Here is a 72,089-nt window from a genome sequence, read left to right on the forward strand (position 1 = left end):
ATCTGCTGGTGTTGGTCCACTGTATTTTATCAATTCCAATTTCAGCTCTCTACCAGGAAATTCTAGAGCACTTCTTCCTTCCCTCTGCTGACTAGGGATAAGCTTTATGTTCGGGACGAACATGAGTTCGACTCGAACATTGGCTGTTCACCCATTCGTCGAAAACTGAACATTATGGGGCATTCGCGCCAAATTCGAGCACCGCATAATGCCCCATAATGCACTGCGGGAGCGCAGTGCATTGCTGTGTGATCATTGGTCATGGTGCATGCTTTGGCCAATCCCAGCGCCCTCAGCTAAGAGAGCCATAATTGGCCAAAGGCAGGGTGCCTTTGGCCAATCATGGCTCAGGGGGACCAAGTCCACGCCCCACACTATATAAGGCTGCCTGCACGTTGGCCCCGTCTACTGTGTTACTGTGTTGTTGGCGTGGACAGAGAGAGTGTCATTTAAATTGAGCAAGCAGGCAGGCAGGTTATTCAGTTAGCTGCAGTGTATTTAATATATATATATCCAGTGCATCCAGTTTAGCTATATCTGACTGCAGGCCATTCCTGATGTACTTTTTCTAATATACTTCAGGCAGGCAGGTTATTCAGTTAGCTGCAGTGTATTATATACAGTGCACCCATAGTTGTTATTACACTTCTGTGGGTGTACAAAGTATCGTGGACCCATAGTGCAGTTGCTACTACTTTTCTGGTGGTGTACATAGTACACAATACATACAGTGCACCCATAGTTGCTATTAGACTTCTGGTGGTGTACACAATACCGTTCACCCATAGTGCAGTTGCTACTACTTTTCTGGTGGTGTACACAGTACACAATACATACAGTGCACTCATAGTTGTTATTACACTTCTGTTGGTGTACACAGTATCGTGCACCCATAGTGCAGTTGCTACTGCTTTTCTGGTGGTGTACACAGTACACAATACAGTGTAGTGTGGTGTTGCAAAACAAAATCCCCATCATGTCCGTCCGGAGGGACACCAAGGAAAGGCAGACGCTTACAGGCCACTAAAAGAGGGCAAGCAGGCTCTGTGTCTACAGTCAAGAGTGCTGGTCATGGACATGGTGCATCTTCTGCAGGTAGCCATGGGGCACGCTTGTCCTTTTTTTCTGCTGCTGGGACAGGGGCAGAAAAATTGGGCCTTTGGTGGTGGTGCCACAACACTGTAACCCCTCAAAGATACTGTGGGGGGGGGTTGTTGCCATGGTTGGCTTTTCATGCATTAATCATTTTACCGCTATGAACTTTATGGTTTGAAGTAATTTAGAGTGATATACCCGCCCATATACAGAAATGTACTGACTACTTTAAAAAGGGTCATCCATACTACATCAGTAGGCCAGGAGTGTTTCATCAATTGCATCTATCTGTGCTTCTCCCGAAGAAGCGAGACTCATTGAGACCTAGCACAGCTATTCCAGACTACTGACAGTCATCTTTGTGACATATCCAGGTCTCATGGAAAGGTTGATTACATGAATGCAAAATTTTCCAATATAATGACATTTAATATATTTTTTTCTTTCTGTATCACATGTTGTTTTTAAATGTGCATTGAATAAATCATTTATAAATTTTACTTGGTATGTTTTGAGGTGTGCTCTTTAAAAGTCCCATGGGCATTTTTGTTTTTTTCTGTGTGCATAATGAGTAGTACCTTTACCCATCCCACACCAGCTCTTTTCTCTTTATAGAAACACATTTAAACATTTAACGAACAAATAACCATTGCCGACTCAATAGTGTCAGTCAGTCACCAGCTCTCTGCTCTGCAAATCCCCCCTCCCCCCGCACTCACTGGAGCCCTGAGCTGCAGAGGCTGGATCGGCTGGCTTAGTCTCCCAGCGGCTTGCTGAGAGACTGAGCCAGGTGCCAGTCCAGGGTTGTGGACGGATCCTGACCATATTGTCGCGATCTTTCCCCAGCCTGGACTGGCTCTGTGATATCAGCCGACGAACTGCACTACTGCGTTCCACAGGAGAAGTACAGCCATATGAGCATTGGCTGTACTTCTCCTTTAAGCTGCGACCTTGCCCTTATCCAGTTGACTTTGTCATTATTTTGGTATGGTTTTGGAATGATGAATACATACGCTACTAAGCATTCAAATGTGAGTAGTCGCTACTGGCAACCTTCCCACCCTAGGTTATAGATTATGTCGGCTTTGCATTTATCAGGTCCTGCAGCTTCTGTTAACACTGGTGTCTTTTGGGATGTTGGATTGTCCAATGGTTTTTGTCAAATAGGGTCGAATGGCCTTTCAGAAAATAAAAAAGGCCTCCACATAGAGTACACAATCAATACACTCAAAAGGACAAGTGAGTTTTACAATGTTATAAAGAGCCCAGTTATTTCAAACTCTGCCCTAAGCCTTCCAGCGTGTCCTTTCGAGTCTAGTTTCCACATTGTGATTGGCTGAAATAGACTCTAACCCCAAAATATCCAAGGCCGCTCAAATTCACAAGGTTTGTATTGGTTACTATAAAAGAAATCACTCTGAATCATAAGTAACAATTCCCCCGAGGGCTCAGAAGAGATTGGTTATTGTCTTCGGACGGCCCATTCTTATCTTGAAATGTCCACATGACAATAAGTGAAAAACAAGCAGGACATAAGGAAAAAATGTAACAAGACCTCTTCAGTGACCTTTCTTGTAGAAAAATCAATTCAAGTTGTCCACAGCTGTTTGGAAGTTGAGTTTGGCTATTGTGCTGCATTTCTAAGACGTAAGTCAGCTATTCTTTGTCGCTTTCTGTTTTGCTTTTTTAATGTTTTTTTTTTTTTTTTTTTTTTTTATCAGTAAACACGATGGAAGCTATTGAAGAGCGGCATACTAAGAGATCAATTGTCATAATTTGCTAGCAGCATTTCATTTAGCCGACAACAGATGATTGATTCAATAGTCATTGCAGGTGTACTTCGGTATCTGTAATGGACTGTAAGTAATTTATTACGATTCCACAAACTATGGCTCCTGGGTCTCTAGGATGTTATTTAGTAATTACTTGGAGTATTGATGTCTTGCAAGGGAAGTAAAACCAAGCAAACTATGTATATACATGCTTTCATTAAGTACGTTTGTCCTTTTTGATGGCTGCAGGGAAAGTAGAAATTATTATAGCGTCTTTCATCTTTTTCACCGTCCTTTTCAGATTTTAAATGACTTTTGGAAGAGAAAGAAACAGAGCAATTGTCAAAGCAAACTATGAAAAAAAAAAATCCCAGAATCCTCCTGGAGACCCAGAGTTGACTTCAGTCTTAGGTTGATGTCAGTCGTAAAAGCTATTGATGTTTTTTTTGGCGTAGGTGCAGATTCATTTTGGATTCGTGATTATATTTTATTATTATATTAGAAATTCTAAATGTAATATTATTTTCAAGCATTTCGGATACAAAATGTAGATACTAAAAAAACTCAAAATATATTTATAAGTTCTATTTTTAGGGCAAAGAGTAGGAAGTCAAGGGCTGACTCATGGGGCTAGTGTGTCTCTGGTGCCACTGAATCAATGCCAGCTCCTTGGTTAGTTTTCCTATTACCATTCATACATTTTTTGGTAATATATGCAAAACAGTTATTATCAGTGTTAAAGAGGAATTCCAGGTATGGATATTTTTATACCTATTTACATTAGTCCAGCTTGGACCAATGTAACTATGTATGTACCATACCTGCCCAATGCCCCTGTAACCTGAAAACCACTGAAGTAGACACGACTTGTCCAGTGATCTCCATTGGCTTCCAGGTACAGTGCCGAGTGACTGGCCTGCTGCAATCTGAGCATAAGAGGTTGGCTGCTTGGCATGGGTACCATTCAGAGAATGCTTTGCATTTTCTGGATGCATGCAAAGCATTCTCTGATTGGATGAGATATAGAGCATGACATCACTGCCCCACCTCTCTACCTCGTCTCATCACCCACTATCCATCCCCTACATTAACACGTAACCATCTCCTAAAATTAAACCTTAAATCTATGCTGTGCCTATATGGGGCCAAAACACTTTGCTTCTCCACTATTCTGTTCAGCCACAAGGAGGGGAAAAGGTACCTGGTACTTTTTTTCCTCCTGTTTTCCCTCTGGCAGAAGAAGTATGGATTATATCTAAATGAGAAGGCAAGGGGAACCTGACAGAATCCATATACTTTTATTTGGGGGACATCCCAAAGGAGGGGGCCTTTGTACCCCTGCCCTATGTTTGGATACCCAATCTAGAATAGGGGTATGTTTACACGATGTGCTTCCGCGTGGCCTACAACATACTACCCTCCTCAAAATAACTGGGACCCCGATGGGATGATGTGCTTTTCTTTGCATTCTATCCTAGTCTCCTTTCTGCTGGTCTTGAGAATGTCCATATACAGCGATTACAAATAGGTTATGGTATATTAATTTTACTGGCCACCAACCATCACTCCTGATGAAGGTGAAATTATCTCAATAAAACATGTTAGAGGTTAACTAGTCTTTCTCTATTGTTGCTATTGAAACAAAATGTCTTGTCAACAATAAAACAAGACAATATTCACAAGTTATGCTTATATTGCAACATGGTGTTTTATAAAGACATACCTGGGGAGTTGTACCAAAGTTAATATACTTTGTAAGGCCTGTTGTTATGTACAGTGCCTTGCAAAAGTATTCACTCCCTTGGCTTTTTACCTATTTTGTTACATTACAGCCTTTAGTTCAATGTTTTTTTTAATCTGAATTATATGTGATGGATCAGAACACAATAGTCTAAGTTGATGAAGTAAAATTAGAAAAATATATACATAAAACTATTTTTCAAAAATAAAAAAATGATAATTGGCATGTGTATATGTATTCACCCCCTTTGTTATGAAGCCCATAGAAAGCTCTGGTGCAACCAATTACCTTCAGAAGTCACATAATTAGTGAAATGATGTCCACCTGTGTGCAATCTAAGTGTCACATGATCTGTCATTACATATACACACCTTTTTGAAAGGCCCCAGAGGCTGCAACACCTAAGCAAGAGGCACCACTAACCAAACACTGCCATGAAGACCAAGGAACTCTCCAAACAAGTAAGGGACAATGTTGTTGAGAAGTTGGGGTTAGGTTATAAAAAAATATCCAAATTGTTGATGATCCCTAGGAGCACCATCAAATCTATCATAACCAAATGGAAAGAACATGGCACAACAGCAAACCTGCCAAGAGACGGCCGCACACCAAAACTCATGGACCGGGTAAGGAGGGTATTATTCAAAGAGGCAGCACAGAGACCTAAGGTAACCCTGGAGGAGCTGCAGAGTCCCGCAGCAGAGACTGGAGTATCTGTACATAGGACCACAATAAGCTGTACGCTCCATAGAGTTGGGATTTATGGCAGAGGGCCAGAAGAAAGCCATTACTTTCAGTAAAAAACAAAATGGCACATTTTGAGTTTGCGAAAAGGCATGTGGGAAACTCACAAAATGTATGGAGGAAGGTGCTCTGGTCTGATGAGACTAAAATTGAACTTTTTGGCCATCAAAGGAAACGCTATGTCTGGTGCAAACCCAACACATCACATCACCCAAAGAACACCATCCCCACTGTGAAACATGGTGGTGGCAGCATTATGCTGCGGAGTTGTTTTTCAGCAGTCGGGACTGGGAAACTGGTCAGAGTTGAGGGAAAGATGGATGGTGCTAAATACAGGGATATTCTTGAGCAAAACCTATACCACTCTGTGTGTGATTTGAGGCTAGGATGGAGGTTCACCTTCCAGCAGGACAGGGATCCCAAACACACTGCTAAAACAACACTTTAGTGGTTCAAGGGGAAACATGTAAATGTGTTGGAATGGCCTAGTCAAAGCCCAGACCTCAATCCAATAGAAAATCCAAGGTCAGACTTAAAGATTGCTGTTCACAAGTGCAAACCATCCAACTTGAAGGAGCTAGAGCAGTTTTGCAAGGAGGAATGGGCAAAAATCCCAGAGGTAAGATGTGGCAAGCTCATAGAGACTTATCCAAAGCGACTTGGAGCAGTGATAGCCGCAAAAGGTGGATCTACAAAGTATTGACTTTAGGGGGGTGCACATTGATTTTTTCTGTTATTTTTACCTATTTGTTGGTTGCTTCACAATAAAAAAAAATCTTCAAAGTTGTGGGCATGTTTTGTAAATTAAATTATGCAAATCCTCAAAAAATCCATGTTAATTCCAGGTTGTGAGGCAACAAAACACAAAAAATGCCAAGGGGGGGGGGGGGGGTTCAATACTTTTGCAAGGCACTGTAAGTTTGTGAATAAATAGGCTACATTTTATAAGGTATTCACATTGAGACAATTTTCTGGTACCTCAAAAGCCCCACCTATTATATCTAAATCTGCAATAACTAATGAGGATGTAGCTACCTTTATTTGGATATTGAAGGATTTGACTCCATATATTCAGTTTACTTTTCCTCCTGTTTGACAGTTAAATACATTTTTCAAATGGGCCACCAGCAGAAAAAAAAGGAGAAGGATTTAGACAAGAGACCTATCATTTCAACTAGACCATCATTTCAACAAAATCTTCCCATTTGATAATATGTGCATTTAATGTAGCTTATGTATGTTATTTACCTGTAAAAGCTTCTCTTGTTTAGACCAGTGTTTCTCAACCTTTTTTTTCAGTTAAGGCACCCTATAAAATGATGGACAGTCTCGAGGCACCCCATTCTAACATATAAAAAACTATTCTAAAAGTTTTACACAATGCAGCACCATCCACACGTAGGGCACCCAATGTTAGAGGTGATTTATTCTTCCAAAGCAAATACACTTTTGCACATTGCCCCCGAAGAAACCTCAAGGCACCCCATGGTGCCTGGACAACCTGGTTGAAAGACACTGGTTTAGACATCTAAAAACCCTGAGACTGCTGCTGGGTGCCGCCATCTTGGATTGATGTTAGCTGCCTCAGCAGACTCAGAGCTGTCACTTGAGTGACACTCTATAGTATACCCCATTCACCCTTCCACCAGCTGCTACATAAAAGGTTATGTAGGGAGTGAGAGGCGGTGGAGGAGCTGGTCCAGCACAAACAGCCTATGACATACAAGGAGAGGGGGGCTGTACTAGGGAATTTATTTTTCCTGTAGTGGTCACATTTCCTAGCAAGCCCAATGGTGCTTTTATGGAAAGTAAAACCACTGCAAGTAAGTATGTAAAATACTTGATTTTTCCATGCCTTTCCCTGTAACTTTTTAGGTTGGTAACAGGAGGTCTCTTTAAAATATCTGCTAGGAGGGAGGGGTGACCCTCCTCTGAGTCATTCAGCTCTATGTTTAGTTCACCAGCTGTTGAAAGCCTGCAGAAAGCTTCCACTAAATGTGTTACTTGTTGGAAGCAAGTGGCATATGTATATAATAGTTCTATGTGCAGTATTATAAATAGTACTTGAGGTCATAAATGTATAAAAATGATTAAAATAATACTAAACAATCACTTGTATTAATTGTTGTTGAATACAACAAACTATTTTTTAATTCAAAATGCAAGGTGACCTAACCATATTTTAGTTCACTTACTGGTATTCTAAGACAGATTATAATTCTTCTTTTTTGTTTTTTTTTGTTTTTTACTGAATTATCAATTTCTATCACCAATGTAGATTAAACCGAGTAAAAATAAACTACAAGAAATAAAAAATAAAAAATCAATTGTTCTTCTGGAACAACAGGTGGACAACCGGCTTTTCGGTGCAACATGCCTCGAGGGTATACTTTATCGCCTGCTTATAGTGATTCAGTGTTTCTTAATGTACTTTTTATGCTGCGTCTTGAAGAATGGGCCACTTATTTCAAGGATTTATTATTTTTTTTCCTTCAATTTTATCTCTGTAAACCAAAATGCTTTGTGTAGATAAGTATAATCCCCTTTTGCCTTTTTTTTTTTCCCCTCCAGAAATGAAGCAGACAATTCAGCCTGGATATCTCAGGGATGGATTCATAATTACGGCGGTGAGGAAACTGACAAAATACGTCTCAGGCTTTTATCTGAGAAGATCGCGGAGTATTGTAATCTAGAGAATGAGAATGCTGCATTTAGCTTGTTCATAGACTTTTATCCAAGTTCAGGTTTCAATTTTTACACATTGATATCCCTTTTCACTTGCTGATTTATATATCTTTTGTGTAGTCTTTTATTCCTATTTTGCTTTGCATTTTTTTTTCTTTCTTGCTTTTTATGTTTAGGTATTTTTTTGGAAAGTTTGATGGTTTATAATTTGTATTTTCATTTGAATACAATATTTATTTCTCAAGTATACATTTATTTTATTCAGTTTATAGGTTGAACTCAGAAGAGTTTCAAAAGCATATTTAGCATTCTCTTTATAAATCTACCACTGTCAGCATGCTGGCTGGCAACCTGTGTTCAACTGGCTAAAATATTCTCTTCTTTTCTGGCAGACCTGGAGGGAGCCATATTTTCCCTCTGAATCATACCAGCTATAGAAGGAGCATATAGCCCACAGCAGGTCCTGTTCTGCATTGATACCTGCTGCTTAAAATTATAAACATAAATATATGACATTATACTATGATATAATATAAAATCTAATGTAATGTAATCTAATAGTAATATATTATAATTAATATAAATATAATATAATAACATAGTATAATTAACAACAATAATAATAAGTATAAAAAAATATACTAGTATGTATGTGCATGTGTGTGTATATATATAGTGCGTTTATAAAGTATTTAGAACCCCTTCCTGTTTTTCAATTTTGTTATGTTGCAGCCTGATACTACAGTTGTTTAAATTCATACTGTTAAATTCTGTTTGAATTAAAAAAGAATTTTAGAAATGTTTACATATGTATGAAAAATAAAAAACTGAAATATCACAATGGCATACGTATTCAGACCCTTTGCAACAACACTTGACATTTAGCTCAGGTGCCTCCCATTTCTCTTGATCATTGTTGAAATATTTCTACACCTTGATTGGAGTCCACCTGTGGTAAGTAAAATTAATTGGGCACGATCTGGAAAGGCACACAGATCTCTATAAAAGTTCTCAGAGATGACAATGCGTAAGGTATCAGAATAAAAACCACGAGGTCAAAGAAACCGCAGAGCTCAGAGATAGGATTTTTGTAAGGCACAGATCTGGAGAAGGCTCCAAAAAAAATTCTGCTGTATAATAAAATTGATAATAATAATAGATAATATTCTAATATATATAATATATTGCCAAAGGTGGGGGGGCGTGGCCTGACCTGGCATGGAGAAAGACTTCTAATCCCTGAGCTCTGCCCGCCACAGGAGATAACAACTGAAATATTGAGGTATTTTATCCCCAACATACTTTCAAACTATGGGGACAGCTTCTCGGACCTCTTCTGCCTCCCGCTCTCGTTTCCCAGAGACTTAGCCGGGTCACAAGGACAGAATATCCCAGAGATGTTCAGGGCCGGTAGAGGCAACATGGCGCCTTCCCGCCACGGACCCGCTCACTCTTCACCGCTACCACTACCGCCGACTAACATGACTCCCTCACCTCCCCAACCCCCGCATTCTCATGGGGGGGAAGTTGGGATCGAACTTAGACCCCATCCTCCCATAAACATACAAGACCTCCGCTCGATAGCTGACAACATCAAGGAGACACTCTCCGCCGCCATTTCTGAATTGAGGCTGGATCTACCTACGCTCAACGACAGGGTGCAAGTAGTAGAGAGAGTGACAGAACGCCAAGAAACGACCCTACACTCGGTCACTGAATGCATTGATTCGCACACCCTACAGATGCGAGACATGCAGCGGCACCTGGAAGACCTCGACAATCAAGGTCGGAGGCATAACTTAAGACTTAGAGGTCTCCCAGAGTCAATAGAAGGGGAACAAATCACGCAATCTGTAGTGAGCATCTTCAATAGCCTCCTTCATCGCCCTCCTCAAACCACCATTGCCATGGAGAGAATCCACCGTGCTCTGCGCCCCAAAGACAGGGAGACCGATCCCCCACGGGACATAATATGCTGAATTGTAGACTTCAAAGTGAAAGAGGAGATCATTAAACAAGCCAGGGGCAGACAGCAAATCCTTCACGAGGGCTCCCCTGTTCAAGTCTATCAGGACCTCTCGGGCATTACCCTGCAGCATAGGCGCGATCTGAAACCCCTACTGGATGTCCTCCGAGAGAAAAATATCCTATATAAATGGAAGCTCCCATTTTGCCTCTCGGCTTCCTCTAATGGCCGCTCAGCTGTCCTTAAGGTCCCTGAAGACCTACCACACTTCTGTGCTACCCTCGGCCTACCTCTGGTCCCAGTACCTCACTGGTACGCAGCGTTCCGCTCCATACCATCCCACCGTGACACGCTCCGCGATGAACCCATAGATGCACAAAATTCCAGACACCGCAGGCGACGCTCTCCTTCTACCCTAAGGAGCCCACCATTTACCGATCTGGTACTCGTGATGCTAGTCCTACTATCTCGCCACGGTCCAGGAGAGCACGCAGGGATCGCTAATTATTGTTAGATGCGGCACTGCTTTTCACACCTGTTCGCACAGTTGGACCCCCTTATGGTCATTTGCAGTTTTTGAACTTGTTTGTTTTTCAGACTGTATGATTTTTCTGTTCGTTTTGGACTTTATACACACAGCAACCAAGCACCGACCGCCGAACTTCCCTCTTGTACTCCCTGCTCCCCTAGTGCCACTTCAACAACGCCTGAACGGCACCACCTCATCCAAGTGTCCTGGCTTACAGCCTCTTAATTGCCAGTAACCCCACTCCAACTTGGCATACGATTGCACTCGTAAACAGCCGGAATCAGCCGAATTACTCGACATGGGGCTACATCTACCATAATGCACAGCGGTTGTAAACCCCGCCCGGATAAACCATGAGGCTTCTCTCACACAGACTGACTTCCTGGTTACCCCCGAGACGCTCTTCTATCAACTCCCTGCGAGGATCCTCCTGAACCGGCGGCTCAGGAACATCTCTTCGCTTATCCCCACACCTCTCCCCCGATGTTCCGGACTATGTGAGATTCTCTACGATGAGTACAGCACACCTGATGCCTGTCTGTATGCGGCCTCTGACGTCACCCTAGTACTGTTAGTCTCACACACTCTACGCATTTGGACTATCCTGGTAATGCTCTTGTACTATACTGCTCCTGTATTATCTAGTCCACCACAACGATTATCACTAACTTGTTGTACTGTTGGTTTTAGAACGCAACTCTCATTGTTGCTTGTTGACTTTCTAGCTCCCTATGTTTAGTATGGCAGTCCTGAAAACTGGAAGCTTCACCCCGAGGCATAACAATGTAGATCCTCATACCTCTTGCTTTAAGATATCTCCCTCTTGGGCAACTATGTGCCTGGCCCTGGCTCATACCCCCTGCCTACGCCAACAACCCCCAATTTTGTCAGCAGAAATCGCTGACCTGGGGGAGACGGCATAGACAATAGTCTGCCTTCTCCCACAGGCCGAGGCAGGTGGTCGTTCCCTCGGCTCAGCTTACATTGCCATCCACCCCAAATGTCCTACTGTATTTTTGCTCACTCTCTGCCCCCCGGGGCTCACTTAGTCTCACCACACACTTACCAAGGTTATCAACGCACGACCCGGAAGGGCGCACTATAGGCTTCATACCTCCACCATTGCCTCACTCTATCCTGTGGCGGCAGATCACATTCTCCCTCTTGACCCTTAATCCCATACTCTCTCCATCGCCTCGATTTTGGTCAACCCCCACACAGATCCGTATCGGGGTACAGTATCCCCTACTGGGACCTGCGCCCCGGTCACGCTCTGTACCACACCGATCCCACATTTTTGAGGCTTGTGGACGCATAGTTCCACGCCTCTTCGGTTTCCCCCTTGCTACTCACACGCTCAACCCACGCACACACCTTGCACAGCGGACCCCACCGCTCTCCACTCTCCCTTCACTTGCCCCCCCTCTCCCTTCCGATGGCGGCCACTTCAGACACTCACCCTCCCATGGGTGCACTACATTCTCAACTACACTCCCTCAAATTATACTCTACTAATATTAGGGGTCCAAACTCCTCTACTCCCTCAGACAATCTAAAGCACAAATCGCACTTATACAGGAAACACATTTCCGGACGGATTCCATCCCCAGACTACAAAATAACCACTTCCCCACGGTCTTTCACGCCTCCAACTCAGAGGCAAAGTCTAAAGGTGTAACCATTCTCATTTCTAAACACTGTCCTTTCCAGGTAACTGACATATGAAGGGATCCTCTAGGTAGATTCCTTTTCATAAAAGGCACAAAACACCAACTTCCCTTTACAATCACCAATATTTACGCTCCCAATTCTGGCCAAGTCACCTTTTTTGTTGATTTCTTTACATCTCTTCACCTCTCCTAAGGTGACTGGTAATTCTCTCATGCATGGCTAGCTTGTTACATTGGAATAAGACTGCCTATTACATGTCTGTAACCCTGATTATTGAGATGTATGTTCTACACTTTTTGTTAAACTGCAAAATTCAATAAAACTTTTTTGAAAAAAAAAATATATTGCCAAAGGTATTGTGCCACCCCTCCAAATCATTGGATTTAGGTGTTTCAATCACCTCCATGGCTAGAGGTGTATACAATCAAGCACCTAGGCATGCGTGTCTACAAACATTTGTGAAGGAATGGGTCACTCTCAGGAGCTCAGCAAATTCAATCGTGGTACCGTGATAGGTTGCCACCTGTGCAATAAGTTCATCCATTAAATTTCCTTGCTACTAAATATTCCACAACCAACTGATATGCCGTGTACACACGACCGGACTTTTGGTCGGACGGAACTCCGAAGGACTTTTCGACGGAGTTCCGATGAATTAGACTTGCCTACACATGATCACACCAAAGTCCGATCGTTTCGAACGTGATGACATACGACCGGACTAAAATAAGGAAGTTCATAGCCAGTAGCCAATAGCTGCCCTAGCGTCGGTTTCAGTTTGTCGGACTAGCAAGCAGACAAACGGATTTTTCTAAAAGTCCGTCTGATTTTTCGACAGCAAAGGTCCATTGAAGCCCATACACGATCAGATTGTCCGGCGGATTCGTTCCGTTTAATCTTAATTGCTGTTGAAAAGTCCGGTCGTGTGTACACGGCATTAGTGGTATTATAACAAAGTGGAAGCAACTTGGAACAATGGCAAATCAGCCACAAAGTGGTAGGCCATTAGAATGACAGAGCGGGGTCAGTGCATGCTGAAGCTCACAGTGCGCAGAAGTCACCAACTGTCTGCAGAGTCAATAGCTACAGACCTCCAAACTTTGTTTGGCCTTCAGATTAGCACAAAAACAATGCGTAGAGAGCTTCATAGAATGGATTTCCATGGCCGAGCAGCTGTATCCAAGCCTTACATCAGCAAGTGCAATGCAAAGTGTCAAATGCAGTGGTGTAAAGCACGCCACCTCTGGACTCTAGAGCAGTGGAGACGTGTTCTCTGGAGTGATGAATCACGCTTTTCTGTCTGGCAATCTGATGGACATGACTGGGTTTGGCAGTTGCTAGGAGAATGGTACTTGCCTAACTGCATTTTGCCCAATGTAAAGTTTGGTGAAGAGGGGATTATGGTGTGGGGTTGTTTTTCAGGGGTTGGGCTTGGCCCCTTAGCTCCAGTGAAGTGAACTCTTATGCCGCGTACACACGGTCGGACTTTTCGTCTACAAAAGTCCAACGGACGCCGACGGACTAAAGCTGGCTGGTAATCCGATCGTGTGTGGGCTTCTCCGGACTTTCAGCAGACTTTTTCAGCCTCAAATCCGACGGACTTTAGATTTGAAACATGCTTCAAATCTTTACGTCGTAACTACGACGGACCCCGAAATCCGCTCGTCTGTGTGCTAGTCCGACGGACAAAAACCCATGCTAGGGCAGCTATTGGCTACTGGCTATGAACTTCCTTATTTTAGTCCGGTGTACGTCATCACGTACGAATCCGTCGGACTTTTGTGTGGTCGTGTGTAGGCAAGTCCGTTCGTTAGAAAGTCTGCTGCAAGTCCGCCGAAAGTCTGCCGGAAGTCTGTCGGACAGGCTGTCGGACTTTTGTAGACAAAAAGTCCGACCGTGTGTACGCGGTATTAGGGCGTCAGAATACCAAGCCATTTTGGACAGTTTCATGCTCCCAATTTTGTGGAAACAAAATTGTTCCAACATGACTGAGCACCAGTGCACAAAGCAAGGTCCATAAAGACATGGATGAGCGAGTTTGGGGTGGAGAAACTTGACTGGCCTGCACCTCAACCCAATAGAACACCTTTGGAATGAATTAGAGTAGAGAATCTGCGAGCCAGGCCTTCCAGTCCAACATCAGTGCCTGATCTCACAAATACGCTTCTGGAAAAGTGGTCAAACATTCCCATAGACACACTCCTAAATCTGGACCGCCTTCCCAGAGGAGTTGAAGCTGTTATAGATCCAATGGATGGGCCAACTCAATATAGAACCCTATGACTAAGACTGGGATGCCATTAAAGTTTGTGTTCATGTAAAGGCAGGCGCCTCAATACTTTTGATAATATAGCGTAGGACTTTAGAGGCAGAGTTGGCAACAAAAAGTAATGCTGGCTGGTATGCTAGCCTAACTAGCATTTTCATCACAGGGTCAGTGATTGCAGAGTACATATTTCTCCCGTGACTGGTTTCCTTTAATTCCTGAGATGGCTAAAGGACAAACCTTTTCATCCTGGTCTTCCTGTCTATAATAGGATGATAATGAACATAACCTCTAATCCTGGTCTAAAACTCCTCTGATGACTGACAACATGCTGGTCCAGGCCCTCATACTTTTTGCTCTAATATTTATAGAAGCCGTGATCCTTCTATACCAGTGGTGACCTCCAGCCGGTTTGAAGGCTTACCGCTGAGAAAAGTAATTCACTTCCAAGCAGAGAGAAGAGCATAAAACTGATTATCTTCTTAACAACTTTAATGTGTCTGTCATGTTACAAATTTGTGAAAATCCCGAGCACATCTGAACCGCCAGACTTCTTTACTTTATATCCAGAGCAGGCTTTGGCGATGAGTTTGCTGCAGGCTTTGCCGATGAGTTTGCTGCTGCATCATCCACACACCCCGTATGTATGTATATATACAGTAAGGAAATGTATGCACCAACCATAATGACCTAGAAATGAGAATGCGACCTGAGCAACTGAGGTGCTAATTTCCTGTTCCTGTGCCTTCTCTGGATAGAAAACGTGAAAGCCCTGCCCACTTGGGTTTTGCTAAACTGCAAAATGATTCCCTTTACCCTCATCCGATATATATGACACTCAAGATATGACAGCTTCCATTGGTAAAATTGTCTGCGACATATTTTATTGGAATTTAAATATTATAACTGTGAATAAAATGTTATTAAACATAATAAAATGTAACAATTTAAAATAAAATGAATTCAATACATTTATAACAAAATACAATTTAAAAACTTCAAGTGGCACTAAATATCCCTATTCTCAAAAACTGCATGCATCCACCATAATGGCCTAGAATTAGGCATGCGACCCGAGCAACTCTGCTACTAATTTCCTGTTCCTGTGCTTTTTCAGGACAGAAACCACAAGAAATGGTGTAAGCCCTGCCCAGTTGGGTTTTGCTAAACTGCAAAATGATAATCTCTACCCTCATCCAAAGATACGATACCTTGTATGGTAAACTTGTCTGCAGTCTATTTTATTGGGGTTTTCATATTATAAATATGAATAAAACTGTAATAAACATATTAAAATTTAACAACTTAAACTAAAATGAATTAAATATATTTATAATAAAATTAAATGTAAAACCTTAAACAATTAAGATTAAACATTAAACAATATCGCCATTCTCAAAAAATGCATGCATCCACCACAATGACCTAGAATTAAAGAGGAAGTAAAGCCATTCTGTAGACTTGTACCTACAGGTAAGCCTATATTAAGGCTTACCTGTAGGTACTATAAATATCTCCTAAACCTTCACGGTTTAGGAGATATTCACACTTCATGCAGCCAGTAATGTCACCGATGCATGCACTCTGAAGGGACGGGATATCCGTGCTGTCCCTTTAGAGCTCCGTGCCGCGATCCGTGACTCCCGTGCGCATGCGTGGGAGTGACGTCATAGCGGTGCAGCCAATCAGACAGCCGGAGGACGTGCACCTGGAAGGAAGACCGTGTGAAGATGGCAGTGTGTGTAAGAGCTCACAGCGCGGCGGTGCAGGGCTTCATTCTAAGGTAAGTATTTCATAATATGCTAGTATGCGATGCAGGGTTTAAAGAAAAATTGGAGAGGTTTACTTCCTCTTTAAGCATGCAACTCATCTGCTAATTTCCTGTTCCTGTGCCTTTTCTGGACAGAAACCACAAGACAGGGTGTAGGCCCTGCCAAGCTGGATTTTGCTATACTGCAAAATTATTCCCTCTATCCTCTTTCGAAGTAAAATAGGACACCTTGTATGGGTAAAACTGTCTTCTGCCTATTTTATCAGGGTTTAAATATTCTAAATATGAATAAAATTGTAATAAACATAATAAAATGTAACAGCTTCTTCTGTCATTAGGTGGATCTTGCTGCACAGTGGATTATGGAAAACGAATATAAAGACAGATTTTGGGTACCTATACCAGCAGTTTGAGTAAATATAGACAAAGAGCAGCCACATATATATATATATATATATATATATATATATATATATATATATATATATATATATATATATATATATATATATACACACACAGTGGGCATGGAAAGTATTCAGACCCCCTTACATTTTTCACTCTTTGTTATATTGCAGCCATTTGCTAAAATCATTTAAGTTCTTTTTTTTCCTCATTAATGTACACACAGCACCCCATATTGACAGTAAAACACAGAATTGTTGACATTTTTGTAGTTTTATTAAAAAAGAAAAACTGAAATCTCACATGGTCCTAAGTATTCAGACCCTTTGCTGTGACACTCATATATTTAACTCAGGTGCTGTCCATTTCTTCTGATCATCCTTGAGATGGTTGTACACCTTCATTTGAGTCCAGCTGTGTTTGATTATACTGATTGGACTTGATTAGGAAAGCCACACACCTGTCTATATAAGACCTTACAGCTCACAGTGCATGTCAGAGCAAATGAGAATCATGAGGTCAAAGGAACTGCCTGAAGAGCTCAGAGACAGAATTGTGGCAAGGCACAGATCTGGCCAAGGTTACAAAAAAATTCTGCTGCACTTAAGGTTCCTAAGAGCACAGTGGCCTCCATAATCCTTAAATGGAAGACGTTTGGGATGACCAGAACCCTTCCTAGAGCTGGCCGTCCGGCAAAACTGAGCTATCGGGGGAGAAGAGCCTTGGTGAGAGAGGTAAAGGAGAACCCAAAGATCAATGTGGCTGAGCTCCAGAGATGCAGTCGGGAGATGGGAGAAAGTTGTAGAAAGTCAACCATCACTGCAGCCCTCCACCAGTCGGGGCTTTATGGCAGAGTAGCCCGACTGAAGCCTCTCCTCAGTGCAAGACACACGGAGTTTGCTAAAAAAACACCTGAAGGACTCCAAGATGGTGAGAAATAAGATTCTCTGGTCTGATGAGACCAAGATAGAACTTTTTGGCCTTAATTCTAAGCGGTATGTGTGGAGAAAACCAGGCACTGCTCATCACCTGTCCAATACAGTCCCAACAGTGAAACTGTGGTGGTGGCAGCATCATGCTGTGGGGGTGTTTTTCAGCTGCAGGGACAGAATGACTGGTTGCAATTGAGGGAAAGATGAATGCGGCCAAGTACAGGGATATCCTGGATGAAAACCTTCTCCAGAGTGCTCAGGACCTCAGACTGGGCCGAAGGTTTACCTTCCAACAAGACAATGACCCTAAGCACACAGCTAAAATAACAAAGGAGTGGCTTCACAGCTGTTCTGAAGAAGCTGTCTTGCTGATTAGAGACTGCTCAAGTGTCAATGCTGCTTGACAGAGCGCGTCTCTTTGTAGCGTGGCTGCTTGCTTATGCCGCAGGCCTGTTTCTTTAAGGCTTCTGACTGTATGGATACTGCAAAGCCCCGGGCTGTACAGACTTCTGAAGTCGGCTTATCTTCCCTTCAGAGGTCAGCTTAAAAATTTCACTGTTATGTCTCAAGGAGCAGATAACTAAACCTTCTTATCCCAATAACTGTAGATATCATATTTCTTTGATCTCAGTTTTTTAAGAACAAACCAGGTGAAACTACAAAAAAACAGAAATAGACCTCAATAAGTATAATATTGCATACAATACAGCATACATTGCATAAAGAACAATATACAGTACAAGATGGGATAGTAAAAACTTACTTTTTAAGTTCTCTAGGGGGTGATGGCGATAGATATATACATGTGTTGTTTCCTGAATGTCTTCTCACAGAATGGTAGCTGTTTCACTTCCTGCCAAGATTCTACCCATAATTCCCTGCTTGCTGACAACTTCCTATTTACACATACATCATAAGAAATAAACAGAACTGCAGCAATACCAAAAAGGAACGCTAGATGGAGCCTGCACACCACATATGATTGTCTTAAGTAAATTACCCCTTTTTCATGTAAATTTAACAACACAGGTACAAATAACCAGTATAAAACATCAGCAAAACATCTGGTGGACAGAACAACAACAACAACTCCATGACTGTTCTTGAATGGCTCAGCCAGAGCCCTGACTTAAACCCTATTGAGCATCTCTGGAGAGACCTAAAAATGGCTGTCCACCAACGTTTACCATCCAACCTGACAGAACTGGAGAGGATCTGCAAGGAGGAATGGCAGAGGATCCCCAAATCCAGGTGTGAAAAACTTGTTGCATCTTTCCCAAAAAGACTCATGGCTGTATTAGATCAGAAGGGGCTTCTACTAAATACTGAGCAAAGGGTCTGAATACTTAGGACCATGTGATATTTCAGTTTTTTCGTTTTTAACAAATCTGCAAAAATGTCAATAATTCTGTGTTTTCCTGTCAATATGGGGTGTTGTGCATACATTAATGAGGAAAAAATAAATGAACTTGAATGATTTTAGCAAATGGCTGCAATATAACAAAGCGTGAAAAATTTAAGGGGGTCTGAATACTTTCCATCCCCGTCCCCTATATATATATATATAAAGTATATACACTATATACACACTATACACACTATAGATATATATGCAGTATATATGTATATATATATATATATATATATATATATATATATATATATTTTTTTTTTGTTCTTTTTTTGTTTTTTGGGGGTTTTATTTATGTGATGTTTTCAGCTTTAACCCAAAGTTGTTCTCCAGTTTTGGAAGAAGCACTCTCTTATGCCGCAGTGCTGGCTAAATATTCCTTCCATGATTGAAACGTCTTACTCTAATTAATTTATAGTTTGGGAGGACTTGCCAGGACTTTGGAACAGAGAGATCTTATGCTGCATGTCCTTGAGCGGATCTGTCAATCATTTTCTGCTCATTGAAGTTGTACTCTAGTGACAAACAGAGCTGTTCGCTTCAAGAAACGCTATTTTCCTTGGAATATGTTGTTCATTAAAAAAAAAAAAAAAAAAGTAACAAAATACATTTGCTTTTAAAGAATATTCACACATGGCTTGAAAGAAATTGCAAGTAATTAATTGGCGAGACATGCAAAACAAGGACCCCCCCCCCCCTGTATTTTTATGCTTCACTCCAGGCTATGAGGGAAACCCAACACCCTCTCTGCCCAACTCTTTAGCCCTCTCCCCCCAATGGGACAATAAAAAAAAAAACTTACCTTGACTCCACCCACTATACTAAAATAAAAAAATATATATAGTTTTCTTTTTATGAATTTGTGAGGTTGATGAAGGAATACGGTTTGTTTTTAAAGGCAATTAGGGTACAATGTAAAGTAAAAATAAAAATACAACCATTGATGTTCTTAAAGCAAGACTATAGGCAAACAACTTTATACATTAGTTATTATATAGAGTATATGTGCAACTTGTTCAAAGAACATCTATCATTATAATTTATAATTGTCAACTTTATTTTACAGTTCTGTCTACTATGGGTCAAAGTGTGCCATTGGCCACACTTGTGCCATTAGCTAATCAATATTCGCTATTGTCTTCCGGCTTCTCCTCCCAGCCAATTAAGACAGGATTGGCCAGGAGGAGAAGCCGGTGTTTCCTCAGAATAGGCAACTGGACGAGAACGTCCTCTCCTTCGGGCCACTGGTACTTCACCCGAGAGCAGCTAGAAGGCAGCCTGTCCTGCCACGCCGACGTGGATCCGGACAAGGAGCTCTCGTACCGGCAGCAGGTGGCCAACCTCATTCAAGACATGAGCCAGAGGCTCTGCGTATTCTGACAGAACACCGCGACCTGGATGGGGTAAGTGTGGACCCGGCGAAGGTGGGATTGTTTGCCGCCCCCCCCAGATATGGAGCACCAGTCACCACTGAATGAGGTACTATTTATAAATACATTTATGTGTATTTTAATGCATACATTACTGACTTTTCTTGTCTATTTGCTTTTAGTTCTCATGGAAAACCATTTGAAGACTGCCGCCTCCCTACGCTTTGCTCTTAGCTTTTATAAATGGTGCATTTCTTCCTTTTGACAGTGAAAAAATGAGTCCGTCTTACAAGCCATGTCACTTACATGTGACTTAGATGGATCCGAAAGCTTATTCCTATACCACGGCCACCTTATAAAACATTAATCTACCTGGGAGGATAAGCTATGACCCGTCACCACAAAACATGTCATAACTATTTTGACAGAGTATTTGTAATACACCAGAACAGATGGCTCCTCTGTACTGGTTGGCATTACAGGGACTTTTGCTGACAGGCACATATTAAGTAAGTGCATTTTTTTTTTTCCCGCAGCACAATCAGATGCATTCCCCTATTAATCAATCACAGCCGGCTGCCTCTTTGACAGGTCGAGCTTTTAGGCTTTCCTGATTTGAAAGCCTGATTCTATTACTAACTCACAGATCGCGTGAAAGATTAAACACAAACTCCACCTATGACTATGTATTCACCGATAAAATCTGTATAAAAACCTCTATTGGTTTCACTAACACTATTATATTTCTTATTTTTTTCTTTTTTTTTCTTCTATCTCTAAGGAATAATTAGGCCTGTCCTTTATTTGTCTATTAAAGTTTATCTTTATCCAAAATGTTTTGCTTTGCATGTAGTATGGAAGTTTTAGAACTCTCTGAGAATTTTTATTGTTCAAACAAGGTGGAGAGCTCTAGACCAGTGTTTCTCAACTCCAGTCCTCAAGGCGCCCCAAAAGGTCATGTTTTCAGGATTTCCCTCAGATAAAACGGCTGTGCTAGTTACTAAGGCAGTGAAACTGATCAAATCACCTGTGCAAAATAATGGAAATCCTGAAAACATGACCTGATGGGGCGCCTTGAGGACTGCAGTTGAGAAACACTTCTCTAAACTCCATTCTAGGCTGGTTTCCCAAATGGGTGCAGAGGTCCTTTCTAAATACAGGCAGCTCTAGAAAGGTGATGAGCTCTGGTATGTCCAGACTAGGATCTCAAAAATGTAATTCCAAGGACCAAAATGTATGGCCACCACTCAAGAGACCAATGGATGGCCATGGCTTATTGGACAGTAGTAATGAGCTTGGGTGTGTTCAGACTGGGATCTCAACCAACTTCATTCCAAGGGCCAAATGCATGGCCACCACTCCAAGGAACCAGTGTATGGCCATGGCTTATTGGAGAGTAGTGATGAGCGTGGGTGTGTACAGACTAGAATCTCAACCAAAGTCATACCAAGGACCAAATGTAGGGCCATCACCCCAAGAACCCAATGGATGGCCAGGGCTTATATGAGAAAAGTGATAGAGGGGAGTGAGGGGAGGTATGTTCAGACTTGAACTCTAAACTCCATCCTAGGCTGGTTTTCCAAATGGGTGCGGGGGTCCTTTCTAAATACTGGCATCTCTTGAATGGTGATGAGCTTGGGTAAGTCCAGACTTTGTTCGAAACCAACATCATTCCAAGGACCAAATATATGGCCACCACTCCAAGGACTCAATGGACGTTCATGGCTTATTGGAGAGGAGCAATGAGCTCAGGTACATTCAGACTAGGATCTCAACCAAAGTCATCCCAGGGGCCAAATGAATGGCCACCACTCTAAAGGATCAAGTGCATGGCCATGGCTTATTGGAGAGTAGTAATGAGCTTGGGTGTGTTCAGACTAGGACCTCAAGCAAAGTCACTTCAAGGACTGAATGCAGAGCCATCATTCCGGGGACCCAATGGGTGACCATAACTGCAGATGATCGGCCTGTACAGGTGACAGCTCCTTGGTGGGCTTGCACACGTGGGTTCGGATCTAAGTCTGAACACACCCAAGCTCATCACTAATCTCTAATATGTCGTGACCATACACTGGGTCCTTGGCATGGTGACCAGACATTGGGTGCTTGGAGAGGCAAGCAATCAGAGCAACCTTTCCTTATCTTCTTGCTATCTAATACCCCAATGATCCACTGCATCTTGAAAGTTAAGCCTTAATGAAGAGAGCAGTTGTGTACCCCCCAAAACGTGTTGACATTTCTATAAGAACATTTAATTTCAATAATAAAAGATGTGTAGGCTGTTAAAACTTTGTAATACTCTCTTCTCCCAAACATGTTTTATTGATTTCTATGTCCTGCAGGGGAGATTTACGTTCACTAGGTGTCCTGCTAAACATTGTCACTAGGATAGAAAGTAATGATAAATATTCCTTTTTGGTTCTGATTTGCCTGTGGCCATTATCCACCCACCCAACTTGTAAGCCAACCAGTCTACCTGCAGTTCAGGTCTATGGGCAGGTTTAGATGCTCCCAGCATCATTTGGCTCTAGCACTGACTACAGCCAAATGTACTCCATATGGCAGGAAACAGAGTTCTGCCCAAATGCCCACCACAATAGGTGAGCAGTGGTTAATTTTGGAAAGGGATACAGTGATAGAAGGATGTGCAATCGAGGTGAGTAATGTTGGAAGGGGGATGCAGAGGTGACCATTGGTGGAACAGGAGAGGGAGGTTTCAGAGCTGAAGGGGTGTAGAGGTGATCAGGAGTGCAGTGGTAAGTGGTGGAGGAGCTGATGCAAAGGTAATGGGAGTGCAGAGGTGAGCAGTAGTGAGTGAGGGGTGCAGTGGATGAGGGGGTTCAATGTGGAAAAAGGTTGTGGTGGATGGGAGAATACAGAGGTGGGAGGTGAAAGAGGGGGTGCAGTTTTGAGCAATAGACAAGGGGCTTCAGGAGGTGGAGGAGGGAGTGAAAGTGGTGGATGAGGAGATACAGAGTTAGACCAGGGGGTAAACGATGAGCCAGGGGTTCACTGGAGAGCAGTAGAAATGGGCGTGCAAAGGAGAGCACTTTTCCCTGAGGGTAGGAGGATGTTTAAGAGGGTTTCAATTTAGGAGGAGGAGGATTTCTTCTGGAGAACATTTTTGACCGGGGGAAGATTTTGTTTGCGCTGTACACTTCCTATTCCACATTGCCTCCTTCTATACTTTGCTCTGTACATTCCCTATTCCACAACACCTCATTCTATACTCTGCGCTGTACTTTCCCTATTCTATGCTGCCTTATATTCTACTCTGTGCTGTACATTCCTTATTCCACACTGCCTGATTCTATATGATGCAAATAATCTCAGACTCTGTTTAACTATACCCCTTTATACTGTCCCTAATACTCCACCCAATGCAAACCATGCCCACTTTTGCTGTACAGTGCTAAGCATCTTTTTTTTCTCCAGCAAGAAGTTATGATTTTGCACATAGACCTGCACTTGGTCCATTCCTTAAAGCAAATTCTCATCTTCAGTTGGAAGTCTGTTTTCACTTTTGTTTAATTGACGACAGGGTTTCATATTAACAATCAGGCCTGGTTTACATTTTGTTAGAGGATATATCCAATTGTGCTGCTAGAAAAAGCTTTAGGTGGCCACTAGAGGGAGCTCCTAAGGAACCAAGGAACGGTGCTTGGAGGTGGGTAGGGGGTGGAACCAAGGAATGCTGCTTGGAGGTGGGTAAGGGGTGGAACCAAGGAATGATGCTTGGAGGTGGGTAGGGAGTGGCACCAAGGAACAGTGCTTGGAAGTGGGTAGGGAGTGGAACCAAGGAATGGTGCTTGGAGGTGGGTAGGCGGGTGGAACCAAGGAACGGTGCTTGTAGGTGGGTAGGGGGTGGAACCAAGGAAAGGTGCTTGGAGGTGGGTAGGGGGTGGAACCAAGGAACGGTGCTTGGAGGTGGGTAGGGAGTGGAACCAAGGATTGGTGCTTCAAGATGGGTAGGAAGTGGAACCAAGGAATGGTGCTTGGAGGTGGGTAGGGGGTGAAACCAAGGAACGGTGCTTGGAGGTGGGTAGGGGGATGGAACCAAGGAACGGTGCTTGGAGGTGTGTAGAGAGTGGAACCAAAGAACGGTTTGTAGGTGGGGGGGTATTTTGTTGTGTGGGGTCTATTGTTGGTGAGGGATCTAGTGTTCATGGGAGATCTAATGTTGCTGGGGAGGGTTATTGTTGTTGGTGAGGGATCTATGGTTGATATTTTGTTGCGAGGGGTCTATTGTTGGTGGCTGTAGGGGATGTATTTTACTGCTTTTTTTTTGTATAATCACTATTTATTTTCAAATCAACACATAACAAGACATGTCCAACAATTGTAAAGTCATATAGCCAACGACCACGCAGGATCGTGTAAGTGACAATTATATAGCGAGTAGGTTGAACAAAAACATATATTGACATATATTAACAGAGAAATTCTATGTATGGGGAGACTCTGAGAGGCCCGAAAAGGGGGGCAACATAGTAACAGAGTAGAAGTTACGTGGATGTGGGAGGCATAGAGAGCATAAAATCTAGCCCAGAATTACCCCAGGGGCAAACCCAGGGCGGGCTGCCCTCTGGGGTGTGCGAGGTGTATAATCCGGTGGCCTGTGGCTGGAGCGAGGGGGGAGCTCGATAGCCTCCATCAATCCACCCCCAACTTCCCCGCACGCCAGGAAGACCAGAGAGCAATAATTGTGTCCAGATGGGACTGCCAGAGTTCCCAGTAATACTGGGATCTGTCCCACGTCCATTAGAGCTATGTGAGTCAACTTCTAACCAATGGTCCCACATGAGTTCCCCAAGTATCTGCAATATGTGAACAAAGAGAAATAATAAAGTGTAATAGGGAACGGAAGAATAGTAGGGGGGAGGAAGGACGAGAAAGGAAGAGAAAGGTGGAGAGGGAAAGGAGGTTGGATCAGGTTACCTGTAGATTAGAGGTGGGCATCGTCCACGTCTGCACCGGGTTAGCCATGCCAGAGTTCAGGTATCTGAGAATGAATTTTAATCACCATGGTTTGCCCTGTGGGGTTGGGACTTAGCTATCCTAAGGTCCTTAAGTGTGGGGTCCGCCATTTCCAATAATGCAATATCTAAACTAGAAGGCACCCTGTCGGGATCTGCAGTATATTCAGTCCAGGGGGCCCAAGTGCTATGGAATCGGTCTCTATAGCCCCCACAGGTCGCCACCCAGTCCTCAGCCTCCCGAACCGCACTCACCCTATTAATCCATTCTTCTCTAGTGGGAATCTTGGATTTCTTCCAATAAATTGGAAGCAAGCGCTTCGCTGCATTCAACAGATGAGGCAACACACTTTTTTTATATCGGTGGAGTGGAATCGGAGGGACATGCAGGAGAAAGTGTATCGGGGAAAAGGGGACATCTATCCCTGTCACTATTTTAATTTGGTCTTGTATATCTTCCCAGAAGGGTTTCATCAGGGGACACTCCCACCATATGTGTATTAATGTTCCCCGATGTCCACAGCCTCTCCAGCACAACTCAGATGTGGAGGAATAAAAGCGGATCAGGTCTGCTGGCACCCTGTACCATCGAGACAGTAGCTTAAAGTTCATCTCTTGAGTTTTGGAGTCTATAGAGGACAAGAGGGTGAGGTGGTATATGTGTATGTGTGATAATTGCGTCTCTGTAAAAGTTAGTCCCAGGTCAGTTTCCCAACGCCAGACATAGGCGGGTGTAGTTTGGGGGGCAGCTGAGCCAAGGAGTTTGTATAGTTCCGAAACCAGGTGAGGTGTCGGTTCTTATGAAGTGAAAATTTGCTCAAGTTGGGTGAGGGACGAGGGATCCCTAATCGTGTGTCCGTGTATTTGTAAGAAATGGTGTAGCTGCCTGTACTTCCAAAAGTTCATCTGTGAGCCCCGTTGACCCACAGGCAGGGCGTTGTAACTCAAGAGTCTGCCATCTTTCATGAGCTTACCACAACTGGCGTCTCCACCCACGACACAAAGAAGTCTATCTGCTCGCCAAAGGAAACCTCCCAGCGGAGCCAGCGGGGACACAGGGGGGCCAACCTCAGCAGCGGGTTAATCTTATCCCAGACTGATAGTACCTGAGTCGTCAAGGTGGAGGTCGTCTCCAACAACCAGGGAGCATAGGATAAATTTCTACCCGTTAGGCATTTCTCCAAGGACACCCAGAGTTTCGAGCGATCATGGAAACGCCAGTTAAGCATCCTCTGCAAGGCTATGGCTCGGTAATTTCGTCTGATGTCTGGAACGCCGAGGCCACCATTTCGCTTCGAACGTCGCAGAACCTGAAGGGCTATCCTAGGTTTGCTTGCATACCAGATAAAGTCCGACAGTAGGCTGGACAATCTGTCAAAAAAAAGTCGGGGTAGGGGACTGGTAGCATCTGTAGATAGAAAAGAATGCTGGGCAGGATGTTCATCTTTATTATATTCACTTTGCCCAGCCATGTAAAGGCAGTCTGCGTCCATTGGGAGAGGTCTTTTTTGACCGCTGCTAGCAACGGGAGATAATTAGCGGTATATAGGCTTTCAAAGCGATCTGTAAGTTGCACGCCTAAGTATCGTAGGGACGACGTAGCCGAAGTAAAGGGGAAAGCAGCCTTAAGGGTCACAACCAAGTGGGGCGCCAAGCAGATGGGAAGAATTTCGGATTTTGAGAAATTTATTTTGAAATTGGAAAGAGACCCAAAAAGCTTCAGTTCCTTCATCAAGTTGGGCAAGGAGAACAGGGGGTCCGAAAGATGGAACAGGACATCATCGGCATACGCAGAGAGTTTGTGTTCTGTATTACCAACCTGAAGGCCTTTAATGTCAGGGCTAGCGCGTACTGTGCGGAGAAACTGCTCCAGCACTAGGGCGAACAAGAGTGGTGAGAGAGGACACCCCTGCCTTGTGCCGTTTCTGATGGGGAAGCGAGCCGAAAGGGTCCCATTTACCTTGACCTGAGCACAAGGTGTTGAATATAAGGCCGTAATGGAAGACAGCATTCGTGGACCTAACCGCAATGACCTGAGCACCTCTGTCAAATAAGACCAGTCAACACGGTCGAACGCTTTTTCAGCATCTGTTAATATATAATATAGGGTTGTGGGACCGGGCGGGGACGAGTCCAGTGTATGAGGTGTACCGCTCTGAGGGAGTTATCCATGGCCTCTCTAAGAAGAGAAATTGGGCGATAGCTCTGAGGGACGGTGGGGTCCTTGCCTTCCTTCGGCATCACAGTGATGTGGGCCAGAAGGGCCTCTGGGGGGACGTTCCGACCCTCTGCTATAGAATTAAAGTAGTTACACATGGGAGTCTCTAGTTGGGTCAGAAAGGCTTTGTAGTATGCCTTAGTGAACCAATCGGGGCCAGGGCTCTTCCCATTAGGCAAGGAGTCCACCGTTGCCCTAAGCTCAGTTGCGATGATTGGGAGTTCCAGGTCCAAGGACTGGTCGTCCGTGAGCATTGGGAGGCCTGCTGCAGTCAAGTAGTCTCGGGTCGTACGTTGTCTAGTGTCTTGTGAGGCGGGGGGAAGGTCGGAGTCTAAATTATATAGGGCGTAATAGTCTCGGAACCCCGCAGCAATTTTGAAGGATTGTATGAGCGGGACTCCTGAAGCGTCATGTAATTTGTGTATGCACGTCTGTGCGTGGCGCTTTCGGAGGGCACGAGCCAGCATCCGCCCGCATTTGTTCCCGTGTTCGTAATATTTATGCGCTATGAAGTGAAACTGTTTGTGGGTTTGACGGTCAAGCAGACGCAGGAACAGTTCCCGTAGCTCTGTCAGTTCCTTCAGCGCCTCAGGACTCCCGTTAGCTTTGTGTCTAAGTTCAGCCTTCTGAAGTGCGGTATGTACTCTCAAGAAGTCTGCCTGGCATTCCCTCTTAAGTTTGGATCCCTGAAAAATCAGTGTCCCCCTGACCACAGCCTTATGGGCCTCCCAGACCATCCCCTCATTTTGCTAGTCAGCTGGATTTTTCCTAAAGTAGTGGGATAAGGTATCCGCAACCTCCATCACCACCACCGCGTCGTCCAGTATATTGTCATTGAGTCGCCATGTCCAGGCTCTCTGCATGCCTGAAGGCATAGTAAAGGCCACTGGCGTGGTCCGAAATGGAAATGGTGCCAATGGATGCAGACTGTAGAAGTTCTAGAATATTATGGTCCACATAGACGTGGTCGATGTGAGTGTATACGTCATGCACTTTAGAGTAGTAGCTAAAGTCACGGTCTAGTGGGTTAAGCGTCCGCCAGCTGTCAGTCAGTAGGTGGGACTGAATAGTCTTGCAGAAATGTTTGAGGAACGCATAGGAATGTGAGGGTCTCGTGTGGGAAATATCTAACAAAGGGTCAGGGCTTATGTTGAATTCACCTCCTAAAATTAGAAAGCCTTCTCTAAAATCTGCTAGGCGGTCCAAAGTATTGTCAATGAAGGTGAGTTGGTCAGCATTAGGGGCATAAATTGTCGCAACCGTGTACTTCTGGCCAGAAATACTGCCCTTCAAGAAGACATACATGCCCATTGAGGTCTACTTTATGGTCTGAGGGTTGAAAGGGGCATGTCTTATTTATGGCGATAGCTGTCCCTTTAGATTTAGGGTCGGAGAAGTGCTAATGAACCACTGGTTGTAAAGATGAGTGGGTAGTTTGGGAAGGGATTTAGGTGTAAAGTGAGTTTCCTGGAGGAAGACCACCTGAGTCTTCAGTCGTTTCAACTCCCCCAACAGCTTGTTACATTTGTATGGGGAGCAGAGACCCCTGACGTTATATGTACTCACCCACAATGAGGTCTACTTTATGGTCTGAGGGTTGAAAGGGGCATGTCTTATTTATGGCGATAGCTGTCCCTTTAGATTTAGGGTCGGAGAAGTGCTAATGAACCACTGGTTGTAAAGATGAGTGGGTAGTTTGGGAAGGGATTTAGGTGTAAAGTGAGTTTCCTGGAGGAAGACCACCTGAGTCTTCAGTCGTTTCAACTCCCCCAACAGCTTGTTACATTTGTATGGGGAGCAGAGACCCCTGACGTTATATGTACTCACCCACAATGTAACCATAGGACGATATGTAGGCGGACAAGGTGTGTAGATTGTTGGCGTGCCCGGTGCAGACAGTAAGACAAGGTAAACCTGCAAAGCGGGGGGCGGGAAAGGAGAGAGCAAGGGAGAAGAGGGGAGGAAAGACAAAACATGTATAAGACAGATACAAAAAATACAACCATCAAAACAGGATGAACAATATCATCAAAGCTCATGTAACAACTAAGGGTCGTGTTGGGGGCCCCGTCCCTAGAAAGGGGAGGGGGTCCAGACCATGACCTAAGATCCCAATGGGGATCAAAACCCATAAAAAGAGGGTGGCCTACGGGGGTATGTGTGCCATCTTAGGGAGAGGATGAGAGGGCCTCCGTCTCCGTCCACCGCATCTAACGTGGTGTGGTAGGAGAGGGAGAAAAGTAGGGAGATGCAAAAGGCACAAATACATTTAGGCCTGCAGAAAGCATTGTGACTAGCGTTTGGAGGAAGTCCCAATTGTAGTATTCAAAAATACACAGGACATGGTGTCATCTCACCATCAAGAGAGAATATAGCTATTTAATCCCCGATGAGACCGGGCCCATTGAGGAATCTGAGAGGCACTGCCTGCGGTTTCTTTGGTGGTTCTGATTCCTAGCGGGTTCCCATGGCTGTTGCGCGGGCAGTCTAGCGGCCACAGAGTCCGAGGAGCTCCTCCAATCAGGAAAATCGACCGGATCCAGGTCCAGGGAAGTCAAGAAGTGTGGGAGGTCATCTTTAGTGCGAAGGGCCACAGTTCTGCCCTCCTTGGTAACTTGGAGGCAAAAGGGGAACCCCCAGCAGTACGACAGGCCTGCGTCTTGAATAGCTGCCAGGAGAGGACGCAGTGACCTGCATTGCATGAAGGTGCATCTTGAAATGTCCTTGTAAAAAGCTAAGTGTGCACCATCAAAATCAAAATAGGGTTTACCCTTCATCTTCTGCATGATGCGGTCCTTGAGCGTATATTTATGCAGTTTGCAAATAATGTCTCTTGGGTTGTTCGCATCTTGAGAAGGGGGTTTCAGGGCCCTGTGTGCACGGTCAATTTCAATAGTGGCAGTAGCTGGCAGTCCCAGAAGACGCCTTTCAGGGTGGGGATAATGTCTCTAGCACCAGTGGCTTCAGGTAGGCCTCGAATCCTGATGTTAGCCTTGCGGCTACGGTTCTCTGTGTCATCATAGCAGGGCCTCAATCTGGTGGCTCTGTATAGTGCATTTATCTTGTAGCATGGAGATGACAGGAAGGGCTTCCTCAAACTTGTGCTCCAAGGATTCAAGCCTACCCCCCAGGTGCATTGTATCAGCTTTGAGCTGTGCAATGTCTTCTTTAAAAGCTTTTTCTACCCTGTCAGCAAAGCGTTCAAGATCAGCTTTTGTGGGCAGGGACATAATATGGCGTCTGATGTCGGCGTCAGCCAAGGGATCCGGATCGGCAGGATCACCATCCTGAGATGCGGTGGAGCCCGGGGATGTCGGGGGGCTGAGTCGCTTACCGACCTTGGTGACTGTATGGGAGAGTTGCTCTGCTGTTACGACCTGTCAGCGGTGGTCCGCGCGGCCTTGTGTGCTCGCTGTGTCTTCGCGGCCGGCATCATCTTGGAGGACTCATGGCCTCTCACACTGTGCCCGGGATAGAAAGAATCCAGCTGAGACTGCCGTGATCGGTCAGTTTGTAACGGCTGGGAGGATGCCCGATTCCTCAGGGACATGACAGGCGGCAGGTGAAGTATGTTCCCCCCCCATAGCGCTATTGAAATGCGGCGATGAGACAGAGCTGAGGAGGTACACGTCTTCACTCCTCCATCGCCAGGACATGCCCTCATTTTACTGCTTTTCTTATCATTAAACAATTCCATACAAATTACTTAGCACCAAACAATGATACTTGATTCTGTATTCTCTAAAAGGGGCGATACTGGGAGGTGGGTGGGGGGGATTGAAAGAAGGAATGGTGCTTGGAGGTGGGTAGGGGGTGGAACCAAGGAATGGTGCTTGGAGGTGGGTAGGGGGTGGAACCAAGGAATGGTTCTTGGAGTTGGGATGGGGTGGAACCAAGGAATGGTGCTTGGAGGTGGGTAGGGGGTGGAACCAAGGAATGGTGCTTGTAGGTGGGTAGAGGGTGGAACCAAGGAATGGTGCTTGGAGGTGGGTAGGGGGTGGAACCAAGGAATGGTGCTTGGAGGTGGGTAGGGGGTGGAACCAAGAAATAGTGCGTGGAGGTGGGTAGGGGGTGGAACCAAAGAACAGTGCTTGGAGGTGGGTAGGGTGTGGAACCAAGGAATGGTGCTTGGAGGTGTGTAGAGAGTGGAACCAAAGAACGGTACTTGGAGGTGGTAGGAGGCAGAGACAAGGGGTGACCCAGAAGGAGGGAGTACCTGCACCTATTCTCTGAGAAAAAAAGCTCTGGACACACCAATCTCTTCAACCAAGACTATAAATTCCTGTAGCTTCAAGGGACAATGCCAGACAAATAGTCTACATCGAAAATACAGAATCCCTTAATATGAGCACCAAAAAAAGGAAACAAATGGATGAACTGCAGTGTAACTATGCCACATCTGGCAGCTATTTCAATACTAATGCACCCTAGGTTTTGGGAGCCCCTGGTCACCCTGGATAGCAGCTAAACATCTGTGCAGGCACAAATTCAGTATCTTCCGATTTACAAGCGTTGAGCATGAGCAGTCCGTCACCACAGGTTTGCTTTAAATTGTCCAAATGTCCTCTGTAAACACATGATTTTATGAGTCTCCATATGATTTAACAACCCCTCCTGATATGAAGTCTATAAACAAACTCTTTTTATAGCTGCTAAACTATTGTCACAGAATTTTCCAGTACAGTTTTAACCATGGAGGAACACTCCATAGGTTTTAAAACCACTCAGCCGCTTGAAGGTGGTTGAGGGAGCATTGTAATTATTCCACTATATATCCTGTCATTGAGAGTAAGTATGTCAGGCAAGATCTAAAACAAACCTATTTTATTGATGACCTTCAGTTTGTATTGGAGGCCTTTAATCCCAAGGATTTATTGTTGCCACTTTTATAAAGAACCAGCATCTTCCATTGTACAATACAATAATGGTATGCGTGGTCGTAAGAGGTATAAAATCATCTGACTTGGTAGGCTTTGCACAGAAAGTGATGTTATATTTTAAATTTTACATATCTGTTAGCAAATTATGTTTTTAAAAAATAGATAGATAGATAGATAGATAGATAGATAGATAGATAGATAGATAGATAGATAGATAGATAGATAGATAGATAGATAGATATTAGACACGTGCACTGCCAAAAAATTTGTTCGTTTTTGTTTCATTCAGGTTTTTTTTACGTTTTTCAATTCATTTGTTATGATCGCAATTCGTAAATTCGAAAAAATTTGTAAATTAGAAATAATTCGTAAATTAGAAAAAATGTAAAAATTCGGAAATTCAAAAGTCCGAGAACCCAAAATTTTGAAAATCTGAAATAATGACTAACTAATAATAACTTAACTATTACTATCTATTAAATTATAGGTATTGGAATTTCCTATCAAATTTGGCTGTTAGTGAATGTAACAAATACAAAATTTATCCAAAGTTATGAATCAATCTAAATTACGAATGCCGCATCTAAACAAAGGGAACAGAACGAATTAATAATAAATGTGAAAAAGTTTGGGAAATTACTGCACTTAACCAATCATATGTAAAGCTGCTAACACTAAAACAAAGTCAGAGAAATACAAAGAAATATGCGAACACAGTGAAGTGCTGAGAACCATCAAAAATACAACATACTATACAGCGCATTAAAAATGTGTAAACATGAAGTACTAATGTATGCAGGAAAAATAATAACGTATACAAGAAATTAATAATAATGAAGTCCAGTAACTGAACCAGCGAAAACATGAAATCACCACTATAGTAAGCTCATTTAAGCAAATGTCCACAAATGTCAAGGACTTAGGATTCACTCTTAAGATGACACTTTGAATAGTGAAATAGAGTATTACTGGTCGTTGAGACGCCAGAAATAGTATATCTTCCACCAAGAAAGTATAGATGTATACTTTTACCAGACGGAATGGACTCACATGCCAATGGCAGTGGGTCAATCAAGCTTGTATCGGCCAAAGCCTGGGACTCCAATGTTGCATGAGGCTTGATGGAACTGGAACCTGGTTGGGGATCGATCCAGAAATAGGTAGTATGTAGGCAGGTGTTTTCACCTGGACTACTTCAGCGGTATACAGCAGGTCTCTGTGTCTGTGATGCCACTCCCTCTTCTGCCAGAATATCAAAGTTCTCTGACTTCCTCCTTCCTTCCTTTTCCAGCGTTGATACTACATGTCCCAAATCATCAGCAAAAGGACAGAGAGTATTTTAGGACTTTAAATATGCCCCAGTGTAGACACTTACCATGCAAAGGGAAACATTATCCTATATTATACAGTCTGTATAAAAATTATTTTTATTACATACAATATAAAAACACATATTGTCTGTGAAATACATTACAGAGATAAGCGCATTAAATCTTCTGAGAAGGTCAACGTGTTTCGCGGATCACCCGCTTCATCAGGACCAACAGAATTGGGTGTATTGAAAACAAGTACAGTGCCTTGAAGAAGTATTCACACCCCTTGAAAGTTTTCCACATTTTGTCACGTTACAACCAAAAACGTAAATGTATTTTATTGGGATTTTATGTGATAGACCAACACAAAGTGGCACATAATTGTGAAGTGGAAGGAAAATGATAAATGGTTTTCAAATTTTTTTACAAATAAATATGTGAAGAGTGTGGCGTGCATTTGTATTCAGCCCCCCTGTGTCAATACTTTGTAGAACCACCTTTCACTGCAATTACAGCTGCAAGTCTTTTTGGGGATGTCTCTACCAGTTTTTAACATCTAGAGAGTGATATTTTTGCATAGACCAGAGCAAGCCAAAATCTAGTCTGATGTAAAAAAAATGTTGTCTATGGTTAGGGTTGGAGTCCCAGTGGATTGAAGTGGAGCTCATCAGGCCTCAAATATAAGAGAGGAACAGATGACAAATGAATCGGTGTCCTAGTGGGACCTCTCTGATCAAAGTAAGTAGGTATGAATCAAGGTCAGATGGAACCAATGACATCCAATTATGGGTGAGCCAGACAATACTATGTGCAGAGATTAGATGCCTCACCCCTCCTTCCGGGGCAGCTGGGCCCATGTAACAATACAAAAATATCCATATCTAAATTTCAGCTTTAACCACTTGCCTACCAGGCACTTTCACCCCATTTCTGCCCAGGCCAATTTTCAACTTTCAGCGTTGTCAAATGAATGACAATTGCTCGGTCATGCAACACTGTACCCAAACAAAACTGTTATCATTTTCATTTTTTTGAGACAGACAGACCTTTCTTTTGGTCGTATTTAATCACCACTGTTTTTTTTTTTTTTAGTTACTAAACAAACTAAAAATACTAAACTAAAAAATACCGACAATTCAAGAAAAAAAAATTTAGTTTCTGTCATACAATTTTGTAAATGAGTATTTTTTTTTCTTTACCGATGTGCCCTGATTAACCACTTAAGCCCCAGACCAGAGCACTTTTTGTGGTTCTGCACTGCGTCACTTTAACTGACAATTACGCGGTCGTGCGACGTGGCTGCCAAACAAAATTGACGTCCTTTTTTTCCCACAAATAGGGCTTTCTTTTGGTGGTATTTGATCACCTCTGCGGTTTTTATTTTTTAAGTTATAAACAAAAAATAGCGACAATTTTGAAAAAAACTCATTATTTTTTACTTTTTGCTATAATAAATATCCCCAAAAAATATATAAAAAAACATTTTCTTCCTCAGTTTAGGCCGATATGTATTCTTCTACATATTTTTGGTAAAAAAAAAATCGCAATAACTGTATATTGATTGGTTTGCGCAAAATTTTTAGCGTCTACAAAATAGGGGATAGTTTTATGGCATTTTTATAGATTTTTTTTTTTTTTACTAGTAATGGCGGCAATCAGCGATTTTTATCATGACTGCGACATTTTGGCGGACACGTCGGACAATTTTGCCACGATTTTGGGACCATTCACATTTATACAGCGATCAGTGCAATTAAAAATGCATTGATTACTGTGTAAATGTGACTGGCAGTGAAGGGGTTAACCACTAGGTGGCGCTGTAGGGGTTAAGTGTGTCCTAGGGAGTGATTCTAACTGTGGGGGGGGGGAGCTGTGTGTGACACGACAATGATCACCGCCCCCGATTACAGGCAGCGGTGATCAGTGACACTGTCATTAGGCAGAACGGGGAGATGCTTGTTTACATTAGCATCTCCCCGTTCTTCCTCACCGTGAGACGATCATGAGTATCCCTGTGGACATCGAGTCCGCGGGACCCGTGATCATGGTCACGGAGCTCCCGGCGGGCGCATGCGCGCCTGCAAGCCGCCTCCTAAAGGGCAACGTACAGGTACGTTAATCTGCCTGCACGTGCCCTTCCGCCGCAGTATATCTGCATGAGGCAGTCGGTAAGCGGTTAAGGGATGCACTTATGAGCTCTGATGAGGCTGCACTGACAGGGCGGCACTGATGAGGCTGCACTGATGCACACTGATAGGCATCACTGGTGGGCACTGATTGGCAGCACTGTTGGGAAAGCACTGATTATTAGGACACTGATGATCGGGCCAGTTACCGGCTTTCCTCTCCTCACACGCTGTCAGTGTGAAAAGAGGACTGCCGATAACCGTCAAATCCTGTTTACAGTGTGATCAGCTGTGATTGGACACAGCTGGTCACATGGTAAAGAGCCGCTGTGATTGGCTCTTTAGCCTGATCACAGAGAGTTCCCAATGCGGGCCGCAGGGAAGCGCGATCACGGGAGGACATCAATAGACGCCCTCCCGGGAAATGTGCGACCGCGCTGTAGCCATCATTCCGCTATAGCACGGTCATAAAGAGGTTAAAGCCTAATTCCAGGCATTGCATGGGTTAACTGGCGGGGATTGGAAAATAGAAATATACTTACCTAATCCTCGATCCCTGCAGCTCTTGCCCCACCACGGTCTAGCGGTCTTATGCTCTGTTATTGGGAAAATGTAACAAATATGAAATCCCAATTTGGCTGCAAAAGTAGAAATATACTTTAAGTTGAGCATTGTGTATTCTTTTTAGGTCCCAATACAGCTGAGTCTGCCCCTGTATGGTGCCTATGCATTTCTATGCTCCGCATCAACAATAGATCATTTTTTGTTTCTCGCTGGGAATTAGGAATCAAGGATGCGCTACGCTGTTGCTAATCTTTTTTTTTTTTTTTCTAAATATGTATCTCGTTCCTAAAGCACTGAAAATGAATCAAGCCCTCGCAACATCCCTCCTTCCAATTTCTCGGCATCTAAACAGAGGCGATGAACAATTTGGTGATATTTATGTAAGTGGTGAATGCATGAAAGAATTTTTAGAGGAAACAAGAGAAAATATGTATGCAGGAGTGCCTGCCTTTATTTATGGTCGAGAAATTGCCATTTCCCAGATGTTTAAGGCAGGTTGGACCGGTGTGTGTGCTGGATCATAAATAAGACGGGATGGATGTAGCATCTGTATGTTGTGTTTACAGCTCACTGCCTGTGTTTAGCTTAAAGTAAGCAAATGAATGCCAACACCAGGTACGGAATATCAAATGGGGATTTATATTGCAGTGGCTTTGCGGAACACAGTGACAGGAAAGGAGAAAAAAAAATAAAAAAAATACTTAGAAAGGGAAAGATAACTCCTTGGTAGAGACTTTAACTGCTTCCGGACCGCCCCACGTACATTTACTGCGGCAGGGCAGCCCGGGTGTGCGAAATCACGTACCTGTACGTGGTTACGTGCACGGGGTGTAGGGGGCGTGTGCGCGGTGCGCTCCCGCTGTGATTGGGCCAATCAGTGTGTCCAGGAGTCGTTCACAGGAGAGACGGAGCAACGGTGTGCCGATGTAAACAAAGCACACCGCTGATCTGTCAGGGAGGAAAAAGAGAGAGATCGTGTTTCAGCTAAGCTGATTCACGATCTCTGTTTTCCACCAGTGAATCCACTTCCCCCCCACAGTTAGAAAACACCGCCCAGGGAACACATTTAACCCCTTGATCGCCCCTGTAGTTAACCCCTTCCCTGCCAGTGTCGTTTATACAGCAATCGGTGCATTTTTTTAGCATTGATCACTGTTACATAGTTACATAGTAGGTAAGGCTGAATAAAGACCCTAGTCTATTCAGTTCAACCTGTGTATTGGTGTCACTGGTCCCCAAAAAGTGTCACTTAGGGTCAGATTTGTCCGCCGCAATGTCGCCACCATTACCAGCAAAAACAATTAAAATAATGAAAAGTCCCTAAATCTATCCCCTATTTTGTAGACACAATGGGGGTTATTTACTAAAGGCAAATTTACTTTGCACTACAAGTGCCCTTGGAAGTGCAGTCGCTGTAGATCCGAGGGGGACATGCAAGGAAAATAAAAAACAGTATTTTAGCTTGTACATGATTGGATAATAAAATCAGCAGAGCTTCCCCTCATTTCAGATCTACCCCTCAGATTTACAGCGACTGCACTTCCAAGTGCACTCTCAATGCAATTTCAAGTGCACTTTGCACATGTAGTGCAAAGTGGATTTGCCTTTCGTAAATAACCCCCTATAAGACCCCTTTCACACTGGGGCAGTTTGCAGGCGCTATTGAGCTAAAAATAGTGCCTGCAAACCGACCCGAAACAGCCGCACTGTGTCTCCAGTGTGAAAGCTCTGTGGGGCTTTCACACTGGAGCAGTGCGCTAGCAGGATGGGAAAAAAAGTCCTGCTAGCAGCATCTTTGCAGCGGTGAAGGATCGGTGTATACACCACTCCTTCACCGCTCCTGCCCATTGAAATCAATGGGGCAGCTCGGCTATACCGCCGGCAAAGCACCTCTGCAGAGGCGCTTTGCGGTGGTTTTTAACCCTTTCTCGCCCACTAGCGGGGGGGTGAAACCTCCTCGCTAGCGGCCGAATACCGCCGCTAAAACGACGGTAAAGCACCGCTAAAATAGCAGCACTTTACCGCCGACGCACCTCCCGCCCCAGTGTGAAAGGGGCCTAACTTTTGCCCAAACCAATCAATATACGCTTATTGGGATTTCTTTTAACCAAAAATATGTAGCAGAAAACATATTGGTCTAAATTGATGAAGAAATTTGTTTTTATTACATTTTTTTTTGGGGTATTATAGCAGAAAGTAAAAATTTTTATTTTATTTTTTTTAACAAAATTGTCGGTCTTTTTTTGTTTATAGTGCAAAAAAAAACAAAAAACGCAGAGGTGATCAAATACCAACAAAAGAAAGCTCTATTTTTGGGGAAAAAGGACATACATTTTATTTGGGTACAGCGTCGCACGACCGCGCAATTGTCAGTTAAAGCGACGCCGTTTAGCAAAAAATGGCCTGGTCAGGAAGTGGGTAAAACCTTCTGGGGTTGAAGTGGTTAAACCATAGCCTATTGCATTAGCATGTGTGCACCCCAAAGCTCAATTACATATGCATGTGTATATATACTAACAGTGTCAGTAGGGCAGAGATTGGTGTCAGTAGTTTTCATTATTTTATTTTTAATTATTTTTTACAATTTTTTTTTTCTTTATAATTTTTTTTATTACAAATTTTTTTTTAGGAGACCCGTTAGGGGGCTTTGTTGAAATATCAGGGCTCTAAACAGGGGGAATCTTCCCCACATGGGGTGATTAAGGTGTGCCCAGGCACACCTGGAAAACCCTGTGCGCACACCTATGGGTTTAACCAGTGTTAATTTTGGCAGCAAATTTCGATTTAGTTTTAGTCTTAGGACTAAAATGGCATTTTAGTTTTAGTCCCATTTTAGTCTTCTGCAATTGTTTTAGTTTTAGTCGTATTTAGTAGACATGTGCGCCGTCAATAAATTTGTTTCGTTTCGTTCCGTTTCGTATTAAAATTAATTCGTAATTCGTGTCCGAAATTCAATTCGGATTTGTACGAAATATGAATTTTTGTTAGGTTCGTAAACTTTTCGGAACAATAACGAAAGTTCGTTATGACAAATTTATCATTATGAGGGGCTCCCACCATCCCTGTGCTGTGCTGACTTCCTGGGTTTTTAACTTTTACGTTTGTTTACTTTTCGTAACAATAACGAAAGTTCATTATGATAAATTCATCTTAATTATTTAATTTATTTAATTTAGTTCGTAAACGACATTTCGTATTTCGTACAAAATTCGTATGCATATAAAATTCGTATTTCGGATCCTCACGAATGTACGAATTTCTGGAAATTGGTACGAATTTCCGATTCATTTGAAACTAAATGCACATGTCTAGTATTTAGGCGACTAAATCTCCAGTATGTTTTAGTCGACTAAAACTCATTTTAGTCGTCTAAAATCTAATGGGTGTAATTAAATTGTAATGCATTAGTTAACATTTCTCTACAATTTCCAAACTCATTATATACTGCTGGAGTGAAAAATCGAATACGTTATTATTTATGGTATTGAGGTATGAACATGCACTACAGACCAGTGTTCATTTTGAAGTCAAATTTCATTTGACTTTTAGTCTAATGCCGCGTACACACGAGCGGACTTTACGGCAGACTTTGCCCGGCGGACTTTTCGACGTACTTTACGACGGACTTTCTGAATGAACGGACTTGCCTACACACAATCCACCAAAGTCCGTCGAATTCATATGTGATGACGTACGACCGGACTAAAACAAGGAAGTTCATAGCCAGTAGCCAATAGCTGCCCTAGTGTGGCTTTTTGTCCATCAAACTAGCATACAGACGGCGGACTTTTCGACCGGACTCGATTTCAACGGATTAATTTAAAACATGTTTCAAATCTAAGTCCGTCCAACTTTTGAGAAAACAAAGTCCGCTGGAGCCAACACACGATCGAATTGTCCGACCAAATCCCGTCCGCTGGGCAAAGTCTGCCGTAAAGTCCGCTCGTGTGTACGCGGCATTAGTCTTTTGACTAAAATGCCATTTTAGTTTTAGTCGTATTTTAGTCATCTCAATTGTTTTAGTTTTAGTCATATTTTAGTCGACTAAAATGTTTTAGTCATTTTAGTCGACAAAATTAACACTGGGTTTGACCAACATTTTAGGGATGAGCCCATTTTACATTTTTTGACTTAAAGCGGACCTTCACCCTAAACTAACTTTAATTTTGCACTGCCCGCTCCCCCTCTCACTTTTGGATATTACATTTTTTTTTTTGTGCACTTCCACATGTGTCAGCAAGGCAAGAATGGCTTTGCTTTCTAAAATCCCCAGGTTCTGCGCATGCACAAATATGCTGCAAGTCTTCAGGTCCCAATTGAGCTCTGTGGCACACTTCTTCTGTGAGTGAAGAAATGTCATCAGCACATCAAGGATTCCTCAAAAAGGTCCAAAGCTATATTCACATGGTATCACTTGCCTGACGAAGGGGCCATGCGTGGCTCTGAAACATTGCCGTATGTGTAACGTGTAACCATGTGAATAAAGCTTTGGACCCTTTTGATGAATCCTTGGTGTGCTCTGATTGTCTATGGTTTTCAGCTGGTGGTCATTGCAGCACCCAGCATTACTACAGTCATTTTTTGGAACCTGTGCATTGGGGAATATTGCGTTTGGAACTGTGGCACATCTGGACACACACGGAATATCCTCACATCTGCACAAGCATGGCTTTCCCCCAGTGCATGCACAAAGATGCTGTTCTGAAACCGAAAAGGTTGCTGGGTTTGCACATGCACAGGAAATCTCCTGCAAATGTGCTGAAGGGTTCTGCCGGGATCCGAATGCTGGGCATAGCTCTTGTCATATCTATGTACGCACCGTAATAATGAAAAGGGCAGTCTTGGATGGAGGGCAAAGCCAAATGAAAGGGGACTGAAGTTCCACTGTAATCCTTTCATAACCAGAGGTCACTGATGTCTAGACCCCTAGGCCAAATTTAGTAGCATCAGCATGCGTCAGTTAACTTGACAATAATTCTATGACACATTTGGTTACCAAAATAATTTAACAACAACAAAAGAAAAAAAAGGTCAACTGGATATCCTTCATACATGTGGGGAATCTGGAATCTATACCTGGCTATGCTTTAAGGTGGATACAGCTTTGTGCTTTACATCCATATTTACAGTACATATACTAGGCGTTGCCGGATTACAAAGTAGGCACTGGCCAATGGGCCCCTTGCTGTTTTTAGGGCTCCGTGACAACAGATCAAAATAATATTGATTGATCTTGAAAGAAAATGATCATGAAGCTTTCTTCAATTGTTCATAAAAGATAGAAAAAATTAATCAACTCAAAGAACTGAAAACTTTATATGAAAGACTCTATAGAGAAAATACTGTGTTAATGTAAAGTACCCAACAACAACTTAAAGGACAAAAACCATAGACATCAGGTTCACATTACAGTTTTTCTCTTAAAAGCTCATGTTCTTTCAGCTGTCAGTTTGTAAATAATTTTGGTGCAACCTACCTACGTGTAATGCACAATAGTGATGGTCATCTCCATCTAGCAGCCGATGTGCATGCTACTTAGTTCAATAATATCCCACTAAAGTGCATGCACGAGAGACCTCCAGAAATCTGTGAGGGGGGCCCAAGGTTTGGACTGCTTAGGGGCCTCCACAGGATTTCGTCCAACGCTGATACTGGGGAAGTCTTGTTTTAATCTGGTATATTGAATGGCATGTTATCGTCACCATGAAAGGAATTTGCCATAGGTCTATTCATACCCTCTTTACAGAACAAGTGGTATAGTGGTCCTGGTGGTCTCCCATCTACTATCTTGATCTTTATCTTTGTGAGGTTTTTGTGGTCCCAGCTGTGGTACAATTGGATGCCCAAAGTCTAAAATATATATTGTAACGGGATGCCTGTGAAACCGGTTAGAGTAGCAGGAAAAGTGATCGATGGGATTAATATGTTCCTCCACAGATTCTTGGATTGGCAACCTTACGTAATGCCAGCAAAGATTTCATGGTAAAGAAAGATAGTTCTTTACTCCTTATGAGTAAGGCCCGTGCTGGACTTGGTTTTACTAGGAGTCTGATAGAACTCTGAGAGGGACAGACTCCCAATTCTGTGGACTGCATTTTGTTGTTTTCTGCCTAGGTCTTGATTAAGGCAACTGGTCCTAGCTCTGGGGGAGAGAGTGTCTCGGTGGATGAGGTGACTAGGAGCATGGCCGTTTGCAGCAAAACTTGGCTGCAATTGTGTGCTTTGTATAGGACACACTTACCTTTAACCAAGGATCACAGACCACAGATACAGTAAGGCTCAGTAAAGCAGAAATTTACTTTCTTATGAGTTATGGCAAGAGGCCTTTTCCTTCTGTTTATGACTTATCCTATAGATTAAACCTGACACTTTTATTAAAGAAACTGTGAATTTGTCCCTGCGTTGAGCCTGATCCCCTACAATATATACATATATATATATATACATATATATATATATATATATATATATATATATATATATATATATATATATATATATATATATATATATATACGAAAATACTGTGAAATGCACTGAGTCACCCCGACACCACTGAACTATCAGCACTCTTTATGGAAATGCACCTTGAGATAACACTTTCTGTGCTTATAGCATTATGGTTGACCTAATTACTAATTTGTCAATGGTACAAAGGGGTGAAGTATGTGGAGGTTTAAATGGTATATAATTTAACAAGTCTTGTAAAAACAGCCATTTAAGATGGATGATCTTTTGTGAGTTTATTCTCTTGGTGATAATTAATACAAATTATGTTTTTTTTTTTTTACATATGTTTGTATTGTAGTACCGTTAAAGTTTGTTTTTCCAAATTGTGAAATTGCAAAAAAGAAGAACAACTTTCACTGCAATACTAACCTTTATTCCTGCTCTGTTCCCCATGAAAGGTCTGCTCCATCCTGATGCTGCCGCTAGTCCTTTGGTTGTATTCCAACCAGGGCCGTTCAGTACACTTCCTGTGGGCCTAAGTGGCATTTACTGGCTCCTGGAATCACAGTACTCCTGACTATGACTAACTGAGGGGTGCTCACATTTCATTACGCAGTCCAGGGGGCGGTACAACCTATAGTCATATGATTATTAACCACTCCTATTTCAAAACATCAGTGAGGAACCAAGCTAGTCTTTATAAACTGAGCTGGACTTAATCAAAGGTATATTTCCAACATAGGGCATCATACTGGGGGACATATTAGGGCTGGAGGGGTTAAATGGCATTTGCAGATAAAGAAAATTCTGTAGTATGCAAATTATAAAAATAGCTTCTAAAATGTGTTTGCATTTTGTTTTTGATGCCTGTTGACCATGTATATGTGTCAAGAAAAAAAATTGCCCCCTTTATTCAACTAGTTAAGGAGTCATAGTTCACGTTCACCTTGGTCAGATAGCAACTGATGTTTAAAGCACTCAACTTTTTTATGCTAGCAATAATGGCAAATCAACTGCGTTTTATTTTTGTAAGCATACATATTATGATTTGTAAATACTCTTCATATCCACATTCATCCTGGTTTTGCTTCCCGCTTTGTAGCGGTTTTGACTGACTTGCTTGGAAACTGAGCTATTCTCAGCAGTCCTTAAGCAGAGATGCAAAGCTCATTCCCTAGTATGCAGGTGACCACTAGAGGGGGCATTTCCATATCTATAGATGGAAACCAGTAATCAGGATAAGAAAATAAAAATGTGAAATACATGTGAAAAAGTACTTTCAGGTCAATGTTATTACAGTAACTCAAATACTGTTTTTACTGGAAATACACCGGATTTTTTTCATTATTATTTCATTATACTACAACAGTTACAAAGCAGGAAATTGAAAAGATAATGAACAGTATCATCACAAGTTCAGATTGAGTTAAGTGTTTGCTGTAAGCAGAGGATATGCAAGGTAAGGTATGTATAGAGCTTAATCCTTGGGGCAGATGAGACACGGGGAAAATGGGTAAAAAATGGAAACATCTGTTTTCAATTTCAAATAGATGATGCGTGAACGGACGATTAAACACAGAAACGGCAGAGAGAAAATATAAGGCCATACTGCAATCCTCAGATGCCCACCGGCGTATACTGAAGGGGGGTTGCCTTGAAAAACAATTTAAAGGGAACAGAGAAGTGGAAGGTAGAACACTGATGGGCATCAGACATGTTCAGCAAAGGTTCTCTGTTCAAGGACAGTTTTTGGACCCACCATTCAATCGCTGGCCATGTCAACAAAAAAAGTTGAATGCATTCCTAAATGTACACAATCTAACTGGTTATTAACATTTATAAGTATTAACAGTGTTGATCCGTGAATATTGGCTTGCCCTAGAGAAGTCATTCTCAACCAGGATTCTTCCAGTGGCTGTTAGGAGTTGTGGCTAAATGACCTCGCATTTGATGGTACCTGCATAGTCCTAGGGCCAGCACCCCTTGGCAGAGCCAGCTGCATGCCACCAAGGATCTTTTTGAGGGTAGCATTTTGACCACTTTAAAGGGGGCATTCTTTCCTGTAGATACCAACGTAAGGTGCATTTTCCCACTGACCCCATCGAATTGCTTTTGGTACCTGAGATTTAAAAATAATTTCAAGGGTTACTCTAGGGTAAAAAAGTTGAGAAAGGCTGCGCTCGGGGATCCAGAAGGATTTTTTTTTCTCTGTTGGAGAAAATTGCCCCAAGCTTTATAAGGCTTTTTTTGCCTTCCCCTGGATCAACTGAACATTGTGTTCTGTATATGGAAGTTTTCAAAATGTTTATTTACTATTTTTTTTCTATTGGTTGAACTCAATGAACATGTGTCTCTTTTCACCCTCGCTAACTATGTAACATTCACTGTGTATCAATTAACAGCTAGATAGAAGTAAGCAGTGCCTGGGTCTACAGAACGGTGTGAGAGGTTCAAGCACGGATCCAACACATATAGTATAAATAAGTACCAAAGGACCTTTGGGTCTGCATAAATGGTATGTACACCCCTGATGACTGCAAAAACTGAATTTAGATATGGACCCGTTTTCTACCCCTGCCACACTGTGTACGATTGCCATCCCATTATACACATTTTACCGATAGTACTATCGAGGATCAAGAAGGATTTTTTTTCCCTGTTGGAGCAAATTGACCCAAGCTTTATAGGACCATTTTGCCTTCCTCTGGATCAACTGAGCACTTGGTTCTGTTTATGGAGGTTTTCAGTTTATTTATTTACTAATTTCTTTCTATTGGTTGAACTCATTGTCTTTTTTCACCCTTGCTAACTATGTAACATTGTGCATCAATTGACAGCTAGATAGAAGTAAGCAGTGTCTGGGTCTACAGAACGGTGTGAGGGGTTCAAGCACCGATCAAACAAATATAAGACCAATAAGTACCAAAGGGCCCTTGGGTGTGCATAAATGGTATGTCCCCCCCTGACGACTGGAAAAAGTTTAGATATGGACCAGTTTTCTACCCCTGACAATTCTGTGTAGGGTTGCGATCCCATTATACATGTTTTACTGATAGCACTATCAGGCATTTTTAAATCATATTTAGCTAAAATAAATCATGAAAATTAGAGTGGGAAGAGTTTAAAGCATATGTATTTACTGGAGCAGGAATGTTAAATAATGAATATAAAGTCAAGCAGTATCAACAGTTATAACAGTTTATACATTTTGCATCAAAGAGACATACACATGATATGGTGTCTGGAAAGCCCTGTTAATGCAAAATTAATTTACAAAGTGGGAAGACCCTGGTTGGTGATGACTTACATTCAGAAAGAATTTTCAGAATCCTGTTTTAATCCCAGTGTAGCGGTACCCCCGTTGGGGCTGCGGGTAGTTGTGGTCAGCTTCTCACCCTACAAAGCCAGGCACACAACACTCAGTAGTCAAGAAGCAGTCCTTGTAATTTGTTTTTTTATGTTTTATTGAGGGGATTGTAATTTGGATGGGATAGGGTATATATGGGATGCCCAGTTTTTTATAAAAAAAACAATATAGGAACTGAGAACAATATACATATCTGGTATATACAACTTCCTCTCTTCCTCCAGCACAAACTTGCTTGCAGACTATGACTCTCACAACCAGCTAGCACTGAATTGTAGGCCTGACACTGACTCAGTCAAGCCCAAAGCAGAAATGCCCTTTGTAGGCAGGGACCGTGGGCCCCTATGGTGTAGCAAAATTGGTAGTTCTAGTGCTAGCTGTCCCATTTGGCTACTGATCCCAGTACCACCTCTTAAGGCCCTGCCAGCCCTCCTGGCTGCAGCTGCCTCTTTCCACTGCCCGTGCCACCACAGTCCTCCCCACTGACTAAGCACCCATCTCAGACTGCTCCATCCCAGTCCTCTCAGGCGTGCCTCCCAGTCTTCCTGACTGTGTGTCACTTACCAGCCCTCCTGACTGTTCCTGTTGTTCCTCCTGGAGACTTGCCTGGCAGTGCTCTTCTGCTGTCAGCTTTGTTCCCAGTGCCTCCTGGTAACGACACCTCCAAGGTATTAGGAAGACCCTGTCTGCACATGAGCCCAGACCAAATGTCACTCCCCCAGACAGGGGAGCTCCCTCAAAGGCCATGACAGCCTAGCACTCCATCTCCAGCTTCCACCCGAACAATTCCTCCCAAGTTGGGCTGACCCTGAGTACTTGAGGAGGCCTGCCCCCTGCCAATCCAAGTTGGGGAATTGGTCAGAGTCCTCAGAATATTCCAGGTAGCTCCACCTTACCTCTCCTCCTATCTTTCCAGAAGGTTCCAACACGTTCTGGAAATAAGTGGGAGGTCTCAGTAATGCTACCTGTGAGTCATCCAGCACTCCCTGGATTTCTGCCAACCCAGGAAACAAAGACAGCCAAGCCTGCCTAAATTTGCATACACTGACAAAAAAAATCTACCTTTCTCACCTAGAGGGTGCTACACCAGCTTAGTTTAGGGAACATATCTCCCATGGTGAGGCACTTAACACCTTTCTGTCGCTGAGAGCTGGCCCTTTTAGAACATCTAATGAGGGAGGAGTTTTCTGGCTCTCCCAATGATCTGGCTACTGTGATTGGCTGTCACAGTAGTCATGTGATTGGTAGCTGAGCCTACCAGTTTCCAAGTATTACCAGTGACTAGGAGCTATCGACTGCCGCTCAGTCACAGTGCTGGGGGTGTGCAATTAACCATGCTCCCAGCACAGAATGGCAATGCTGGCTGTATGCATGTATGTGGTAGCACAGCATTAACGCCCACTACCGAGCTGCCATATATATGTGTATAGCGAGAGGACAGGCTTTAAAAGGTATGTAAACCCTAACAATGGATTTTTTTTTTATTTGGCCCCTTTTGACCTGTTAAATATATATATTTAAAAGGATTTGGTTATATCTATTTGAGAAGTGCTAATAAATATGTGTATATGTATATTTACAGCACTGCTGTCCCATTGTATGGTATGTATTATCTAATAATAGTTAATTTAAAGATTAATAAGGGAACACAATGGGAAAGTATGTGAAGACCAAAAGAAAAAATAAAGAAGGAAGAAAGACAGAATATTTTTCTTAATTTTTTTATGTCTTGTCCCATTGGTAGTATTCCCACCTGTTTTATAGCAGTACGCAGTTTAGTAGTGATTGTGGGATCAAGGGTATTTAGTGCTTACTCCCGTAGGAGCCGCTGGAATTTTGTCCAGATTCTTCCCCAGTGGATTGCCCCGCAGCCAAGCACACAATCTCAGCCACACTTTTCCTCAATAACCAGTCTACTGCCCTGTACACATGGTCAGATTTTCCGACAGAAAATGTGTGATAGGACCATGTTGTCGGAAATTTCGACCGTGTGTGGGCTCCATCACACATTTTCCATCGGATTTTCCGACACAAAGTTTGAGAGCAGGCTATAAAATTTTCCGACAACAAAATCCGTTGTCGGAAATTCTGATCGTGTGTACACAAATCCGGCGCACAAAGTGCCAGGCATGCTCAGAATAAATAAAGAGATGAAAGCTATTGGCCACTGCCCCGTTTATAGTCCCGACGTACGTGTTTTATGTCACCGCGTTCAGAATGATCGGATTTTCCGACAACTTTGTGTGACCGTGTGTATGCAAGACAAGTTTGAGCCAACATCTGTCGGAAAAAATCCTAGGAGTTTGTTGTCGGAATGTCGGATCAATGTCCGACCGTGTGTACGGGGCATAAGAGTGTTGTTTTTTAATTTTGGAGAATTTGGATAGGGTTTAAGGAATTGAGTGGGATACTCTAAAAACAGAGACTATGTACAGGTTGAGGACAATAAACTCCTTTCTGAAAAGCTGAAGCATAAGTCCTTGCATATAGCAAATTGTGGACGTGGCTTGCAGTAGAAGCAGTTCCATACAGGCTCCTTTCTTTAGAGCAATAAGAGCATAGTCCATTCACAAGGAATTACATAAACAAAGCTCTTCAGGACACCAGCCAATATCCCCTTTAGTAAACACACAGCTGACCTTCTAGCACAAGAGGGGTGGCAGCAGCCCAAAAGTCTCTAAGATCTATCAGCAGTCTGTACTCATATAATGTCCAGGGAAAGCTGGTTGCCTCCCTCCAACTTCCAAGCGACACTTTCCTCCAGTGATACCAGACTAGATCTTCAGCAGACAACCCCTCAGTCACATATCAGCAGCTTCAGCATTCAGGCCCTCAGGTCGAGCATCTGTGGCCTGTTGTAATTATGATGAAGAAATAACCATCTCTCATAAGTTTAAGATGGGGACATATGGTTGCAAAGTCAGTTAGGCCTCAAAACAGAGGTCAAGCTCAGGGCGGTCACATGAGAATTTTTTTCAAGTAGAACATGCTGTGTTCTTATCACTCAGTTATGAATCTGTACATAGATTGTCTGATGAAAACGTATATTTTATGATCTCTAAACAAAATTAATTTGAGAAGCTTGGAAGCAACAATAAAGCTTGGGAAACCCAGCAAATGGCATTGTTTTTCCAGGTGAGTCGAGACACTATCAAACAATGACTTACAAGAAAATTGTGGAGGATGTTTACCCAGCTAGAGATTTCTAAGAACTGTGAATGAGACAAGAGTTATTAGATATCGGGCTTGTCTACTTAAAATCCTAAACTATGTAGGAATCCAAATACATTACCTATATATATGGACATTCTATAATGAATATCATAATGTGCCTAATATGTCTAAAAGGAAGTATTACATTTTGGTAATATGTTTAGAGCAATCGTTTATTGAAAATTATACCATCTATGCAGATATCTAACGGAACTCATTGTTTAGACTCTAGGAATTATTTATACAGCTAAAATCTATCTAAATATTCATTGAGTCTGTACAAAGTTCATTTCAAACATTTCTGAGAGACAGAATTCTGTCTACTCAGTGATATTTTAAAATACATATGATTATAAGTCATTCAAATTATATATTATATTCCAGGTCATAAATACAATTATGACTTTAGTGTCTACTGACACAATGATTATTCTGTCATAAGGTAAAAATATAATATTTTGATGTAGAACAAATTAGAAGTAAAGAATTGTTTTAAGATACCAGTCATTGTTATGAAAGACATATAAATCGTGACTACATCTGCATAAAAATATACATGTAGCATGTGTTGTTCCAAGATAAATAAGTATTAATAGGATATACAAGAATTATAGGTTTATCCATATATATATATATATATATATATATATATATAATCATTTTACAGTATGTAATATTGATTAATCAAAATTATACTGAGTGTATTGTAGGTAACCAGCAATTCAGACCATTAGCCATTTTGGAACGGGTAATTATGTCATGTTGATTTTTACCTTATATACATTTGTGTTATCTTAAATATTTACTTACTGATTATTATACAGTTGAAAAACAATTTTCCTCAAATCAGTAACCGCCTTGTAGATTCTTCTCTAAAAGATTACATTTTCAATATTTTTCATTTGCACAGTTTCCATTTTGTTATCATAACAAACGTCCAATTTTATTTCAGGTTGTTAACCACTTACTTACCACTTTTGGGACGGATTGCTGACACCACTGACACTGCCATACCATTTATGTACGTATCGCTGTTTTTACTCTTCATAAATGTGAGTGTTTTTTATCTTCAATAAATATGCTTTGAGCTTTTTATGCAGTATTACGCTTTGTGCTCTCACATTTTTTCCATATATACTTTGGATGTCTAATTGGATTTGCCCTCCTTGCCATATACACTTCTTACAAGCACCTGGGTCACCTGGATTTGTACCTTTGACTACAGCTACCATCAAGGATCCCCACTTTTACAAGTCTGATTGACACAGTGGGTGTATACCCATCTGTGTCCAATCGTTCCGGTAAGCCCCCTTTAAGAACAGTGGTGGATCTTCTATCAACACTACAATTTTTCTTTACACTTCCTGGTGTTATATATAATTTTTAGGATTTTCTCACAGACTCATTTTATTTAAAACACCAACCACTAGTGTGTCACAAAATACCTTTTGTGCGTCATGGACACAATGTGCGCCACTTAGTATGTCTACCATATGATATTGAATACCTATGGAATTTATGTATTTTTCACTGTACAATATGAATTAATGTAATTTATTACTCTTTTCACTTCTTAAGCGCTGCACTTCCTTTTACACAATGTTAACCACTTACTTACCTGCAGTATAGTAACGGTTGAAATTGTGAAAAACAGACATTCTGTCTTATTGTCATTTTTACAAAGTTATTGATTCTACAGGGAAGTTTATTACTGCTGTGTCCTTTCAAAGGTACTACACTCCCATTTAGCTGGTGTTTCAATTGATATTCAAACTTTTATGTAGCACAATTATTATTTTAATTTTATGTAACATTTGTTTTGTCAACCAATATATATATATATAACTATGTTGTATGGATATATGTCTGGGAAGTTTATCATTGCTGTGTCATTTCAAAGGTACAACACTCCCATTAGCGGGTGTTTCAATTGAGACTCTTAAAGAGGAAGTAAACCCTGATGGATTTACTTCCTCTTTGTTTCCCTGCAAAGGTAAAGCATAATGGGCTACTATACATCGCATAGTAGTGAATACATTTCATATTTTTAGTCTGTGGTCATATTTGGTTGATCTTGTATCTTTAAAATATTATCGTTTAAAAATTACTTGATCATAAATACTGTGCAAGAAAACTATCCTCATAAGCAAAACAGGCCTTCCGAACAGCAAGCACATGGCATCACTGCCCTGGAGGGCAACAGCCCTCCAGGCTGGACTGATCCTCTCCAGGAAAAGACTCTATATCCAGCATGCCATCAAGGCCCAGCTCCCTTAAATTGGCCAGGGCTGTATAAATATTCATATTTTCATCTGCATAGCTCCACACCTATGATCCAGAAAAATCTCACAGCTTTTCTGGACAACAGAGGGAGTGAACAGACCAGCAGTGACTGAGAACACTGAGCAAACCTAACTAGTCAATACAGCTGCACTGAATACAGCGAGCAACTAAATTTACCTACCACAGCAATTCAGCCACACTGAATACAGTGTGACAAGTTAAATTTACCTATGAAAAACACAGCTCCACAAAACACAGTGAGCCAACACTCCAATCTATCTATCTAATCCTAGCACCTATCTAGGAGGGTGCTACATGTACAGTGCCTTGCAAAAGTATTCACCCCCCTTGTGGATGCCTGTTAAGGGCAAACATGTCGGGTGGAGCATGAGCCTGAGACGCTGAACAGCTGACTGGTAGACACCGTGGCTGATTCAAACCTACTTTGCTTACCTGTAAAATGTGTGGACAATTTAAACCGCCTCTGCCTCACATTAATCCGCGCCTTGAAATTACTCTGTAATCTGATGCAGCAGACTAAAGCAGCTACTTTAAATAATGAACATGTAATCAACCAATAAGTCCGAAATCATAAGCAACGCGCCAAGTCTCTGATTTGTTATGCTTATTGGAGCAGCGCTGAGTGTCCGATGTTATAAAACACTTTATATAGAACAGATGTTGAAGAGACAGGAAAGTTCAAAATAAAGCTGTGGTCTGTGGATATGAAGATATATGTAGAAATCCTTCCACCAATGATGATCACCGCGTGAGGGGGTCACCCCCCGTGAGATTGCACTCACCACAATTTCTATAACCTCCAGCCTTTGAGTAATAATCTTTGAAAAACTCTCCGTCTCCTCAATTCAACCACCAGGTGGTGCAAAACCCTCTCGGTAAATGTAACATGGGGAGAAAATGAAATGCCATATAGCGTAATATTGCTTAAGAACGTTTATTCAATAATTCAAAACAACACACTCCCCCCGTTTAAAATATGCGTACCAGATAAAAAAGTATAATAGAGCATTGAAAAGTGCACTGTGCCTGTATTATTCGTCCTCCGGGAGGAATTCCGGGATGCGCGCTGTATGCAGCTAGTCTTTTCGCTTCCTGGTTACCTTCCGTGGAGCGCACACGTCACTTCCGGTAGATTACGACCCTGACGCGTTTCGTCACTTCCGGACGTCGTCTGAGGGCGTAATCTACCTATCGTGAGGCCGGCTTTAAGTAACAGTGATGGGTTTGAGCAGCGAATGAGGGAGGCGGATCTGCCAGCCACTCCCACTTCATAATCAATGCTCCCAGAGCTGTCAGCAAAGGAAGACTTTGACTCAATTGCTTATACTACGCTGAAACTGTTTTAAACCCTGCCGACTTCGCTGGGAAAATTGTGACTCATATGTCTTACTTAAGGATATCTCTTAACAACTTTTAACTTTACATACTTATATCCTATGTGGCGTTTCTATACATTTTCAACGCATGCATGAGGTACAATAAAGAACTTAAAAGAGACAATAAAAATACCAGACATATGTATATTCTTAGTGGTGGGAATAAAATAAGATAAGAAAATAAAATAAAACGCATCATCCCTTGAATTTACCCTATACCATTACAATCTACTATTACCCATCAAGGGTGCGAGCCCTCAACCTAGATATAAATAGATATGAGTAATTTAGAAAAGTAATAATATATGCAATGCATTGATGGATCTAATCTTAAAATAAATTGAATATGATTACACTATACATGGAGGATGCGTTAAAATGGCTTTACATTCATTTATAAGAATCCGATTTAAATCATTACACCTACTATTCGAAGACCGAATAAAATCTAATTAAAATTGTAGAAATGTGTATATATATATATATAAAAATTTATAAAAATTTATATATAAATTATTTATATGGTAATAGATGTCCAAAAAATATATGGGAATAATGTTAGTTCTAGGAAATAAAGTTTCTATATTCATTATTGATATGGTATTTAAAATTTATATAATAAACAATTAAAAATTAAAAATTGAAATTAGAAAAAATTAGAAAAAATTATTATTAGATATATCAAACAGGGATTATATGCACCTAGACTGAAAGATCCCAGATTATGCATTATGTGTCGCTAATAAAGCAATTTATATCTAGCTCTACATAGAGAGTTTTGTACCACCAAGTGGATGGGAACACTTATTTCACACCGAGCACACAGATTCCATAAACTAAGTGAGCAAGTTATTTCCAGTATAGAAGACATCTCCAATCTTGCAGCCCATATCCCTTCATCATGGTTAGACATATTGAAAGAAAACACTAAAAGAGATGAGGATAATCTTGTTAACAAAAAAATGAGCAAATTCAAGCGTGACCTAGATGACTATAATCTCAATAGAGTCTTCCTATGGAACAAAAAGAATATCCCACACAAATCTCTTTCTTCTCATAACTCTCATCCCCCTGACCCCGATTGGCATCATCCAGTATCCTCTAGTCACCCCCCTGTTCCCCTCATGAGTATCCGTTTGGATTACAATAACATCTCTATCTGCCGTAAGCAAGATAATCCCAATTCCAATTCCAGTGCCCGCCAGCAAAGGTCTCCTTATCCACCCCCAAAAAACCCGACTACCCTTGGACCCCACACCAGAAATAACAAATATAATAAAAAGGAAGAGCTTATTGATGCCCTCCATCAGTTCTACAACAGGCTCTCTCATCCATCAACCATTACCCAATCCTCCTCCTCCATCTCAGCCCTTTCAGCTTCGGCTATAGATACTTCCAATGCCATTACTGTTCATTGCAACAACGTAGGTACAGCTGTTCAATCGAAGCCCAACCAACAGACAGCTCTACCAACTGGGATAACCCCATCCTTAAGAGAATCATCCTCTTGTGCTCCATTGTCGGCCACTCCTCCCGCTATTATACCATCTAATGTAGATTGCCCTATACCTTCTCCTTTTTTAGTGCTCAGTCCTCCTCTGGCTCCAGCCTCCCGAAAAAGAAAACTCACAGAAGAGGCTGCAGAGGAGGACAAGCCAGGAAACAACAAGAACACACCCAAATGCCCCAAACTATAAAAATATTTAATTTGTCCTCCTGTACCCTATCCCATGCAGACCTGTCCCTTTTGAGCCGTGGATTAAATTTTGCACCCACAAATAAACCCAATCCCTTTACTCTTTTCAAGGATCTTAATGGCTACATTTGAAACCTCACTTTGAAGAGGCATTTTCATATTCAATCTGAAAAAGAAAAAAACACCATCAGCAATTGTAACTCTATTCTTCCTACCTCCACCATAACCTCATCCACATCAAATTCAGAACTGTCTTTTGATATTGACGACCTTGATGTATCCAATAGTGATGACTTGGTGCTTCGATCACTCTCGCAGCACCTCATGTCATCTCCTCCTATTGTTCATACCACACTCAAGCCTAAATCCATATTTTTTCCTACCCAGTCAAAAGGCCCATATATAGAAGCTTTTTACAGAGTTGTTTTTGCAGATCTCAAGAAACTCTGCGAACCCACCTCTGCTCCTAAATCCAACAACCTATCATCCTCAGAGATAAAGGCACTTGACCAATTAATCCACAATGAAGATTTGATTATCAAATCAGCAGATAAAGGGGGCGGTATAGTACTCCAAAATATATCTGACTATTTGAAGGAGTCATATAGACTATTGTCTGACACCACAACATACGTCAAACTCACCAAGGACCCCACAGCTGATTATGCTGCAGAGGCTGATCTATTGATTTCTGCTGCCCTCCTAGAAGGTATCATCACCAAAACAGAGAGTTCTTTTTTGCATTAGAACTTCTATCAGATACCTTACTTTTACCACCTGCCCAAGATCCATAATAGCTTACAAGACCCTCCGGGCAGGCCTATCGTTGCAGCGATGGACAGCGTGACGACAGGCTTTAGCCTATATATAGACCAGTTCCTGCAACCTATAGTATCCCAATTGCAATCATACATTCGTGATGGCATCCACCTTTTGGAACTATTGTCACCGTACAAGTGGGAGCCTACTTATGTTTGGCTCTCACTTGACGTGTGTTCACTATATACCTCCATACCTCACCATTTTGGCCTTATGGCTTTAGAACAGTTTTTGTCTTCTGATCCTCTTATCAATATGCTCCAGGCAAAGTTCATCATGGAAGCCACCAGATTTTGCCTGATGCACAATTACTTCTCGTTCAACAACGAGTATTACCAACAAATACAGGGAACAGCTATGGGAGCAAATTTTGCCCCCTCATATGCTAACTTGGCCATGGGTTTATGGGAAAACAACTTTATTCACCAAAACAATCCCTTTGCAGCCAATATAATATTCTTTGGGAGATACATTGATGACCTGATAATTATCTGGGATGGAGACACTAAGCTGATTACTAATTTTGTCCAACATTGTAATAACAACCCGTATGGGTTGTCCTTTACGTCAGCCACAGATCCCACCACAATAGCCTTCTTGGATCTTGAATTAGGACATGAAGGTACCAATATCATTACCAGAAATTACATCAAGCCTACAGCGGGGAATTCCTTTTTACACTTCGAGAGCTGCCACCTTCCAAAATGGATCACGAACATTCCAAAAGGACAGTTTTGCCGTCTTCGGCAGAATTGTAGCAAAGATTGTGATTATGCCGAACGCAGCAAAACTTTAAAAAGAAAATTCCTTGAAAAGAAGTATCCAGAAACCTTAGTTGAGGAGGCCTACAACCATTATTTGCATGGGAAGCCTCCTAAAACCAATCAACCTCCACATGACTGTTCAAGCAGGTTTATAACTACCTTTCATCATAAATATAAACACATGGAAAAAAAAATTTTGGAAAAACACTGGGGGATCTTATGTCAAGATCCCCACCTAAAAACCTCTCTCCCTGTTCACCCAAAAGTTATCTACCGTAGGGCTCCGAATCTAAAGACTAAAATTGCACCAAGCAAAATAAAATCCACCCCAGTCACACAACCAGGACCCACCCTGATCCCCCTGGTGGGCATGTACCAATGCCATAGGGCGTTATGTAAAACTTGCAGGTTTGTCCAACATGGACAGAAGTTCTTTACCACCAAGGGCAAGACCTATGGTCTTAAGGAATTCTTCAACTGCTCGTCGGACTTTGTCATCTATGGCCTAACTTGTCCTTGTGGCCTAATCTATATAGGCCGAAAAATTAGGACCCTTAGACAAAGATTCGGCGAGCACAGAAGACTAATCGAAGGGGGCACTGACCCCCATAGTGTCCCAAGGCATTTAGCTATGGCCCACCAGAGCTCCACGGTGGGCCTTAAAGTTTGGGTCATCGAACAGATTCCCAGATCCCTCTCGGCCGCAGAAAGATTCAAGAAACTCTGCGCCCGCAAGACCTATTGGATTTACACCTTAGATGTACTCTCGCCTGGGGGTATAAATGAGAGCATTGAGATTGCCACGATATTATAAATAAACTTATTCTTTAGCATATTTCTATATTGCACTATGATCCTGAGAATACCTCTAAATAATCGCCCTAACCCAATAAATATTCTCCAAATAAACATTTAAACAAATACTTGCTTTTCCAAATTAAGAATGCTCACCCCCCCCTTTTCTAAATAATGATTGTTCATTTTAATAGGTTTTTAAATAATGATTGTTTATTATCATCATTATTTATCTCCTATTTTTATTTTTATTTTTTATTTTATTTTCTATTTTCTATTATTATTATCATCACTATTATTTTTATTTTTATTTTTGCTGACCATATTTATATAGATATCCCAAACAATAGCCTTCTTCCCGTCATAATACCTTTTAAGAGATTTCTGTAAAATAACATTTCAGTCCTGATCTAGTGTCCATTGTTTTTAGATGTTTTTAGATGAAATCACATTCGTTCCTTAACATGTTCACTCCGGCCCCTCCTCCCCCCTCCTCTCTTCCTCCCCCGCCCCTCCCTTCCTTCTACATAAGCCAGTCTCACGATCTATCTATAGCTTGATGAAGGAGCGCGGCTACCAGAATATCGTAGCCCGTACGCTCAAGAAACGCGTTGCGGCCCTTTGACGTCACAGCCTGTGCGCTTGCCCTCCATCTGCGTTCCAAGCCTCACCTGGATTTCCATCATCACCGCGGCCGGCATTAGCGGTATACCAGGAGCTACACGCAGACCTTCCAGCACCACTGTGACTCACTGGATGAACTGCCCCATGATGGATCATTCCTCTGGCTTCCTAGATGCTTTGTTTACACTACTAAAATGTGAGTTGTTTGCATATTGCTTTTAAAATTAAAAACGGCCTTTTATACTACACCCAGAGGCGCCTCCCTTCCTTGTGTTTTTTCTATAGATTCTGGAGCTTGGTTTCAGTTCCCTGGAAGGCAGCCCTGCTTGTGGACTATACATTTATCCCTTTTTACATAGACTTGTTACATGGACCTTTAATGGACTATTCATGTTGATTTTTCCTTTTTACATTGCACATGTATCTTTTAAAATTTTAGTTTCTAAAATCGTTTGCTGCTTATTGTGATGTTGCTAGATATTTTCCAGTTTTTTTGCGCATTTTCCTTGTATATTTTTTTATATCACATGGACTATTTGTTTTTGATGCACCATTCAATTTTTCACATTATTATGTTTTAGAGAATCTGTTCACAACAATATTTATCGTTATTTGTAGCAGTTTCTTTGCGCATCTTTTTCTTTCTTAAAACTAAATTTACCTACCACATCAATTGCAGCCACACTGAATACAGTGTGACAAGTTAAATTTACCTATGAAAAACACAGCTCCACAAGACACAGTAAGCCAGCACCAAATCTATCTATCTAATCCTAGCACCTATCTAGGAGGGTGCTACATGTACAGTGCCTTGCAAAAGTATTCACCCCCCTTGGCATTTTTCGTGTTTTGTTGCCTCTCAACCTGGAATTAACATGAATTGTTTGAGGATTTGCATCACTTAATTTACAGAACATGCCCACAACTTTGAAGATGTTTTTTTTTTTTTCATTTTTATTGTGAAGCAAACAATAAATAGGACAAAATAACAGAAAAAGTCAATGTGCATAATAATTGACCCCCCTAAAGTCAATACTTTGTAGGGCCACCTTTTGCGGCTATCACAGCTCCAAGTCGCTTTGGATAAGTCTCTATAAGCTTGCCACATCTTACCACTGGGATGTTTGCCCATTCCTCCTTGAAAAACTGCTCCAGCTCCTTCAAGTTGGATGGTTTGCGCTTGTGAACAGCAATCTTTAGGTCTGGCCACAGATTTTCTATTGGATTGAGGTCTGGGCTTTGACTAGGCCATTCCAACACATTTACATGTTTCCCCTTAAACCCCTCAAGTGTTGCTTTAGCACTGTGTTTGGGGTCATTGTCCTGCTGGAAGGTGAACCTCCATCCTAGCCTCAAATCACACACAGACTGGTACAGGTTTTGCTCAAGAATATCCCTGTATTTAGCACCATCCATCTTTCCCTCAACTCTGACCAGTTTCCAAGTCCCGACTGCTGAAAAACATCCCCACAGCATGATGCCGCCACCACCACATTTCACTGTGGGGATGGTGTTCTTTGGGTGATGTGTTGGCTTTGCGCCAGACATAGTGTTTTCTTTGATGGCCAAAAAAGTTAAATTTTAGTCTCATCAGACCAGAGCACCTTCCTCCATACATTTTGGGAGTCTCCCACATGCCTTTTCGCAAACTCAAAACGTGCCATTTTGGTTTTTGCTGAAAGTAATGGCTTTCTTCTGGCCACTCTGCCATAAAGCCCAACTCTATGGAGCGTACGGCTTATTGTCATCCTATGTACAGATACTCCAGTCTCTGCTGTGGAACTCTGCAGCTCCTCCAGGGTTACCTTAGGTCTCTGTGCTGCCTCTCTGATTAATGCCTTCCTTGCACACCGTGAGTTTTGGTTTTTCGGCCGTCTCTTGGCAGGTTTGCTGTTGTGCCATGTTCTTTCCATTTGGTTATGATAGATTTGATGGTGCTCCTAGGGATCATCAAAGATTTTAATATTTTTTATAACCTAACCCTGACTTGTACTTCTCAACAATATTGTCCCTTATTTGTTTGGAGAGTTCCTTGGTCTTCATGGCAGTGTTTGGTTAGTGGTGCCTCTTGCTTAGGTGTTGCAGCCTCTGAGACCTTTCAAAAAAGTGTGTATATGTAATGACAGATCATGTGACACTTAGATTGCACACAGGTGGACATCATTTCACTAATTATGTGACTTCTGAAGGTAATTGGTTGCACCAGAACTTTTTATGGGCTTCATAACAAAGGGGGTGAATACATACGCACATGCCAATTATCAGTTTTTTATTTCTGAAAAATAGTTTTATGTACCGTATATATTTTTCTAATTTTACTTCACCAACTTAGACTATTGTGTTCTGATCCATGACATATAATTCAGATTAAAAAAACATTGAACTAAAGGCTGTAATGTAAAAAAATAGGTAAAAAGCCAAGGGGGGTTTTAATACTTTTGCAAGGCACTGTATAAACTGCCATATTTGGTGTCAGGTAGGAATTTTTGATTCTCCTTTGATACTTAATTGGTCAGAAATGGCTCCCAGAGATTATTTGCCTTACACACGGCTGGACTTTTCGACCAAACTTGTCCGACGGAACGTATCTGTCTGACAATTCGACCGTGTGTGGGCTTCATTGAACCTGCAGCGGACCTTTTCTGTCGAAAATGTGACAGACTTTAGATTTCGAACAGGTTTCAAATCTTTCCGGCTGATTCGAGTCTGGTCGAAAAATCAGTTTGTCTGTATGCTAGTCCGACGGACGAAAACCGGCTTTAGGGCAGCTATTGGCTACTGGCTATGAACCTCCTTATTCTAGTCGCACGTCATCACGGTCGAATCCGTTGGACTTTGGTGGGATTGTGTGTAGACAAGTCCGATTCAACGAAAGTCCGTCAAAAAGTCAGCCGAAAGTCCATCGAAAAGTCCGACGTGATTCAGTCCGTCGAAAGTCCGGTCGTGTGTACACAGCATTAGTTTGTAAATACAGAGAAGCTGTTCATAAAGCAGACCATGTAGAACCTCACATTTTGGTGAATTTGTCCAAATAGTTGGATTTTATTTGGGATTCCTGAGAGACTAAATTAGGAGTCATGGTGCTTAGTATAAACATTTTGTAAATTACATTAACAGCTGTTCTGCTTATTGCTAACCTGCTTGCCTTAAGGGAACATGGCCTGCTAAAGGCAGAAGAAACACCAGCCAGCTGTAATTCCTGACCTACACATACATCAGACTGTGCGCTCTCACCCTCCCATCCTGCCATGGCCATAATAAGTATCAATTAGAGAGAAACAATTTGAAAGCAAACAGCTTCTTCTGTGCTCACTCTTTAGAACACAAAAGCCCTCTGTGACATCAATGCACTTGAATTAAACCTCAGCTATATAAGGTGAGTATGTTAACCTTGGTCTCCAGATAGCAGAGATAGAGAAAATACAAACTACTGAGTCGCAGTCCAGTGGACAGAAGTAATCACTTGATTGTGCACAGATACTTTTATTTTTTACAGAGTCCAGAAGAGAGATTTATGTGCGGTTGAATACTGTAAAGTCAGCACGGCTATGGCCAATTAAACCCTCTACTGTATGCACAGCTCTTGAGATGCAGTCTATTAAAAAAAGATTTAGAAGATTATTGTTCTATCTGAAGTATTTAAAACTATTCATTTTTGGCTCAAGTTTTTCTGTAGAATATTTAAGGTGTTTTCCGGACTTTAATGAACATGCATGAAAGCGGAAATTAAACCTCCATCACAAAAGAAAAATCTTGGGCCCCCCAGGAGTGTTTTTGCTATATTGTGCTACTAAAAACAACATATGTGCACATTCTAGCAGATTTACCTTGCAAGCGATTCCCTCCAGAGCTGCGATATCAGCGCTCCCCACTGTCGCTGGAGCTTCCCTCTTCTCCAGGTCTTTTTTCAAGTTCAAAGTCTTTGGCCTCTTAATTGGCTGGGCTGAGATGATGAAAGTCAAACAAAACCAAAGACAATTCCCAGCTCAACTTACCAACCAGCCTGCAATCAACCAAATTATCCTGTCTAACAGTTTGGGTTAAAAACAGGGTTTAGTTTGCACACATTTGCAAATACATGGGTAAGCTGCAGAGACACCTCATGGCACCCCCTATTATATACAGTCCTAACACTAAAAAAAAAATTGAGAGCCCCCAAAGTAGAAGAACATGCATAATAATGGATCAATAGAGGGTAGGTAAACCTGAAGGGAGCCCACCCCTCCTTAAAGGCACAGGGGCAGCAATGGCAGCAAAGGTGCCCAGTTCATCCCCTCACCAGTATTTGAACAGTACAAACAAATGGCCACTGCCCCCACCTATAACTGTTTTTTGCAGCAAGGCGCGCATGGAAGGGCGATGCATGTCAAACAAAACCAAACAAAATTCCCAGCTTAACTTACCAACCAGCCTGCAACCAACCAAATTATCCTTGCTGCCATTGTGCTATATTGTGCCATTGTGCTCCAGGTTTAACCTCCCTCTATCTATCCATTATTATGGAGGCTCTCAAACTTTTTTAGAGTTAGGACTGCATATAATACGGGGGGTGCCGTGACGTGGCTCTGCAGCTTATGTATTTATTTGCAAATGTGTGAAAACTAAACTCCTGTTTTTAATGCAAACTGTTAGACAGGATAATTTGGTTTCTTGCAGACTGGTTGGTGAGTTGAGCTGGGAATTTTCTTTGATTTTGTTTTCACCTGCATCGCCCTTCCATTGCTCTTTGCTGCGAAGGCCGGTCATAGGTAGGGGCGGTGGCCATTTGTTTGTACTGATATGATGTAAGGCCCATGCATGCCTGTCTTAGTGTACACATACGCTAACAGGCAGAATCTTTTCTTTTATAAAAACCCTACCGCCAATGGTTTAAAAATATGACTTTACTTCAGCTTTAAAGTGGTTGTAAACCCCATTCATGAAATATGACCTAAGCACATCTATCTGTAACGTTTACTTATCTCCAAAGCTCTAAGTGCCATGTCTTTCTGCTGCTCCATTCCTCTTTTATCAGCAGTTCTCCAACACACAAGATAACAGTAGCTGAAAATTTGTGTCGGAGAGGGAGCTTAGAGGTTGATAAGCAGAGAGCTTGTCTATTCATAATACAGCTCTGCATGTCCCTTTGTTCCTCTGCCTATGTGGAAGGGGTGGGGGGTGTCTTTCCTCCAATCAGCTCTCATGCAGTGTAAGCCTAGACTCCACACCCACTGCTGGAAGAGGAATAAAGATTTGCAAAATGATCTGCAGTTTCTAAAGAGTGTAGAAAAGGGAAAGCTAGCAGATATACATGTAAAACTTATATAGGAAGATTTGTTTCATCTCCGTGTATCATCTGAGGCTATTTACTACACTGGGTATGAGAGAGGGTTTACATCCACTTTAAGGCTCTCAAAGTGCAGACCTCTGATATCCATGTGTTCTACCACTATCTTCTAAAGATTTTTTGATGGTGACAACAGTTAACTATGCCTATGTAATGGGTTTTGAAATGACTGCTAGTAGACTTTATTGGAAGCCCATTTGACAGGAAGACAACCCAAGAGCACAACTGGAAGACAGGGACAGAGAGATGTAATGTAACAAAAATGTAAATTGAAGCACCACACCTCTGTTAAAAAATCTAGATAGGACTTTAGTTCAATAAAGGTCGAAGGAATAACTAATGTGCTTCAGGGGTCCAAAACCGCCCCCTTTATCAGGGCTTAAAGGGGTTGCAAACCCTCAAGGTTTTTCACCTTAATGCTTTCTATGCATTAAAGTCAAAAACCTTCTGTAGTACAGCAGCCCCCCAGAGCCCTCCTTTTACTTACCTGAACCTAATCGTTCCAGCAACGGGGACGAGCACAGCAGCTCCAGCCGCTGTCTTGAGTCCTTATTGGATAGATTGATAGCAGCGGAAGCCATTGGCTCCCGCTGCTGTCAATTAAATCCAGTGAAACAGGTGCCGGGGGCGGGGCTGAGTCCTGCTGTCTGTGTCAATGAACGCAGCAACAGGACACGGGAGCACACCCGCACAAGTGCCCCCATGGAATGTAGCTCTCAGTGGGGGCACTCAAGAAGAAGAGGAGCCAGGAGTGCCGCTGAGGGACCCCAGAAAAAGATGACCCTTGCACAGAGGAGGTAAGTATACCATGTTTGTTATTTAAAAAAAAATTAACCTTTACAACCCCTTTAAGATTGAAAACAATATAAATGGACTAGAGGTGTTACATTACACTAAAAGCCAAGGAGACCATGGAGATCTTCTTGGATGTAGATCACCTACATCAACATCAATACGTTAAGACCTTGATGCCTGACCTGCGGCCCAGGGGCTGCATGTGGCCCTTTGCCGTTCTTTGTGTGGCCCTTGAGGCCCCTTTGTTTCCCTATTGCCCTGTTATAGCAATGAATTCTAGTAGTCTCATAGTGTAAGAAGGGTTGAGACCCCTGTCATATTTTTTCCCCATCTGTGTCCCATTGCGGAGATTTCCCTTCACTTCCTGTCCCACGGTCCAACAGGAAGTGAGAGGAAGTCCTTGCAAATTAAGGGAACTCCTTGGGTACCCCCAGCTCCCCAGAACTAGTGTCCCCATTGGAAGATTTCCCCTCTATTACTTTTCTGGGGATTACCCAAAATTTGGCATTTTCTTTTACTTTCACTTTCAATGATAATGGTAAACAGCACAAATAGAGAGGATGAATTTTCCCAACGGGGGCACAAATAGCAACAAAAAATGATAGGGGTCCTAATCACTCCCCACTCTGTACAAAACTTAAAAAAAAAGTTTTGCCTTTAGTTATACTTTAAATTAATCTTCAAACGTCACCTTTGTAAAAACAAAATCTTATAAAAATAAGAGCCATTTGAAAGTCTTGGTCTATATACTGTATGTGTGAAGGAAATTTGGTATTATTTTTAGGATGTGGATAATAATAATAGAGGTTAGGGTAAAGATATTTCTAATAATTTAGTATTTGGAATTTAGGCATCAATTATTGATATTGAAATGGGCTAGATACCCTATTTAGGTAGGAGGTTTATAGAGAGATGTAAGTTTCATTGTTACATATTTAGGTCAGTGCCTTCTCAGACAGGGTTTCACTTCAACCCCTGTATTTCTACTCAGTCCGTTTCAACTGAATGCTGTCAAGGAAACTATATGGTGGTGGTGGTGGGGGGGGGGGGGGGGCGTGGCCACTGAGCTCCAAGATGGACGTGTGAGCTGTGAGCTCCGCTCGGCCGCCGGAGAGAATCCGACACCATCCGTGTCCACCGGCACCATCCACGGCCACACCAGCCTCCATCGGACCGCTGAGCCTCGCTGCTTCACACAGGCATGCCAAGAAACAGGAAACGGAAACAGAAAACACCCACAGACGCCATGGAAGCTATCAACCTTTTTCGGAGCGTGCGTGCTCCAACAAAATGGCGACGCCGCCCACACAGAACTGCCGGAACACAGAGCCACGGTCTCCACAAACGGCAGCAAGGGGGCCCTAATACAACAGATATGGGCCATAATGAATAGCGGATCCTCCTCTGGGACTTCTAGTCCATCTACCAGAAGCCCGGTCAAGCAAAAACAGAGGATTACCTCGCCAGATAGGCCGCTGAACAACCCAGCAATGGAGGTAAGAGGGCCTACTAACAATGACAGCAACACGCAGCACTCAGCTAATGACATGTTATCAATCTATTTGCGGATGATGTCATCCTACTGCTATCCAACCCACTCAAATCACTCCCCACAGCCCACAAAATTCTGCAAAGATTTGGAAAGGTCTCGTGCTATAAGGTCAACTTCACCAAATCCCTAATTCTTAACCTAGGAACACCAAAAACAGACAGGGACAAACTGCAAAAATCTTTCCTTTATAGTCGGAATGACAGCGGTATACCGTACTTAGGTATAACCCTAACTAGCTCCACAAAATCACTAGCCAACTCCAACCTTAAACCCCTACTGGCCAAATTGGAGACACAAACTAAAGAATTAGCAAAAAAAGAACTGTCCTGGATGGGTAGATTAGCAGCATATAAGATGACAATCTTTCCACAAATACTATATATATTTAGAGCACTTCTGATTCCCATCCCAACCCACTTCCTCAAATCCATGTCTACTCTAATGTGGAAATTCCCATGGGGTGCAAAGAAAGCAAGATGTTCACCAAAAAACTTGATTTCACATAAACAAATAGGAGGAGCAGAACTAGTCGATATCCATGACTACATGTGGGCAACTAGACTTGACCAACTTAAACACTGGTTTGCAGTTAACAGCACCCCACTATGGGTTGAAATTGAAAGGACCATAGCTCCAATCTCTGACCTCACAGCCCTACTCATAGGGGACATTTGGCTGTCCTGGAACAAACGCAATATTCCTCCCACTATACGAGCATCCCTACAAGCATGGAGGTTCTTCCTAAACCAACATCACAGAAACCATCTTACAATTAACTACCAATTTCCCTTGAGCCTACTGGAGGCCAAAATCGTAATGTTATCACTACAGCAGTTCCCTCTACATGGCATATGCTGGGCACAAGACTTAATCGCCAATGACAAACCCCTATCGAGTGAACACTTAATGTTCACCTATAACCTACCAAACAACATGCTCTTCACATGTATCTGGGTTGTACATTTCCTAAAAACCAACCCACTTCCCACTCATAGCCTGGCAATACCTCACACAAGGACAAGTTAAATACAAAGGCATATCAATATTCTACAACCTCCTACAGGACAAAAGATCCTTCCAGAAAACCAAAGTGATGGAAAGATGGGAAATAGACTTAGGTACTACATTTATGAATTATCACACAATCCAAAAAACATCCCACTGAATAAGTCACTGGGAAATGACAATTAGAGTGACTAATAGATGGCAGTACACCCCATGCAGACTGGCAAAATTCTTTCTGCACACCTCAACGATGTTCTGGAGTAATTGCGGCCACCAAGGCCACCTATTGCACATATTCTGGGAATGTCCATGCTTGACCAGTTTCTGGAACCAGTGACTCCAACTGATCTCTTCTATCACTGGCATAATCACCCCCCCAACCCTGCGCTAGCAATTCTCTATATTGACGTAGAGAAATTCCCATACAATATGAGGCTTGTGGTATCCCACTGCTCGATCCCTAGTACTACGAACTTGGAAAAACGCCCTAACCGCAAACACCACTGATGTGACAAGAATAGTTCAACAACATTATACCTTTGAACGCATACTGGCAATCAATTCTTTGAAGTGTGCGAAATTTGATGAAACCTGGGGTATTTGGACAGCCAAATACAAGCGGTCATAAATACATGATATGTCTTACTTCATCTGTATTTCTCTGAACTGTGACTCAACCGACTGAAATTGGTGTGTACAAACCTGAGTGCTTACTATTATTATCTTGCTTCATTATTTTCACATATCTGTTTTATGTTTGTTTTTGTTTCTTTTTTTTCTCTTGTACTGTCGAAAAAATTCTATAAAAACCTGAATGATTAAAAAAAAGAAACTATATGGCTGAAACTATACCCCGGTTGGGCATTTCGCCCAGAACCTCTTAATGCCTTTTGGAAACTATTGTTATTAAATCCTTGCAACAATCCCAGGTTACCACCTTTCTGTTTGAGCAAGTGCCCGAAAGCGAAACAAACAAGCCATTAGTGAACTGTATTTCTGTTTTTTGGCTCCTAAGCCATAGAAGTTGTAAATTCCACTGAGAGATGATGGGGTATTGGACTTGGCAGGGGATAGGCTGGAGCTCGGCAGATTATATTGTTGTGTTTCTGTGCAGTCTGTCAGACCGCAGTCGACACAGCAAATAAACTTTTCCCAGCGCTGACAGGTTCGGAGGAGTGAATGTGATTGAGCATGTTATCACGTCGCTGAAATGTGTCTGAAAGGAACTTGTTACTCTCTGTGAATATACAAACTATAGCACAGCTAAAGTTCCAAAAAAAATCATTTATTGAGAATCTAAGGCAATGTAAAGAAACATTCAGCATTTTGAAATTCAATTAACTTTTCCGATTTCACTTGAGTAGAATACTCATATTTCAGAGATAAACCTATACTTATACTTTCCAACCAGACTTGCGGGGTCAATACGGAACAGATAAGTCAAGATACACCTAAACATTTTTTACAGAGGGGCTACAAGACTCAGGAATGGTCTCAAGAAGAGAGTTGTTAGAGAAGCAACAGTAGGCCTTACCTAATTGGAGGTCAAGGATCAGGTGGTAGAATTTGCAGAGACTGCTGGGATTTGAATCCGTTAAGTCAACAAAGGAAGAAACTTGCCCCACCTTCCCTGCTGCGTTTATTGTGTGACAACAAATCTGGACTGTGTAGAGCTTACTCCCGCAGGAGCCCGCTGTCTAGGTCTCTAGAGTCTTCTCCCATAGTTGCATCAGCAGCCAGGCACACAGTCACAGTCACTCCTTTGGCTCAATGAACACTCTAGAGGTATGCTTTTCTGATAATTAGGAGTAGGGGAACTGTGAAATACTCCAAAAACTTTAACCAGCAATTTGAGGACACTAATTGTCCTACTTATAATCCGAGCATGGTCCTTGCTTGCAGCAAATATTGGGTTGAGCTATATCAGGACTAGGGATGAGCTTCGTGTTCGAGTCGAACCCATGTTCGACTCGAACATCGGCTGTTCGATCGTTCGCCGAATTGCGAACGTTATGGGCCGTTCGCGCTAAATTCGTGTGGCGCGTCACGGCCCATAATTCACTGCGGCATCGCAGTGCATTGCTGGCTGATGATTGGCCAAGCATGCACTATGACCCGCATGCTTGGCCAATCACAGCGCTGTCAGTAGAGAGAGCTGTAATTGGCCAAAGCCAGGGTGGCTTTGGCCAATTATGGCTCAGGGGATTTAGTACACACCCCACACTATATAAGGCCGCCTGCACGGCGGCCCTGTGTAGTGTGTGTTCCGGTGTGCTGAGAGATAGAGAGAGAGAGAGACAGTGTCATTTGATTTGAGTTAGATAGATTAGGCAGAACAGTCAGTCAGTTAGCTGCACTTACAGTGTATTGTGTATATATATGCATCCCAGGTGTTGCATATATATATATACACTGTATTCAGTTTAGCTAGATCCGTTCCTGTTATCTTCTATCTAGACTATTTACATTTAATGCAGTGCGTCCTGCTCACAGTGTTCAGCTAGATCCGTTCCTGCTATTTACATTTAGTGCAGTGCGTCCTGCTCACAGTGTTCAGCTAGATCCGTTCCTGTTATCTTCTAGACTATTTACATTTAGTGCAGTGCGTCCTGCTCACAGTGTTCAGCTAGATCCGTTCCTGCAATTTACATTTAGTGCAGTGCGTCCTGCTCACAGTGTTCAGCTAGATCCGTTCCTGCTATTTACATTTAGTGCAGTGCGTCCTGCTCACAGTGTTCAGCTAGATCCGTTCCTGCTATTTACATTTAGTGCAGTGCGTCCTGCTCACAGTGTTCAGCTAGATCCGTTCCTGTTATTTACATTTAGTGCAGTGCGTCCTGCTCACAGTGTTCAGCTAGATCCGTTCCTGCTATTTACATTTAGTGCAGTGCGTCCTGCTCACAGTGTTCAGCTAGATCCGTTCCTGCTATTTACATTTAGTGCAGTGCGTCCTGCTCACAGTGTTCAGCTAGATCCGTTCCTGCTATTTACATTTAGTGCAGTGCGTCCTGCTCACAGTGTTCAGCTAGATCCGTTCCTGTTATCTTCTAGACTATTTACATTTAGTGCAGTGCGTCCTGCTCACAGTGTTCAGCTAGATCCGTTCCTGCTATTTACATTTAGTGCAGTGCGTCCTGCTCACAGTGTTCAGCTAGATCCGTTCCTGCTATTTACATTTAGTGCAGTGCGTCCTGCTCACAGTGTTCAGCTAGATCCGTTCCTGCTATTTACATTTAGTGCAGTGCGTCCTGCTCACAGTGTTCAGCTAGATCCGTTCCTGCTATTTACATTTAGTGCAGTGCGTCCTGCTCACAGTGTTCAGCTAGATCCGTTCCTGTTATCTTCTAGACTATTTACATTTAGTGCAGTGCGTCCTGCTCACAGTGTTCAGCTAGAGCCGTTCCTGCTATTTATATTTAGTGCAGTGCGTCCTGCTCACAGTGTTCAGCTAGATCCGTTCCTGTTATCTTCTAGACTATTTACATTTAGTGCAGTGCGTCCTGCTCACAGTGTTCAGCTAGATCCGTTCCTGTTATCTTCTAGACTATTTACATTTAGTGCAGTGCGTCCTGCTCACAGTGTTCAGCTAGATCCGTTCCTGTTATCTTCTAGACTATTTACATTTAGTGCAGTGCGTCCTGCTCACAGTGTTCAGCTAGATCCGTTCCTGTTATCTTCTAGACTATTTACATTTAGTGCAGTGCGTCCTGCTCACAGTGTTCAGCTAGATCCGTTCCTGTTAAATTCCTACTGACAGGCAGGCTTGTCTGGTTACAGTATATAAAGCTACCTGAAGAAAATTACAGGTGTTCTATTTGATCCTATTAGTACCACGGTCAGGCAGCTAGACTATTTACATTTAGTACAGTGCGTCCTGCTCACAGTGTTCAGCTAGATCCGTTCCTGTTATCTTCCTACTGACAGGCAGGCTTGTCTGGTTACAGTATATAAAGCTACCTGAAGAAAATTACAGGTGTTCTATTTGATCCTATTAGTACCACGGTCAGGCAGCTAGACTATTTACATTTAGTACAGTGCGTCCTGCTCACAGTGTTCAGCTAGATCCGTTCCTGTTATCTTCCTACTGACAGGCAGGCTTGTCTGGTTACAGTATATAAAGCTACTTGAAGAAAATTACAGGTGTTCTATCCCAGCTTAGTGCAGCTACAGGCCATTAGTATGTCTGGAAGGCCAAGAAGGAGAGGCAGACAGTCACAAGCCAATAAGAGAGGGCAAGCAGGCTCTGTGTCTAGTGCTGGTCGTGGAGACGGTGCATCCTCATCAGCACGTGGCCATGGGACACACTTGGCCTTTTTTTCGGCAGCTGGCCGTGTTGAGCCGCAACATGCGGAAGACTTGGTCGAGTGGATGACCAAGCCGTCCTCATCCTCCTCATCCTCTCTCACCCATGCCCAGGGTGCTTTGTCTGGCAAAGCAGCGGCCTCTTCCCTCAGCTCAATGTCATCAGTGACTCCTTCCCTAGCTCCACCATGTCCTCATGAGGATTCCCTCGAACTGTTTGACCACAGTGTTGGGTACATGCTCCAGGAGGATGCCCAGCGTTTGGAAGGCTCTGATGACGATACTGAGCTCGATGAAGGCAGTAACATGAGCACGGACAGAGGGGGTGCCCAAGAAGGACAGCAATCTGGCAGTCATGCTCCCCCTGCTGCAGCATACTGCCAGGTTTGCTCCAGTGATGAGGAGGGAGGGGATGATGAGGTCACTGACTCAACGTGGGTGCCTGATAGGAGAGAGGAGGAGGAGGAGGAGGAGGAGGAGGAGGAGGCGGCGGCACATCACCAACGAGGCAGGATGCCCTCCAGGGGCCAGCCTAAGGGCAGCACATTGACTGCATCACACCCCAAAGCTCCACATGTGCAGGGCGCTGCAGTCTCTGCGCGTTATTCAAAAAGTTCTTTGGTGTGGGCCTTTTTTGAGACGAGTGCATCAGATCGCACCGCTGCTATTTGCAACATATGTCTCAAGCGTATCTCGCGTGGCCAAAACATCTCCCGCTTGGGTACCACATGCTTGACCAGACATATGTTGACCTGCCATGCAGTTCGTTGGCAAGCGTATCTAAAAGACCCACACCAAAGAACAAAGAGGATCTCTCCTTGCTCCTCATCAGCTGAGATTTCCAACCCCACTAGACCTTCAGTCCTCTCTGAGACCTGCAGTGAGAGGAATGAAGGTGTAGAATTAGGTGTGTCACAGCCAAGTACTTGTGGGCAATCTGCTTTTGGTACACCGACGTCAGATTGTACCAGGCAAATTTCCCTGCCCCAGCTGCTGCACCGCCGAAAGAAGTTTGCTCCCAGCCATCCACATGCCCAGCGGTTGAATGCTAGCTTGGCAAAATTGCTAGCACTTCAACTGCTGCCTTTTCAGTTGGTAGACTCTGCCCCCTTCCGTGAGTTTGTGGAATGTGCGGTTCCTCAGTGGCAGGTACCCAAACGCCACTTTTTCTCACGGAAGGCGATTCCGGCTCTCTACCGGCATGTGGAAGGCAATGTCCATGCCTCGCTGGACAGGGCGGTCAGCGGTAAGGTGCATATTACCGCT

This window comes from Aquarana catesbeiana, linkage group LG11 (assembly GCF_042186555.1).
Source record: "Aquarana catesbeiana isolate 2022-GZ linkage group LG11, ASM4218655v1, whole genome shotgun sequence".
Classification (NCBI taxonomy): Eukaryota; Metazoa; Chordata; class Amphibia; order Anura; family Ranidae; genus Aquarana; species Aquarana catesbeiana.